This window comes from Salvia splendens, chromosome 15 (genome assembly GCF_004379255.2).
Source record: "Salvia splendens isolate huo1 chromosome 15, SspV2, whole genome shotgun sequence".
In the NCBI taxonomy this organism is placed as follows: Eukaryota; Viridiplantae; Streptophyta; class Magnoliopsida; order Lamiales; family Lamiaceae; genus Salvia; species Salvia splendens.
In genome coordinates this window covers 22048934-22120764 of record NC_056046.1, presented here as the reverse complement: position 1 = coordinate 22120764, position 71831 = coordinate 22048934, and the positions used below count along the sequence as shown (strand labels likewise).

The window sequence follows — 71831 nt, the reverse complement described above, 5'->3', positions numbered from 1 at the left end:
GATAAGCTCACAAGGCATCGTCCAAACTTTTGTTCCAGTCCTTCCTCGAAGGGCTCACCGTTTTCTCTAAAATACTCTTGACTTCTCTGTTCGAAATCTCGGCTTGACCATTGCTTTGCAGATGATATGGAACAACCGATGGTTAACCCCGTACTTCTTCATGAAAGCTTCTATTGTGCGATTGCAAAAATGAGTACCCTGGTCTGAGATTATGGCTTTGGGAATTCCATACCTGCTGAAAATGGTTGATTTCAAAAACTTTGCGACTTCTTTCGCCTCGCAGGTTACAGTTGCCTTTGTCTCCACCCACTTGGACACATAATCCACTGCGACCATGATGTAAGAGTTCCCATATGATGAAGGAAAAGGGCCCATAAAATCCATCCCCAGACATCAAAGATTTCACAAACCACAATGGGTATCTGCGGCATTTCGTCTTTCGCAGAGTTTCTCCCTGTCAATTGACAGCGACTACACTTCCTACAGAATTCATAGGCATCCTTATGCACATTCGGCCAATAGAAACCGCTGTCTAGAACCTTCCTGGCTATTTTCTTTAGGCCGAAATGACCTCCACAGGCGAGAAAGTGGAAATGAACCAATATGTCTTCCTGATCCCACTCAGGTATGCACCGCCTAATGACTTGATCAACTCTCATCTTCCATAAATAAGGGTTATCCCAAAAATAGTACTTGGCTTCGCTCTTGATTTTTAGCTTCTAAGCTCTAGTCACTTCTGGTGTAGAGGGGAGTTCTCCAGTTACCAGGTAATTTGCCAAGTCGGCAACCCATGGTTCAGCTTGTCTCTTGCATAGCTCATTCAAAAATTCCTCTAGATCAGTTGAGTCGAGCACATCTTTCAGACTGATCAAGACAGTCGATCCCTTGGCATAGTACAGATGTTCTTCCGGAAAAACATCGGGAATATCCTCCTTATCTTCCCCCTGAATTATTCTACTCAAATTATCAGCAACCTTATTCTCGGTTTCTCCCTTATCTTTCGCCTCCCAATTGAATTCTTGTAGTAATAGTACCCAGCGGATCAACCTGGGCTTGGAATCTTTCTTCGCCAACAAGTATTTGATTGTGGCATCATCAGTATACACAATCACCTTGGAACCAAGCAAATACGGTCAAAATTTCTCGAAGGAATAAACAATGGCCAACATTTCCTTTTCCGTTGTGTCGTAGTTCTTTTGAGCTTGTTTCAAAGTTTTCGAAGCGTATAAAATGACGTAACTCTTCCCATCAATTCTCTGACCCAGAACTGTCCCCACAGCAAAATCACTGGCATCACACATCACCTCAAATGGGTGATTCCAATCATGGGCTCTAATAATTAGGGCTGAAACAAGTCGATCTTTCAGAAGTTGGAAAGCTTTCAAGCATGTTTCATCAAAAATGAACTCCACATCATTCTTGGGGAGATGGGTTAACGGCTGAGCTATCTTTGCAAAGTCTCTAATAAACCTCCTGCATGTCCCAGAAAAGCTCGAATTTCTTTCCGATTCATGGGAAACGGCAGTTTGTTAATCACCTCCACTTTAGCATTGTCGACTTGTATACCCTTCTCTGATACAACATGGTCTAAGACAATTCCTTCGAGGACCATAAAGTGGCATTTCTCAAAATTCAATACCAGATTTTTCTCCTGACATCTCTGCAATACCAACTCCAGATTACCCAGGCAAGATTCGAAAGAGTTTCCATAGACGGTGAAGTCGTCCATGAAAATTTCGATGCATTGTTCTAACAAATCAGAGAAGATACTCATCATACACCTTTGAAAAGTTCCTGGTGCATTGCACAGGCCAAACGACATTCTTCTGTCAGCATATGTTCCAAAGGGGCAGGTGAAAGTTGTCTTCTCTTGATCTTCCGGATCCACATATATCTGGAAGTACCCATTGTACCCATCTAGGAAGCAAAAGTAATGCTTCCCTGCTAGTCTCTCAAGCATCTGGTCAATGAAAGACAATGGAAAATGATCCTTCCGAGTAGCTTCGTTCAACTTCCGATAATCAATGCACATTCTCCAACCTGTAACCAACCTCGTGGGCACCAACTCATTCTTGTCATTCTTCATTACTTGTATTCCAGACTTTTTGGGCATCATGTGCACTGGACTGACCCACTTGCTATCTAGTATAGAGTAGATGATTCCCAAAGCTAGCAGCTTAAGAACCTCCTTCAGAACTTCCTCTCTCATATTAGGATTCAACTTCCTCTGTTGCTCACGGTGGGCCTTGGCACCCTCTTCCAGACGAATGTGGTACATACAGAGATCGGGACTGATGCCCACCAGGTCTGACAAAGTCTACCCTATAGCCTTCTGATTTCTCCTCAACACTTCCAGCACTTCCTCTTCTTGTTCTTAGTCAACCAGTTGTTGATGATTACTGGAAATATCTCTTCATCTCCCAGATAAGCGTATTTCAAATCTAGGGGTAGTGTCTTCAACTCCTTCTTAGGCGAGATCGCCTCTTGAGGTAGTGGGTTCTTTTCCATGTTTTTCGCTGCAAGTTCTCCAAAATCAGGTAATTTCTCCAGACTGCTCAGTTGGGATCGGTCACTTGATCCAGTAGAACTTGGCTTCTGACAAAACCCCATTATTGCATCATTTATTTCTTCATCGGTCAAGTCCTGTGTCATTAGTGTCTCACACCACTCGGCGACTTCATCTTCAATCGAGTCGCTCAGTTCAGCAGCTGCAAGTTGCTCCTACAAATGTTCAGTCTCAAGAAATTCTTCGACTAATGGGTAAATTACATCCAAAGAATGCAGATTTTCGAAATCCAATGGTTTCTTCATAGTTTCATCAATATTAAAGGTGAATTTCTCCCCGTTGTAGTCCAAGCATATTGTGTCATCGCTTATATCAGTTATGGTTTTTGTTGTACGCAAAAATGGCCTCCCCAATAATACTCTGCTTGACTCACCGGCTTCAGACTCATTCATTCGAATCACATGAAAATCTGCAGGTAGAGGAAATCATGCACCATTACTATCACATTTTCCAATACTCCTTCTGGACTGATACATGACCTATCTGCGAGCTGGATGACTACCTTTGTATCCACTAATCTGATTCCAGCCAGTTTCTTGTAAACTGAGAAAAGCAGCACATTAATAGAAGCTCCCAGATCACACATAGCATGCTCAATTTTAACATCTCCAATAATGATGGGTAGAGTGAACACCCCGGAATCAGTCCTCTTAGAACGAATTCTCTTCTTCTGGATTACAACAGACACACTCTCTCCGATCACAATCTTCCCATCAGCCTTAGATTTTCCAGCTATGAAATCTTTCATAAACCTGTTGAACGGGGGCAGTTTCTATGCTTGTAGAAAAGGCAGATTGATAACAAGCTTGCCAAAAATCTCATGAAAACGGTAGGATCCTCCTTCTGCCTCTTAACCTCCCCTCTATAGGGGTAGGGTTTAGTACGCTTGATCGCATTGCTAGAGCCTTCAATGGAGGTTTCACCCTCATGCCTCTTTCTTTCTTCAATCGGCCCATCCTCATCTTGATCAATCGGTAGTGGGTCAGCAAACTGAGGCAGTGGTTTTTTCTCCTCATTCATAGGATTCTCTTCATTGTTCTCTCTTCCACTTCCTCCCGGGATTAGCTCTTCGCTTCCTCTTTCTGACCTTCCCAAGGGCTCGGCATAATCTTTCCATGATCGCAGAGTAATTTTGCTAATGTTGAATCTGTCAGGCATCTTGACAGTAGCAGGGATCCGACCATCATGTCCACGTATCTCATTCAACGTTGTGGCCATCTGGGAGAGCTGTTTGGTAAGCATATCAATAGCTTCATTTTGCTCCTATTGGGCATCCTGTCTCCGATGCACCGGATCGTTATTACCTTGCATATTTCCCTGAATGTGATGCTGCAAATTCATCAGATCCCACACTAAGTCATCTATGTGCTTAGGTAATTTGAAAATTAGTTGTCTCGGATTGACTCATGATGGATGGTTTGACGTAGACCCCTGTCCATGATGGAAGTTCCCATGTGGCCCCTGATTCCCATGTTGTTGTGGCTGAGTGTTCTGATTGCTATTCTGATACTCTCTCCGATGTGGTGGAACGTAGGAGACCATATGGTTATTTTGATTCCGGTTTGACCAGTTAGGTTGGTTCCCTTGTCCCCTGTTATTGTTCTGCCCATCATGGTTACGGTTATGCAACTGGGGTTGCCCTTCAGACTGTGGTGGATAACTGATGGTTGGTGGCTGTTGATAACTCAGCGCTGGTGGCTGCTGGTAGGTAATCACGGGTAGCGGTTGTTGGGCTATTTTCGGATCCGCCCATCTGAAATTTGGGTGATCCCTCCACGGGGCATCCTTGTTCTTACAAGGGTTCTAGTTACTGTTCCGATTCCAGTTCCCAACCGCATTCACCTGTGCTTGAAAATCCTGCTCTCCTGGAAGTCCATAACCGGGATAACTTTCTTCCTGATTCGATGCAGTCTTCACTTTCTCTGAGGGAGCAGATGAATTGTTTTTCTCCATGGCAGTCAATATCGTCTTCTCCACCCTATCCATTCGGGCTTCCATTCTGTCTTTTGTTGTTTCTGTAGTTGTATTTGCTTCTACTCGTCTCATTATCAGGGCTCTAGGAGTGTTATAAGCCTTCTTGGTGTTGACCAGCCTATCAAGGACCCTTTTCGCTTCACTCACCTTCAACTTAGAAAAATCACCGCCACTTAAGAAATTCATCAAATCCTTGCTCTCGGGTGTCATTCCTTCATAAAAATTGTTGTAGATTTCTGCCTCCACCATGTGGTTGTTGGGACAGGCATCCAGCATCCCCTTAAACCTACTCCAGTACTGACTCAAAGTTTCATCGCCATCTTGATGGGCTCCTTGTATCTCCTTCTTCAGGGCATTAGTCTTTGTGGAGGGGAAAAAATAACCCAAAAACTGGGATCTAAAATCAGCCCACGTCCTGATAGAGTTAGAAGGCAGCCTCATGAACCAAGTATTGGCTTCTCCTTTTAATGCGAAAGGAATAGCCCTTAGTCAGTAATCGTCCTCAGTTGACATGTAGGATGTCATATGGGCTCTCGATTTTCCTCCCATAATAGTGAGGCATAACTGCCAACATGTTATTCTTCACCTCTATATTAGCTTGCCCTTGAGTTACCACGATAGCCTGGCCCGTCTCACCATGAAAGTGAGCATTGAGAGAACCAATCTCAAGATCGTTATCTAATAACGCAGCCATTCTGACTGGTCTTTCCTCTACAACAGTCTCCTCCTTCAGCTCAACAAACGGGGGTCGATCTTCCTCTCCTTCAGAGCTTGTAGTTGACGGTCCCCCTGTGTTCAACCCAGATCTGGTGATGACCGGACTGACTACTTCTCTGATTCTCCAATTGGATTTTGTATCTCTCCAGTTGGCTGTGTTATTCCCGCGCCCAAAGTTCAGGCTTCGGTACATAAACTGAAAAGGAAAGTAAAAGAATTAAAAAATATATGTACACCAAGTATCTCAAACACATGCACATATAACGCCATATATCCCCGGCAACGGTACCATTTGAAATGCTCTGACTAAGGCTCTAGTTCGCATGCAGATTAAAAAACATATAGGGTTCACGCACTTGATCAAGTTTGACAATCGAATGGATCAAGCAAGCTACTAACTGGTCGTTGGGTATGCAAACGGAGAGACTTAGGGCTTTCAAGACCTTAACCCACAATATTATAGACTAGTAAAGGGAAGTAAGGGTCGAATCCTTTAGGGACAGAGGTGTGTCGAGTTGTATTTGTGACATTGGAAGGTTTTGGCTGTTGTCACGCTTTCCAGTGGGTTAAGTTTGAGACTAATAACTAAACTGATCAACTTGCTAAACTAATGGATCAATTAAACTATGAATGAGATGGTACTTCTGTAAAAGGTGACTTGGGACCACTGACAAACCAACCGCACTAATATAAAGCTGAAAACAAGTAAAAAGGTTACAGGGACTGCTATTCGAACTAACACGACCTTCTTCTTCGCTAAGCAACCTAATGGAAACAACTACGGCAGATCTAAACAGAGCATCTAACATAAAACAAGAAACAAACAAATTAAACACAGATCCATGCAAATCGAACGTAAGGAAAACAGATGTATAACATCTATCATAATTTCATGCAAGTTGATGAACTAAAATTGAGATCTATGTACGTCTAACTATGAGAAATCGAGAACAAAATGACGAACGATCTTCAAAACATATTCTACAGTGTTGAATGATGATCACGAACTCTCCAAAAAAAACTCCCCCTCTTGTGTGCATTCTCTCCGCTATTTATAGGATTATCTTGGGCACAAATCCCTAGGGTAAGTTCATCCTGATTTGACATTAATGCCCTTGAGATAACATCTTCAGTTCTCTCTCCTGTGATTCATCATCTCATGTCTTCAATGTGGCGAACTCCTCTTGATCAACTTGCTTGGCTGGCCAGGCTCCATTGCTCCGCTTGTCCTCAATTGATCAATTTGTCTTTCTCTCTAGCCATTTTTCGCTCCTTTTCCGAGTTGATTAAGTTGTTCCTACACTCTTGATGCACTTTTTATTAGCACTATAAATACCTGCAAGTATACAGAGTAGGAATAGTATAGCTAAAGGTCGATACCGGATATTGATCACGGGAAAAACAATCACATACTGGCTACCTTCTACTAAGCTTCTTTCACTATTTGGAAAACCGAAAGTTTTGGAATTTTTGAAAACTAAAAAAAGTTTGAAAGCAAGTAAAAAACTAATTGCTAATAATTAAAGAGGTAAAATATGAGAGATAAGAGAATTCCATGGATATGCGTTTACAGTTATGGTTATGCAAATTCCAACTACAATACCCTAGCACAATTTATACTTCGATAGAACGAGTCACATAAGTTTTGCCCATGCGGCAAAAGCGTAGATTACTAACACTAGGGTTGTCAATCCTAGATCCGTAACTCCCAAAAGCTCATAAGACCCTTATAAAGTCCCCACTCTCAATTAACAATGTCGTTTTAAGGGAAGCTAATTGTAGTGTCTACTAAGTGGACCTAACTCGCCAACCTCATCTCACGATTACGTAGCAAGTTATATTAATTCATCAACGAATGTGTCACTCAAATGTGAAGCATTATCCAACAACTTAGGGAAGAAACGAAGTAAAAAACAAAACGGATATTGAATAGAAAACGGAATTGTATAACCAAAGTCGTTACTAACACATCCCTGCAATCCTATGAATTTAGTTACATATAATTGAATAAGCTAAAAACATAGATTGTAGGGAAAACAAAGTGAACATAAGAACTAAAGCAATAAAACCAAAAGGTTGAATCCTTGTATCCTTGATCTTCTCTTGATTCCTTCTTCAACCTCTTGCACAATGAAGAACTCTCAAATTTATGCTCTAGAATTAAATGACAAAAAGAGGATCCTTAATAATGAGGTTTGAGGGGGTATTTATAGAGAAAATTTGAGCTCCAGCAAATAAGGTAAAAAGTGGCTCAGCAGTCGTTGGGCCCCAGCGGCCGCTGTATGGGTTGCAGCGGACCGCTGGGCGTCTCGAATGCTCCAGATTTCCCACTTCGACTTTTTATTGTCTTTGTAGGCTCAAATATGCATATTTCTCACAAAACACGTCAAAATACCAAAATAGATAAAATATGTAAAATATAGACATGAATTGTGATTTTGACATTAAAAACGGACCAAATAAAGGCCTTAAAACAGTGCAAAATCCGAGCGTATCAACTCTGCTGCTTCAACATTTTTTATCTCCTGCAAACTTAAATTCACCACTTTTTTGCACATTAGGAACCTGATTAGTGTAATAAACCTCTATAAAACCATACTTGTAACGAGCCCTATCAATAACTTAGCAGATCCGTTAGCAAAAGGTTTAAACCGTAATCAAATATATAAATTGCTAATAGGAATGGGACTAAAAATCACATCCTAAAAGATGATTATAGTGGTAACCCAACCATAAGATGGCTTAATGGGAAAACGAAGCTATATGAATCTAGTTGTAACACTCGGAATATTTCAATCTTCGCCCATTCTTTAGAAAGCATGATGTGTTTTAACTTGTACGTGGTAAGAGGTTAACTCCTTTGACTTTTAATGATTTTTGTAATCTCAAGGAGATGCAGTATGGCAGGATACTCATGAAAGAATCACCTATGTAAGTGAGAAGTGGGGCCGCTTCGTGTGTGTGAGTCACTTATGAATTCCAAAGAGGTGTTCCACCACCAAAATGGACACAAACGTGAGAACTGATTGAGTTGAGACAATATTGCATTGATTCTATTTACTGGGCATACACCAAGGACGAATAGTTTAAGGCATCTAGTCCATTAGCCCACCGGTAGGTTCCATAGTGTTGACTATGGAAGGCTCAAAATCACAAATTTCCTCTCCAAATGCAGTTGCATTTCTCGAAAACTGAGCAAAGAATATGCATACATGCATATGTCTCTTGTGTTGGTTTGAGCTTGCAGCGTTCTAACCAATGTGGGGGATTGTGGAATACATGGGAAATTAGAAAAGGCTAGGCCTTTGGCCTTTCATCTAGTGTAACCTCTATTTTGTTTATGGTGTCCCTTAATGCTAAGACCTTTGAGGTGGTCTCCTATATCCTATAAATTTATTCAACATTATATACAAATTTGAATAAGGAATATTGGTGTTATCTGACTATTTTATGGAGTTGATTCGGTTGCTTCGTTGCTATGGAGCGGAATGGTTGTTTAATTCTTGCATGTCGACGGAAATTTCAAAATAAATATAAGATTATATGCATAATACAAAATGTGCTTATGTTTCTCTAATGTATTGAATAAAACAATAATAAATCAAACTTTCAATAGTCAACATATTTTAAATCAAATCCTAAATAAAAGTTTTTTTTAATGTGAAAATACTAAATTCGACATATGTTGAAATCATATTTTGAGTTTAAAAGTCCCAACATTGTTGTAAAATATGTATAATTTTCTTTAATATATATTTATTAAATAAACTGAAACATGTACTTTATGATATATTAACTTGGATTTGCACGTCAATCTTGCCCCATCGCATACATCAATAATTTTTCGTTTTCTTTCATTAAACAATAAAGTGTAGTCGACATGTGTTTGTGGTTGACCTTTTTTGTAGTAGAGGTTAAAAAGTGTTTTAAATAAATTTTTATTGCATATTTTTTAATTTAGATCATCATATAATTATATAGTGTTTCATTTCATAAATGTGAATTTACAGTTTCAAAATAGTGCATATAAAAAATTAATTGGACCGTGCATCGCACGGGTGTGATACTAGTGAAGTAAAACGATCTAGAAAGAACTTCGTATAAAATAAACTAAAATTATCCAAAATATTCTAAAATAAACTAAAACAAACTAAAAATGAAGGGTTTGATGGTTAAATTAGTTTTACATTGATTATAATTCTATATATTACACCAATTTGCACTATAATTTACATAACATTATGTACTATTACATCTTAATTTTAATTTAAATAAAATACATATAGTTGTATATATTTTACTATCATTTCCAACTAATTAGAAAAATAATTAGATATTAATTTCATCCATTTATATAATTCACACGCATTATTTTTTGTTTCAATGACATATCAATAGCTAGCCAACAATGTTTAACTTGAACCATTCAAGAGTATATGTTTATTTAAGGAATGAAAGATAATCATGCGATAACTTTTAAAGACAATTACCATTATAAAAATGTGCACATCATCATATTGGAAAAGTGCAGAAGAGTCTAAGACCACCAACCACAACAACTTATTCTCACGTGCCGTGCCGATTTGCCACATTCTTAGAGATGGACGAGAACCCCTAGATATCACACGACCCCACTCGTAAGTATATGCAATTTAAAGTATATACAATTGAAACTGGTGTTTAATAATACATTTAAAGTTCACACGACCCGTCTCTAAATTTAATATATTTAAAGTATCTGAAATTTAAAGTTCTTACATATAACATCATTATTGTGCAGATTGAGTGGCAAGCTCGTGAAACGGAAGAAGAATACGTACCAGTGTTTAATACATAAAGGGAATCTTCATATCCATTTCACCAAAAATACATAGTTTGTTACCTATTAGTGTTATACCGTGAAATTGTCCTGCATTTGGAGTAAAAACCACAGACAGTTGGTGCAAATAACATGCTGGAGGCTATATGGACAAAGAATATGCAAAACTAGTAACCATTAGCCAAAGTGAAATATGTATGTTAGTTCATTAAATATGAAACATTTGCTTTTAGGAATGAGATTTTATATAGTACTCAACTCCTTCCGTTCCTAATAATTTGTCACCATTTGATTCGGCACAGATTTTAAGATATGTAATAGAAAGTGAGTTGAAAAAGTTAATGGCGCGTGAAAAATGTTAGTGATAATTAGTAGTGGAATGTGGGGTCCACTAGCAAAAATGGTAAAAGTGAAAGGTGATAAATTTTTAGGGACCAACGAAAATGGAAATAAGTGTCAAACTTTCAGGGACAGAGGGAGTATTAGTTTGTGAGTTAAGTAGAAAGAGAAAAGTAAGATGAGAGAGTATAGATGGTGTTATTTCCATTTTAGAAAACATTTCATTTTTAGTAGGACCATTCAAAAAGAAAAACATTTCATTTTTAATGCGTCGGAGGAGTACCATTTTAATTAATTCTACCGCTAAATGTTGCTTAATACTCCCCCCGTCCCATTCAAGATGTCCACATTCTTGAGTGGCACGAGTTTTAGGTGAAATACTCCGTGCGTCCCCTTTAGGAGTCCCAGTTGATCAATTTTAGGCGTCCCACTTTAGGAGTCCCGGTTGAGATAAACTAATAAAATATGCCTACAAAGTAAGTCAAAAAGTGTTAAAAGTGGGTTCCAACATCCACTACAACATTGATTTATTATACATTCAATTAAAAGTGGGTCCCAACATCCACTACAATATTAATTTATTACACATTCAAACACTTCCTTAAAACATGTACCCGACTCAAACGGGACTCCTAAAGCGGGACAAAGAGAGTAGTTGTTTGTGATAAAGTAGAGTGGAAAAAGTAATTGAATATTTTAATGAGGAGAAAGTAGAGAGATTTAATTCCAAATATACAAAGTAGGCATCTTGAATGGTACAAACTAAAAAGTAAATGTGGACATCTTAAATGGGACGGAGGGAGTAGTAGAAGAGAGAAAGAGAAAAAAATAGATATAACTAAGAGTAAGAGAAAGAGACGAAGGATGATTACTGATATAAGTTCTAAATAAATTGACGTGTATTAATAAAATATGGTTCAAAAATTTCTTTTGATAGAAAGTGAAGAAATTTTCTATTTTTAAGTGACGGGCCAAAATGAGAATTAATTTACTAAACATTTAAGAGACATGTGTAAAATTAACTATTCCCACCAGCAAGTGAATCAAGTCGTAAAATCAGCGAACAAGGAAAGAAGACCGTAAAAATTCCAAATAAGAAACAAGAAAGAAAACAAATATCAGACTTTCAAATCAGGCCGAGAAAAAAAGTAGAAAAATTCAACAAGACTCGAACACATCAAATATACGTCCCTAAAATTTTGTCACTTTTTTTAATTTTCGTTCGTCCCAAAAAATTTAGAACATCTACATCGGTGCTCTTGCGGAAGAGCTGTGCTCTTGCCGACGGCAGGAGCACGTCCATTCTCGCCGCTGCCCTCTTGCCTAAGAGCACCACCGTGCCGACGGCAAGAGCATGAACAGCCGACGTGGCATGCTCTGGTTGGTCAACGTTGGTTTTTCATTTATTTTTTTTATTATTTTTTAAAAAATCCGAAAATCTGAAAAATTCAGATTTAATAAAAAATATTTTCTCACTTCTCAATAAAATATATCCGTTTTTTTCACACTTTTAATTTATTTTTCATTATTTTTATCCCAAAATTCACACTTTCATCGATAAATACCCTCATTTCAACACAAAAAATCACATTACACCAAACAACTCTCTCAATCTCAATTTTTAGGATTTTAATTATGTAATTTATATTTTTTAGGATTTTAATTATGTAAGTTTTAATTTTTTTAGTAATTTGTAATAGTATTTCGGGCATTTTGAATGCATTTTAATATGTGAAAATGTTTTTAGTAATTGAAGTATTTAAATTGAATAATAGAATGGTGGGACCATTGAGCATGGAGAAGAGTATGGATGTGGGTGTTGTGCTCTTGCGGAAGAGCAGAGAATTTAAAATGAATAAAGGTGGGTTCGGACTAGGGCTGGCAATTTTTGACACGACACGATAATATGACACAAATCCGCACGAAATTATTGGGTTGGGGTCAAGTCTTATTGAATCTGTGTCCTTATCGGGTTGACCCATTAAGAACCCGATAATTTCGGGTTGGGTTCGGGTCGGATGCGGGTCGGATACGGGTAACCCATTAAGAAATATTATTATTATTTTTATTATTATTTAAATATATATATATATATTACTTTAATTTTTTAATTTCTTATAAATTAGGTTTAAATAGTATAAAACGAATTTTAATTGTGTAAATTAGGTTAAAAATTAAAGTTTAATCGTGTAATATTAGGTTTTAATCGTGTAATATCATGTTCGGGTTGTTATCGTGTCGTGTCAACCCATATTATATCGTGTTGATAACGGGTTCGTGTCGGGTGCGGGTCGTGTTCGGATTTGAAGGTAGCAGGTTGGGTTCGTGTTCGGATTTACAGTTTCCTTAACAGGTCGGGTTCAGGTTAGGCCTTATTGGGTTGGGTCATTATCAGGTTGACCCGATAACGACCCAATCCGCACGATTTGTCAGCCCTAGTTAGGACCTACATCCGTGCTCTTGGCAAGAGCATAGATGTGGATGCTCTTATCACCTTTCAATTTTAACATTTTTGGTAGTAGACCCCATGTATAAATGGTGACAAATTATGGGGAATAGATCCTCTATTGTCCCATAAATCACAGCACGAGGTGTTGTGGTATAAAACGCAAGAATTATAGAATGAAACGCAAACTTCAAACTTTGTTTCATTTTAATGCCTTTTCCCATAATTAAATATTCCTACACCACTACCTTGGCCCCACCTCGTTATAAAGCAGATTTCAATATTTGTTTTCAGTAATTATTAAAATTGTATTTGCATGATTAATTATTAAAAAAGAATTTGCACTATTAATATTTGTAAGAATAATAAACTGAAAATTTTGCTAAATAAATACTACTCCACTATTAATTATTGATTTTCAAACTGCGTGATACTTCTTTATAATGACTTTTTTCATTATAATATGTCGTTATGCTAATATAATTATAAAGCTGATTTCAATATTTTTTGTCATTAATTATTAAAAACTTTGCATTGTTAATATTTATAGAAGAAGTGCAATATAATACGGAGTATATAAATGTATTTATATATAACTGGTTTCTATTTTTTTGTCATTGATTACTAAAAATTAATTTGCATTATTGATAGGAATGCGTGTAATTGTGATAAAGCTAATGAATATATTATCATAAAGGAATATTATTCATCTTGAAAATCAATAATTAATACTCCTTATTTAGGCAAATCGATCTAAATCACAATCAGTTTGAAATATTGAAATCTTCTTTATATACATAGTACTATATTATATGGTAGAAAATGGAACGAGGTGGGGCCATAATATTAGTATTTGAATATTTAATTATGGGAAAAAGGTATTAAAATGGAACAAAGTTTAAATTTTGCGTTTCATTCTATAATTCTTGCGTTTTATACTACAGCACCTCATGCTGTGATTTATGGCACAACAGAGGATCTGGTCCCCAAATAATGGGCTGCGTTTCATGCCTATGATTGTGCGTTTTGTGCACAACACAATATGCTGTGTTTCTGGAACAGCAGGGGGGATCCACCCCTGGGACGGAGAGAGTTAAAAACACTAAAAAAAGTCACACCAATAAAGCAGATCAGAAAGTCGTAAAACACTAAACAAAATCAGAGAGAAGAGATTCATCAAGAATCAACAATGTGAATGAAATCAAACATGTTAAAAAACATTTTATTGATGATTCCTCTAAAAGGACTTGAAAAATACTACACTTATTCTTGTTATTTTTTGTATGCCAGAGAAATAAAGTTTGTCTATTTCCATCTTCAAATACAGAGAAAGAAAGTAGTAACAATTTAAACATTTCATTACTAAACTATTTAAATTTGAGGCACTGCATAATTCTGATTCAAATAACAACAAAACCATCATCATTTAATACAAATCAGTAGAAATTTCATCACAAATTACGTGAATAATGAATAACAGAACCAAATCATCCCCTAAAAACAAAAGATGGTGTCAAAAGAGAGACATCCACTACAGAGAAACCAAGAAAACACACTCCCCAAATCCATTTATTCCTCTGGTGTGTCACACACTTCCTCTTCCTCTCCTTCAATCTCTCCATCACTGTTGTAGATGAACCGGATGTGCTTCCCTTCAAACTTCGGCCCAACGCTAATCTTGCTCATTTCTTCACAAACATCATCAACCATCCAATCATCATGCACCACTAAGCAGTACTCTTCCTCTTCCTCTTCAATGCAGCCTTCCACGACTTCTTCGTCTTCTTCTACTTCATCGTCATCTTCATCTCTAGTGCTGCTTGCATTCACCTGAATAGACCATATCGAGGCATCATCATCATCATCGTCGTTATCGTTAGAGACCTTTCTCTCTCTCCCCCCAAAGCACACTCCTTGGTAAGTAGTCACCACGGATGAGAAATCAGATGAATCAGACTTCTCTAAGAAGTCAAGAAACAAAGACCTCGTGATCACGCTCTCCTCCGTCTCCACGCTGCCTTGCTTCCCCTCCTCAACCACACCATTCATCATCTTCTCTCAGAAATCAATACAACAAAACCAATATCAAAACCAATAATTCCATGATTAAGAAAACAAACAAACACCTTATCAATCACACCATTCATCATCTTCTGTCACAAAGCAATACAACAAAACCATTATCAAATCCAATCATTTCAAGATGAAGAAAAAAAGGCAATGAACAAACAAACCTGTGGGATGAAAAATGTCTCAGCAATAGTAGTGACAGAAGGGAAACCATCACTACCACAATCCCCAATTTGATTATTGAGAATTTGAGGTGTATTTGCAGGGGTCGGTGCAACAAGATCGAGGGGGGAGCTGATCAGCCCCTGAAGATTGAAGAAAGGGCGTTTATCGAGAGTGATCTTGGAGAGCTCCGCCTCTTCCTCAACCTTCTGAAGAAGAGTCTTCACCTGGCCTCTCAAGAGGGCTTCACCCGAACCCGGGGTTTGGATGAACTGCCCTTGATTGCTCACTCTCTTCTTCGAGAATGCGGAAGAGGGGGTTTTCAGCCTTCCCATTGCAAGCCCAACAATGGGGGAATCGTTGGTTATATCTATTAAAGCAGACCGATCTTGCTGCTGCTGCTTTTTCTGCATCGATGGTTCCTCAGTTTTCCCTGCGATTGAGAAAAAAAGGAAGCAAATTATAAAATTGGGGATGAATTTAGGGTTTAGAAATGGAATTGAAACGTACAAGATGAAGCCAGGGTCAGTGATCGCGTGACTCTTCTAGTAGATGATGGGGTTTCCATTGAAGAAAGAGGACGGAATTTGTTGATTTTGGTCGCCGGAAAGTAGAGAATTTGCGATTGCCGGCGTCGGATTGTAGAGAGAAGGTGGAGATGTGAGGTGGGGACTAACTGAGATGCTTTATAGGGAGATTACGAATAATATTAGGAAATTAATGGATTATGGAACGGAAAATTTTACCGTTAGAGCGCGTGGGAGTCGGCGAAAACTAGCCGTTGTGATTTGAAAGGCTATTGGGGTTGGCCCACTGTGTGTTGCTGGGCTTTCAGCCCAGTCCACTGACGTGAACCTTGTTCATTTGACCCAACAATTCAATGATGATTTTGCTGATACAAATAATTATATAAAAGTTTAATCCCTACAATTTATATTGAATACATATGAGCTTATATTTTTGTTAATACTTTGACCGGGTCCTCTTCTAATGCTTATAACACCATAATTCAAAACTAAGACTAAATTTATACCATACCCTTAGATTTTGAAACGAGTGGATGAGATTAAAGCTCACAAATTTCAATACATAGTAGATAAAATATCAACAAAAGGGTAATATCGGCATTATGTTATCATATGATAATTTTCGTGAGTGTTTTTTATATCAACATAGTGTATATTACAAATATCAACAATATGACATAAGAATATCAACACAAGTACAAGAAAATATCAACACTGTTTTATTGATATTTTACGTACATTATATTGAGATTTTGCATACACTATATTGAGATTTTTTTTGCATTTATTGAAATATAATTTATCAAATTTCATCACCCGAACATATGCAATTGGGATCTCGTTGGAATCCTTATAAAATTATCTTTAATTTGATATATTTTCTGCAAAAAAATAATTTAAATCGAGAAAGTTACGTAAATTTTAAGTTTTAAGATGATTTTGATGAGAGAGAATTGACATTAATATGTTTATTTAATAATTTTTTTAATTTAAAATATAATTCATGTGTCATTATTTCAACCACTAGATCTTCTAATCTAATGATTAAGATTTGATCTTAATTTGTGATTGCTAATTAGTTAGCAATTGATCACTCCTCTACTTTGACCATCTACAAATATGCTTTTCCGTTTTGAATCACTAATAGTCAATTTTTTTGGTAAGTTTCTCCCTCAAGAGATACATTTCATTCTTCACTAATATTCTCTCCTCACTAAAGAATATGCATTTTGGGTTCGACATGGGCTTTAATTCAAAATTGATAAAGTAAGCGATAGGTAGAGAGAAAAAATAACTATAGTATTGTTAGTGGGGAATGGGCTCCACCTCATGAAAGAGAAAAGAGTTTCTAAAATTGAAAAATGGATATTAATATGTGACAGACTAAAAAGAAAAGAATGCATATTCTTATGGATGAAGGGAGTAATATTCAAACAACATTTTTCCTCTTATCTCTTTTCTACTTTACAAATTGTATTAAACCCCACATCGTTCACTACTAAGACTATTAATGATGGACTAAAAGACTTATCATTCTTATCTGTATGAGCATCAAATTTGGTCCCTTTTATTTTCTATCGATTTGTTATAGTATATAAACTTACTCCCTCTATCCCAAAAAATATGAAACATTTGATTTCTATTACATGATTTTATGCAATGTTGTTTTGTGAGTTAAAGAAAAAAGTAAAGTTAGAGATGAAAAAATAGAAATGATGTTGTTTCTGTTTTACGAAACATTTCATTTTTAATGCAACAACCTAAAAAAATAAAACATATCATTTTTAATAGGATAGAGGGATTATAATTCCAGGGAATACATAAAATCAAGGTCTTAGATGGAAATTAATTTCATGTTGGGATTAAACTCAGTTTTCCTTTTTGTTATAGTCTCATGTGAAAACTAGTGCGACCTGTCCAGTGGGCTTTTATGGTCCATCAAATTTGCCAAAAATCATTAATTTTGGAAGCTGCATTTTAGGAGAGGGAGAGATATTAATTATTAGAACTACCTATCTATTATTATTCCATTCATCCCTTGAATTATCCTCCTATTTTTTATACGAATTTTAATAATTATTAGATAAATGTGTGGATGAGTAAAATCTGATTCTCATATTTAATGTAGTGTGAATTAATGATGAGATCATGTACAAAAATTTAATAATATTATGAAGGACATATTAAAATGGCAAAATGTGAATGTTTTAAAGAAGAAACGGAGTATAATTTATGGAATGCAATTTATACCCCAGCTGTAATATACCATAACTTATTAGGGCCTCGCTCACATGGATTAAATTCCTAAACTGTGCTTATTATTAAATAATTTTAGGATATTAACTAAAAAATCGCACACAATCGGGTTAGGTTATGACGATGACAGGATTCTAATATCTACACTAAAAACCAATAACAACAAGAAAAACATTGATATTCGAATTATTCTCAATGTCATATCTAGATTCCCTGAACAATTGCTATTTATCTCCTTGTCACTTTGTTGTGCAATAATTTGCATAACCAAGAATACCAGTTTTGAACAGTCAAATAGGAGTATAATTTTTAAATACATATTTTTTATGTTTATTGAAAGATTTGAGCTTAACTTGGCAAAAGACCCATCCCAGTTAACAATGGAGCAATTGATCTATCATCTCCTCTCCCAAATAATCATAACTATACTCTCTCAATTAATACTACTACCATAATAAAAAAATCATTCTAGATGATTTGTTCATATGGGTATATACTGTATACACAGTGTGTATATATAATATGGATATATTTAAATTATAATAACTTCTTATATAATACTGACAATGATTAAATCTTGATCGTACAATCTCAAAATCTCTCACAGGTGAGAGAACGTCACATGTCATCCGAGGATCCTTTTCTCACAAATCTAAAATTCATTAATATTAAATTATTCATAATTTTTTATATTTAAATTATTTTTTAACTTATCTTATATTAAATCAAAGATTATTTTATAATGATTCTAATAAATTCTATTGTACTTCCTCTGTCCCATAAAAATATGTTAATTTTTTTTTCATCCATCCCACGGAAATAGTCTATATTCATTTATGAAAACTTTTTACCCTTCTTTTTTACTTTATCATTGATGGGTCTCACCATTCACTACACTATTTCAATAACTTTTTCTCCTTATCTCTTACTTACCAATAATTATGTATTAAAACTCTTGTTATCCCAAATGAGCTATTTCTATGGGACGGAGGAGTATGTTTTATACAAAATAATGAAAAAACCAAAATATGTAACTATACATACAAAATACAAAAATTTGTATCATTATATATATAGTTAAGTATAGATGAGTATACAGTTCAGTGTGTATCATTATACAGTTGAGCATGGATCAATATGCACATCAACATGAAATGAGTACATAGATTCATTATACCAATTTATTGTGGATCATTACACGATTATGTGTGTATCAAATATACTGATTCTCGCTAGAATTCAAAAAGTCAATTTTACCCGGCCATTGGCATCCTAGATCTAGTGGCCCATATTTACTCGTTGTTAGTATATAAGGTGGTGCTTGCATTATAATGCGACTAGGGCTGGCAATTTTCGACACGACACGATAATCTGACACGAATCCGCACGAAATTATTGGGTTGGGTCAAGTCTTATTGGATCCGTGTCCTTATCGGGTTGACCCATTAAGAACCCGATAATTTCGGGTTGGGTTCGGGTCGGATGCGGGTCGGATACGGGTAACCCATTAAGAAATAATATTATTATTTTTATTATTATTTAAAAATATATATATATTACTTTAATTTTTTAATTTCTTATAAATTAGGTTTAAATAGTATAAAACGAATTTTAATTGTGTAAATTAGGTTAAAAATTAAGGTTTAATCGTGTAATATTAGGTTTTAATCGTGTAATATCAGGTTCGGGTTGTTATCGCGTCGTGTCAACCCATATTATATCGTGTCGATAACGGGTTCGTGTCGGGTGCGGGTCGTGTTCGGATTTGAAGGTAGCAGGTCGGGTTAGTGTTCGGATTTACAGTTTCCTTAACAGGTCGGGTTCAGGTTAGGCCTTATTGGGTTGGGTCATTATCAGGTTGACTCGATAACGATCCAATCCGCACGATTTGCCAGCCCTAAACGCGACCTTATATAAATATTGCAACTCTAAATCTAGGTGGTTAAGTCAATTAATTCAATTAATGCTTTGAACATAAATTGCATGGAAAACACATTTAATTGTGTTCCTATTATTATCGGACGGAGTGAGGATGAATTAATTGAGTTCTTAGCATGCATTCAATGGTGATATGCAAATTGGTTAATCCAAATAATCACCTAAACATGTTTATATTCTTTGATTTATTTGTTTTACAAATTCTCCGCTGCAAACCCCATCAGGCCGACCCCACAACCCCACCTACTCCATCATTCGGTAGAAAAATTAAGATGTGACTACAACTGGATAAGAGAGAAAACGAATGGGAGTAAATTTGATTTTAAACTACCTTAATGATTATGGCAAGCATGAGTATACTAGGGTGTGTCAGTTGGCCAAGCAGTAAAGTGGTAATGCATGAGGTCAAAGGTTTTCTATTCAAATCTTTATGCAGTCTGATGATGTGGCGAATTTTTGATGGGAATAAATGCAAGTAATAAACGATCACAACACGGAAAATTACGTGGTTCGATTTACTGAGGTAAATCTACGTCCACGGGAAGAAGAGAGGGCAAATTTGTATTGCTTGGTCTTGCTTACAGATTACAATACTGATTTGCTATAAGATTCAGGATCTAGAGAGCTTAACCCTGGTCTATCTGATCTAAGTTCTATATATACATTCGAACTAAGATCGTGGTTTGCAGCCCTGATAGTGGGGTTGATAACTGCTTAATACCACTAAATAGATCGTGGGTGTAATGGAGGTCGTGGAGATCCTGCATGGGTCCACTATCTCCTTGTTCGGTCGAATACTGAGACCGAACTGCTGAACTTTGCCGATCAGCTTTTGCCGATCTGAGAGTTGAGCTCGATTGGTCGGCTTTTACCGAGCTATAGGCTGTGACCGAACTCTTTGGTTGTGCCGAACTGAGAGTTGAGCTCGATTGGTCGGCTTTTACCGAGCTATAGGCTGTGACCGAACTCTTTGGTTGTGCCGAACTGATACTCTTTCTTGGGTTTTGGGCTGATGGGCCGTCACTGCTATTGGGCTCGCAATTATTGTTTAGTTGTTTAGTTCGTATCCCATCACCACCCCCCCCGAAAAGCGAAGTGAATCACTTCGGCATTTTGGATAAGTGTAAGGGGGAGGCTGACGTCAGGGGACGTGCTCTGCACGTGTCTGCATTAAATGTGACAGCAAATCCGGCCAGAGAATCCAGAAAAAGTGGGATTTGAAACGGTGCGACGAATTTGAAAAATATTTCCTTTCTTCATCATTGGAACACTTTTGCGATTATTTCTTCTGCATTCTCTCTCTTTTTCGTAAAATTTTCTTCCGCTTCTTCAAGAATTTCTTCGGAGACTTTCGACCATCAAAGAGTAAGAATCATGTCTTCTTCTTCTGAAACTGTTTCTGAATCAGGTAGTGGTAGGAAGGGGGGTAAGGGATCTTCTGGCCGGAAAAAGTCCGGGGAGAAGACGGTAGAATATTTTCACAGCATTTTGAGTAAGGATACTGTGATATCCTTACACAGAAAATATTTTCTTCCTGGGGGGTTAGTGGTGATTCCCGACGACACTCATAGGGCTAACTCGCCGCCGGAGGGTTATGCCACCGTTTACGAAGCCTGCTTAGAATGCGGGCTTCGTTTCCCTCTTCCCCCCGCCTTTGTAGAGCTTCTTGATTTTTTCCAACTTCCTTTAGGTCAGGTGACTCCAAATTCTTGGAGGCACTTATCGGCCTTTGCTGCCGAGCTGCGTAGACTAGAAAAGGATCTGTCTCTGAGGGCAATCCTTAATTTCTTTCAGTTTAAGAGAAAGGGATCCTGGTTTTACTTGATCCCTTTACAGCCCTTCAGAGCATTCTGTAAAACCAAATGGCCGAAGTGGCAAAATCGTTTCTTTTTTTACAATAGGACAGCGGCTCCGGACTTTTCCTGGAGAGGGCCGAAGTCCGTAATTCCTCATCCTCGGGTAGAACCGTTGGCCGAGCTCGAGGGCGAGCTCAATAAGATTCCTATGATTAGGAAACAGTATTCGGAAACTGAGCTCGTCAAGGGTGACTTCGTGTTCGATTCCTCGTCTTCGGACGAAGAGACTGAGGGTGAGGATTTCTTTTTTATGCTTTACTGCTTTAGCGGCGAAAACTAACTTTGTTTTCTCGCTTTTTGGCAGTGAACATGCTAAGCAGGCTAGGTCGCAAATCCTCCGAATCCAAGGAGCCGGAGAAACAGAGAGCCACCAGCTCGGCGTCTGATGCCGAGAAGAATCCGAAGAGGCAGAAGACCTCTTCGAGTCAGTCTTCGGATCCAAAAAAGCCGGAATCGACTTCGGCAAAGGGGAAGGCGAAGACTCAGAAACCCCCAAAAGCGCCACAGAGAGACATTGTCCTGGGGGGTTGTGGATCCGGAGCGGTTGCGGCCACTTCGGAACATATCTCTGAGCCCTTTTTATGGCCAAAGGACTTTGTGGAGGTGAATTTCCTTCTTGATTTTCTGGTTTTGCTTCTTTCCTATATTTTTTGTGGCCCCTCTGTTGACTTTTTTCCTTTTTCCATTTTCAGAGGAACAATATGCTCTGCAAGCTCGTCACAGTTGAACTCTCTAAAGCGTCCAGCGATTATGATGAGATGCAGAGGAATTTGAATGCTGCTCGTCACCAGGCCGAACAGGCTCGGGCAGACTTTGAGGAGGCAAGGGCCGCTAGGATCTCGGCTCAGGATGAAGCCCAGCGTGCCAAAAACCAGCTCATCATCCAGAGAGAGCAGTCGAAACAGAGGGAGGCTGCTGCCGTGGTTGCTCAGGGGGAGGCTCTCCGTGTTTACACGGAGAAACTCTTTTTGAGCAATCAATTTTCGGCCCTTATCGGCGATCTGCTGAAATTGATGACCGATAACGCTGAGCAGGAACCCGAAGTCGTTTTGCCGCTGTATGGCCGAGAGATTGCAGCGCGCCTCCAGAGTCTGCCGCTCCTTGAGGAGCTTGCGACTTCATCGGTCCTGCTTTCTGCTGAACGAGTCCGTAATTGCCGTGCTGACCGTGACGAGAACATGGAGGCCATCTTTGCCTCCTTGGGGCCTGTTTCACCCGCTTCAATTTTCAAAGAGGGTGAGCAGGAAAATGAGGCCGGCCGGGAGACCGAGCAGGAGGATCAGCAGACCGGCGATGGGGGTGCCGAGCAGGAGGGAGGGAGTAGGGAGGCCGAGGCTGAGACCGAGGTAGACAAGGAGAAAGAAGCTGAAACCCACAGGGAAGCCGGAGACGAAGCTGGCGGAGTATGATTTCGTCTCCCTTCTCTTAGTTTAGTTTCTTTCTTTCTATTTGTAAAATGGCCTTGAAGCCCTCCTTGTGTAAATTTTTTCTTGTGAACGAAAAAAATTCTTCTTTCTACACTCGTGTCTTCCTTATAGCTTTTCTTAATCTCTTTTACTCCTATTGTGGTTTACTGCCTGCTCGGTAAACTGAAATGCCGAACTGACATAGCTGCTTCGTATTCTTAACTCTAAGGAGCTTGAGGTACTTCACTGGAAGCGGCTATACTCTTTGGCTTTAAATGAAGCTGAGAAAAAAGCTATAGATGACCAGATGAAGTATGATGAACTCTTGGCTCGTTTAGTGGAGCTGGAGTCCAACAATAAGGACTTAGAGTCCATAAAGAAAGATCTGGAGGCCGAGCTGAATACTGTCATCGCTGAGAGGACTGCATATGAAGATTTCATCTGCGGGCGCGGGGGAATGACTATATCTGAAGTTCAGAATCAAGTTGATGAACTGTGGGAGGAGCTTCATGTACTCCGGAAGAACAATGTGCTGGAGAGCTCGGCTTGCCAACAAGTTGTGAAATCATTGCGGCGCTTGGCTTCTCTGTACGACATCATTCTTTCCCGGCGTCCCTCAATCGATAGATTCCTTAGCCGTTTCCCGCTAACAGATGCTCACACTCCAACTCAAACCTCTAATCCACTTACTCAAAATTCTACTCCAAATCAGCAACGGACTCAGGAGCAACCAGAAACGTCAAGACAAGAACGCCCTGAAGTTCGTAGAGGAGTTGTGAATATGAGTGAGCAAGATCAGCGAATGCTTCGTGAAGAGACTCTTCGCCGCCGAGGTGCTAGAACTTCCCGGACTCAGGGAAGAGGCGGTAGGTCGATCAGAGCATCTCGCCCACCTACTTATTCTTCATCTGCTCGGAACGCCCGAACTCAGCATCATGAGGATTTTTCGGATAGGTGGCTCAACTTTAGCAATCGTAGACAGTAGAATAGTCCTTTGTAATAGTGTAACGCATTCTCGTAGGGCAGCGGAATTGTATGCCCAACAAGACTTAGTAAATGAATTTTTTTCATTTCGCTTCTATCACTGCGTATTTACAGTTCAGCGATTTTTTATTTCATTTATTGTACTCGTCCTCGGTCTTATGAAGTAAACTCTTCTTTGACCGGACTTAGTTAGTATCCTTATTTGGCGAGCTTTATCGCTTGGATTGGACTTTCCCTGTACTCGTCCTCGGTCTTATGAAGTAAACTCTTCTTTGACCGGACTTAGTTAGTGTCCTTATTTGGCGAGTTTTATCGCTTGGATTGGACTTTCCCTAGTTAACCGGAGTGGTTTTCGGCTTATTGCAGTTCGTTTCAGATGAATTGCTTGTTTCTTAAGCTGAATTGTGGAATCTTGTATCTTCCTTAGAAGCTTGGACTCACAATTGTCTTTAATACATGATCTAAAAGAAGGGGATCAGCCTTTAAGGAACAATATACCTCAGTAACATTTGTAAGAGACAAAACGCACATAACCCTAGGACCGAACTAGACACAAGAACAATAAAGATATGAAAGCACATAACCCTAGGACCGAACTAGACACAAGACTGACCGGACCTTGTCTCTTACAAATAGAACTTCTTGAGGTTGGAAATATGCCATGTTCGGGGTACTTGTTCTCCTGACATGTGGGTTAATCTATAAGACCCTTTTCCCAGGACTTCTGACACCCGATACGGACCTTCCCATGTGGGTTCAAGTTTGCCCAGCTTTTCTGCTCGGCTTACTTCATTGTTTCTCAATACGAGATCTCCCACTTGAAACTGCAGCTTTTTCACCCTTTGGTTATAATACCGGGTTACTTGCTCCTTGTACTTGGCTTCTTTTATGAAGGCCAATTCTCTTCTTTCTTCGGCAAGATCTAGTTCGGCTCTCAGTCCGTCGCCATTCAGTTCTGTTGAGAAATTAAGGGTTCGGGGGCTGGGTATGCCGATCTCAACCGGAATTACGGCTTCAGTGCCGTACACTAGACTGTACGGAGTTTCACCGTTGGAGGTTTTTGGTGTAGTTCGGTAAGACCATAGGACTTGAGGAAGATTTTCTACCCATTGTCCTTTGGCTTGTTCTAACCGAGTTTTTAATCCTTTCACCAAAGTACGGTTTGTTACTTCCGTTTGTCCGTTTGCTTGTGGGTGAGAGACTGAAGTGAACCGCTGTTGAATATTCAACTCTTGGCACCAATTCTTGAATGTTTTGTCAGTAAACTGAGTCCCATTATCTGAAATGAGGATATGGGGTATGCCAAATCGGCAAACTATGTTCTTCCAGACAAAATCTAATGCCTTTGAGCTTGTTATCGTAGCTAATGGTTCAGCCTCCACCCACTTTGTGAAGTAATCCACGGCAACGATCAAGAATTTCATTTGCCGGGGAGCTTGTGGTAGTGGTCCTACTATGTCTATGCCCCATTGCATAAAAGGCCAAGGGCTTTGCATAGCACATAGATCAGTCTGCGGCGTCCTTGGGATATTTGCATGGATTTGGCATTTCGTACATTTCTTAACTAGCTGTACTGCTTCTTGTACCAAAGTTGGCCAATAATATCCCCATCTCAGAACTTTTTTAGCTAATGCTCTAGCTCCGATGTGGCTACCGCAAGATCCTTCATGAACTTCTCTAAGGATGTAATCCGTCTCTTCTGGTCCTACACATCGCAATAACGGTTGAAGGTAGGACTTTCTATATAGGACTCCTTCATGAAGTTCATACCGACGTGCTCGGCATGTGATTTTCCTTGCTTCTCTCTTATCCTCGGGCAGTTGTCCTTGATCTAGATACTTTAATATTGGCGTCATCCAGTTTGGTGAACTGGTTACTGAGTGTACTTCAGCTTCATCAATGCTTCTGTGCGGTAATTCCTCCACCTTTGAGCTCGGATATGAGGCCAACTTACTTAAAGCATCTGCTCGGCTATTTTCCGCTCTGGGAATGCGGATTATCCGAAAATAAGAGAAATTTCGGCTAATACTTTGCGCTTTGTCCAAGTATTTTTTCATCCTTTCACCACGGGCTTCACTTGTACCCAGCATGTGATTCACTATGACTTGTGAATCACAATGAATTTTGAGAGATTTGACAAGTAGATGTTGCGCTAACTGAAGTCCGACAAGAAGGGCTTCGTATTCGGCTTCGTTATTAGTGGTTGGGAATAAGAACCGAAGTGAATAAGTTACTTCGTGTCCGTCGGGAGCGATAAGTAGAATACCAGCTCCACTTCCTGTCTTATTCGAAGCTCCATCTACGAATCCAATCCAACAGTCCGGCGGCTCTACTTCGGGTTTCTGGGGCTGTGTTAGTTCATCATTGGTAGGATTTTTCTGTTCGGCAATAATAGGGATTGCCTGATCGAACTTTGCCTCTACAAGAAAATCTGCCAAGGCTTGTCCCTTGATGGCTTTCCGAGGTAGATATTCTATTGAATGTTCTCCCAACTCTATGGCCCACTTGGCAATTCTGCCTGATGCTTCTGGCTTAGTCAAAACTTGCCGAAGTGGAAGATCGGTTAAGACGCATACTTTGTGAGCATAGAAATATGGCCGCAGTCTCCTTGCTGCATTTACTAATGCCAGAGCAATTTTTTCCAGAGGTTGATACCTTGTTTCGGGACCTCTTAATGCTCGGCTTGTAAAGTAGATAGGACGCTGTTTTAGGCCTTCTTCTCGTACAAGCACCGCGCTAATGGTTTGATCTGATGCTGCTAAATATAAGAATATCACTTCGGCATCTGTTGGAGCAGAGAGAGTAGGAAGTTCGGTTAAATAACTTTTGAGTTCGTCAAAAGCCTTCTTCTGTTCGGCTCCCCACTCAAACTTTGGTGCCTTCTTCAAAACATTGAAGAACGGCATTTGCTTCTCGGCTGCTTGGGAAAGGAATCTATTCAGTGCGGCTAGACATCCAGTTAGCCTTTGCACATCATGTATTGACTTCGGCATTACCATGTTCTGAACAACTTGAACCTTTAGGGGATTTGCCTTGAGTCCTTCCTTTGAAACCCAACAACCCAGAAATTTTCCCGAATCTACCAAAAAGGTACATTTTTGGGGATTGAGTTTGAGGTTGGCTTTTTTGAGCACGTCGAGAGTGGATTTGAGATTGTTTTCGTACTCCGAAGTGCTTCTGCTTTTAACAACTATGTCGTCAACATATACTTCAACCTCTTTTCCGATCAGGTGCCGAAATAGCTTATCTACCATCCTTTGATATGTGGCTCCGGCATTCTTTAAACCAAATGGCATCTTTTTATAAGCAAAAATACCGAAGTCAGTAATGAAAGCCGTTTTTGAAGCATCATTCTCATCCATTAAAACTTGGTGGTATCCTTTATACAAATCAAGAAAACAGAAAATTTCGAAGCCTATCAAAGCTTCTACTTTTTTATCTATGTTGGGAAGGGGGTAGCAATCTTTAGGACAGTGCTTATTTAGATCTGTAAAATCTATGCACATCCGCCATCCTCCTTCTTTTTTCTTGATCATCACAGGATTGGCCACCCAAGAAGGATATTTTACTTCAAATAATACATCCGCTTTCAGTAATTGGCGGACTTCGTCATGGATGACTTGATTTCTTTCTGCCGCAAAGAGTCTTTGCTTCTGTTTTATAGGCCGGACTGAAGGATCAATATTTAACCGATGTGTAATTACCTCGGGAGACACTCCAGTCATGTCCAACGGAGACCACGCAAAGACATCTTTGTACTCTTTGAGGAGCTGGATGGTCTTTTCCCGGAGTAGAGGTGTTCCCGCGAAACCGATCTTGACCGTTCTGGATGGATCATCTTCGTATAACTGAACTTTCGTCGAGTTCGGCTCCGGTGTGACTTCGTTCATTTCGTCTGCCTCTGACTCCGGCTGCTGTGATTGCTATGCTTGATGGTGCCGATCTGATTGTTCGGCACTTTTAAGCGCAATCTGCAAACATTCTTTTGCTCTCTTTTGATCACCTCGGATGACTGCTATCCCTCCTTTAGTGGGGATCTTGATTGTGAGGTGATAAGTAGAGCAAATGGCCCGAACTGTGTTGAGCCAGTCTCTTCCCAGTATAATGTTATACGGGGATCGAGCTTTTACCACAAAAAACTCGATCACCGTACTGGAGCTAGTAGGCGCTCTTCCTACCGTAATCGGAAGGCTGATAATACCTTCAGGGCAGGTGTCCTCCTGGGCGAAACTTTTCAGAGGAATTGGGGCCGGACTGAGCCGAGCTGGATCCACTTCCAGTTTATCAAAACATTCTTTAAAAAGAATGCTAACCGACGCTCCTGTATCCACAAACACTCTGTGGATCAGTTTGTTTGCCACTCCAGCTTGAATGACAATAGCGTCTTGATGAGGAGAAATGGCCGGGACGGGATCTGCATCTGAAAATGTAATTACTTCCTCCTTCTTCAGCCTTTTATGTGTTGGCTCCTCTCGATTGAAGCCTCTGCGCTCTGATTTTAGAGACGATTTAGTCTTCCCGGCTGGGAGAGCGTCAATAGTCTGGATCACTCCATCATATTGCGGCTCGTCATCGTCTTCGGGATCCTGTTGCCTTTTAGGATCCTGAGGAGCGCAGTTCGCACTTCTCTGTTTCTTATTCTTTTTCGGCGGCTTGCTTTGGTATTTTTTTAACGTCCCTGCTTTCACAAGAACATCAATATCTGCTGCCAAATTTCGGCACTCCTCGGTATCGTGACCGTGGTCTTGATGGAAGGAGCAATACTTATCCTGACTTCGGCGCGTGGCCGATTTCGTCATCGGCTTTGGTTTTTCGAACATATCAGAATGCAGTTCGAAAATTTCCGCTCTCGACTTGTTCAATGGTACGAACTGAGCGGGTGGTTTCTCAGGATTGTGACGTGGTCCCAATCTGTCTTGTACCGGTGCCCTTTGAATTCTTTCAAAAGGAGTTCGGGCTTCCTCTTGTCTCCTCTGGAAGAGCTGTCTAAAGACCGTTTTCGACGGTCTGCCTCATCAGCACGGGAAAACTGGTCCGCAATGTCCCACATCTCTTGAGCTGTTTGCGGACTGCATTCAACGAGCTTTCTGTAGAGAGCTCCTGGCAGAATTCCATTTTGGAATGCCGAAATGACAAGTAGATCATTGAGATCATCTACTTGTAGGCATTCCTTGTGGAATCTTGTCATGAAGTCGCTAATCTTTTCATCGCGACCTTGACGTATAGAAAGCAGCTGAGCCGAAGTGATTCGGGTTTCAGCTTTCTGGAAGAACCTCCTATGAAAAGCATCCATTAGATCTCTGTAAGATCTAATGCTGCCTTGAGGGAGGCTATCAAACCACCTTCTTGCGTTCCCGATGAGCAGCTCGGGAAACAGCTTACACATATGAACCTCATTGAGACCTTGGTTCGCCATATTATACTGATAGCGTCCCAGGAAATCATGAGGATCCACCAACCCGTCATAAGTCACTGACGGGGTTCGGTAATTCTGGGGCAACGGAGTTCTGGTGATATCATCCGAAAATGGAGTCTTCAGCGCTCCATACATAGCGAATCCGACATCTCTACGGTATGGTGGAGATGGAGTTCTCCTGTGATTTCGGTAACAAGGAGGAGAAGGAACATATCGGTGGTGAGGATTCTTTCTGCTGGAAGATACGACACTACTGCGGTAGTGACTTTCATGTCTGGAGGGGGAGGGAGAATCCGCCGTTTTCTTCTCCGGCTTCTGGCTCTTTTGCAGGAATGTTAAGAACTCATCCTGCTTCTCAGCCAAGAACGACTTGACAGCCTCATTCAAAGCGAGCTGCTGGGGAGGCTCGGTGCGATGACTTTTTGAGTGGTTTGTTCTTTCACCGTGAGAACTGGAGGCAGATTTCTCCCGAGGCTGTTTTCCAGACCTACGGGCTGGACTAGCTTCCTCACGTTCATCACGGACGAAAGTATGGGTATTATGTGATCTGGTACGCATTTTTTGGTGGAAGAGGATCAAAAACTCGCTTTTATCACAGTTTTGGTTCTCTGTTTCCCACAGACGGCGCCAGTGATGATGTGGCGAATTTTTGATGGGAATAAATGCAAGTAATAAACGATCACAACACGGAAAATTACGTGGTTCGATTTACTGAGGTAAATCTACGTCCACGGGAAGAAGAGAGGGCAAATTTGTATTGCTTGGTCTTGCTTACAGATTACAATACTGATTTGCTATAAGATTCAGGATCTAGAGAGCTTAACCCTGGTCTATCTGATCTAAGTTCTATATATACATTCGAACTAAGATCGTGGTTTGCAGCCCTGATAGTGGGGTTGATAACTGCTTAATACCACTAAATAGATCGTGGGTGTAATGGAGGTCGTGGAGATCCTGCATGGGTCCACTATCTCCTTGTTCGGTCGAATACTGAGACCGAACTGCTGAACTTTGCCGATCAGCTTTTGCCGATCTGAGAGTTGAGCTCGATTGGTCGGCTTTTACCGAGCTATAGGCTGTGACCGAACTCTTTGGTTGTGCCGAACTGAGAGTTGAGCTCGATTGGTCGGCTTTTACCGAGCTATAGGCTGTGACCGAACTCTTTGGTTGTGCCGAACTGATACTCTTTCTTGGGTTTTGGGCTGATGGGCCGTCACTGCTATTGGGCTCGCAATTATTGTTTAGTTGTTTAGTTCGTATCCCATCACAGTCTTTAAGTTTATATTCATTTTCCCGTAAAAAAAAGAATGCACTAGGAATGATTTGTACAAGTCATCTAAGACACTAACACAAAATCAACAAACAAACTACCTATTTATCATTTATGCCATGAAAACAAAAATTTAAAAGCCGCAAATTAAACTCCTAAACAACATGCAAATTAACTCAAGATCAACGAACAAGCTTGAAATGAAGTAAGAAACTAAATAAACAAGTCAAGCAAGAACACGGAAGTTATGCTTAACAACAAAAGTTTTTGAAAATTTAACAACAACCGAAGTAAATGCTTGAACATTTAGAACAAAAAATGCCCAAAATACATATATACTAAAATAAACCCTACAACATTAACTATGAAGTTAAGATGTAGAAGAAAAAGTAGTACTAAATTAACAACAAACTAGAGCAATAACTACTACAAACGTCTACAATTATTTCACCATGGTGAATAAATGTTCTTGGCTGAAGAGAGAACGAAATTCTCTTTAAAGGAAGAGAGAAAACATGCTAGAGAGATATTAACTTGAACTAAGCTAAGAGTTTGAATGAAGATTGTTTAAAAGAGAGTCAGCCCTAAAAGCCTTGACGAGGTGGTATCAAATTGTATAAACGTCCATGACAAACTGATCAATCCCCCAAACTTGGCTGCTTGAACTCCAAAGATTACTTTATCACCATTCTTCCAACTTAGGCCATTTTTTTGCTCATTTTCCTTTTTTCCCATGTTTTGTCTTCTTTGCATACTCTTCAAACCCAAGCCTCTTCCTTACAAAATAGACACCATAATGTTGATTTTTCATAATAAAGCAGGAGTATTAAAAAAACTTTAAACGAGTGGCAAAAACTAGTCTATCAATAATGCACACTATTACTATATATAATATATCAAGTAAAAACAAGGCAGATATATCGTGAACACAGAGATTACAAGTTATATAGACTAGGATATTCTACAAATAAGGTAACCCTAATTTACAATTAATTACAATATATTCCCATATCAAAAACATATAATTCCCCTGATTTCGTGTGATCTTCTCCTTGATTTCGTGTGATCTTCTGACACTCCCCCTCAAGCTAAGTAATGGGGTTCCCAATACTTAGCTTGCACAGTACTTCATGGAACGACTTCTAGTTCACTGCATTTGTCAAGATATCTGCCAATTGATCTTCAAATTTGACATAAGGCATTTCTACCACCTTGGCTTCGATATTCTCCTTGATAAAGTGCATGTCTACCTCCACATGTTTGGTTCTATCATGTTGTACCGGGTTTTCGGAGATACTTATAGCTGCTTTATGTCACGGAACAATCTGCACGGAAGAGCTGGCCAGAGATCCAATTCTGTCATCAACTTTCGTAGCCACAATATCTCAGTCAGTCCACTCTTGATTCCTCTGAACTCTGCCTCTGCGCTAGATAGCGCTACTACCTTTTGCTTCTTGCTCCTCCATGTCACAAGATTCCCCCCTACAAAGGTAAAGTACCCGGCTGTGGACTTTCTGTCATTTGGGTTTCCTGCCCAATCTGCGTCGGTGAAGCCATGTATTTCCATGTGTCCGTGTCTTACAAACATAAGTCCATGCTCCGCCGTTCCCTTCAAGTATCAGATAATTCTCAAGACTGCTTCTCAATGTTCTTCTTGAGGTGCGTGCATGAATTGAGTCACCACTCCTACTGCATATGCAATGTCCGGTCTCGTATGGGATAAGTAGATAAGCTTTCCCACTAGTCTCTGCTATCTCAACCTGTATGTTTGTTTCGCCCCTTCCTTCATCTGTAACCCGTGATTTTGCACCATCGGAGTGTTCGGGTTTGCAGTCGATCATCCCAACTTCTGCCAATAGATCGAGTACATACTTTTTCTGATTTATGAAAATTCCCTTTCTTGATCTTAGCACTTCAATCCCCAAGAAATATTTGAGAAGACCGAGATCCTTCATCTCAAATTCATGAAACAGATTCTTCCTTAGCTCGGCTATCTCTTCGTCATCATCTCCGGTAATGATCATGTCATCCACATATATGATTAGGAACGTGATCTTGCCGTTCTTTTTCTTGATAAACAATGTATGGTCTGAGTTACTTTGCTCGTAGTCGTACTTCTTCATCACTTCTGTAAATCTTCCAAACCATGCCCTTAGGGATTGTTTCAGCCCATATAATGTCATCTTTAGTTGGCATACTTCTCCATCAAGGAAGTCTTCAGAGAATCCAGGTGGAGGCTCCATATACAGCGGTTTTGGCAATTCTCCGTGTAGAAATGCATTGGTCACATCAAATTGATGAAGTGGTCATTCCTTATTGGCGGTGACTGAGAATAGTACTCTGACGGTGTTGATTTTTGCCACTGGAGAGAAAGTCTCATCATAATCTACACCGTAAGTCTGGGTGTATCCTTTTGCCACGAGACGATCTTTGTACCTGTCTATCATACCATCCGATCTCCTTTTTATCGTGAATACCCATCTGCATCCAACTGTTTTTACCCCTTCGGGTAGCTTGCTTCGCACCTATGTGTTGTTCTTCATTAATGCCTTCATCTCAACTATCATTGCTTTCTTCCTCCGTTTATGCTTCATTGCCTCTTCGGTTGTCTGTGGAATTTCTTCCTCTTCGTATAGCGCAGCTTCAAAAGCTCGAGCCATTTTGGTCAGATTTCCTTGTACTAAGTTCGCAACTGCATAGCGACTTTTTTTTCCAATCTTCTCTGGGGAGTATCGTTTCGGCGGAATTCCCCTTGTACTCCGATAAGGGAGCGCATATCTTCATGTATCTCCATCAACCGTGTTGTCTTGAATTTCTGTTTCAGTAGATTCAGTGGTAACGAGAATCTCAACTAAGCTCGGATCAGGAATTACCTCAGATATCGTCGGAGAAGGATTCCCGGGGCTTGGTAGAGATGGCTCTTGTGGTAAGACCTGCTCGGCGGAAGTGACAACTGGATCGGTTGGTTCCTCAATTGAGGAGCTTGGAATTGACACAACCCAACTTAGATAGTCTGTGGAACTACCTAGATCACTGTCCTCCTGACTACTAAGGTGGGTGTGGTAGAAAAGTTCGGTTTCCCAAAAATTACAGTTCATGGTGGTGGTGATTTTCTTTGTATTGGGATCAAAGCATCTGTACCCCTTTTGGTTTATCCCATATCCCACAAAGACACATTTCATTGCACAAGGTGAGAATTTCGTTCTTTCATGTTTAGGTATGTGGGTATAAACGGTACAGCCAGAGACTTTCGGAGGAAGGCTAAGATATTCGGGAATTTGGGCTTGTTTGGATAGGATATCAATGGGGGTTTTCATGTTTAGGATTTTGGTTGGTAGGCGATTTATGAGATAGATGGATGTGGCGATGACTTCTGGCCAGAAATATTTGGGAACTTTGGATTCGATCATGAGAGCTCGGGTCATTTCTAGGATCACCTTATTTTTCCATTCTGCTACCCCGTTCTGTTCAGGCGTATATGCACACGAAGTTTGATGAATAACTTCGTTCTCTCTACAAAATTGGGTCATAGCACTATTAACAAATTCCCTCCCATTATCTGATCTAAGGGTTTTGATGGTGGTTTGAAATTGTGTGTGGATCAGTTTAAAAAAGGATGAAAATTTATCGAAGACTTCCGACTTATGTTTCAAAAAATAAATCCACGTCATCCTAGTACAATCATCTACAAAAATCACAAAATAACGAAAGCCATTTCCACCAACAAAAGGCGCAGGGCCCCAAACATCAGAGTGTACTAAAGAAAACATGGATAGCATTCGAGTGTTTGTAGGTTTAAAATTCTGTCTATGGCTCTTGGTCAAAACACAAGTCTCACAAGAAAAATAAGAAGAAATAAAAGATTCGGGTAAAGCAATTTAAAGTAACCAGGAGAGGGGTGTCCTAGTCTTCGGTGCCAAAGCCAAATTTCCTGTTTCGTGGATCTGTGAGCCAGCATCGCACTTCCATGTTGAGCTATCTCGTCCACGTAGTAGAGCCCTTGCTTCTCAGTGCCATGCCCAAGAATCCTCCTCGTCTGAATATCCTGCAGAATGCAAAAATCAGGATGCATTAAGAGTGTGCAATTCAACTCCTTCGTCACATGACTTATAGACATCAATATTTGAGATAGGGTAGGAACATAAAGGCAGTTCTTGAGCCATAGTGTAGGCGATATTTCAATAGTGCCTGAACCCACAATAGTAATTAATTCCCCATTCGCACTTCGAATATATGATCTATCAGTATCTTCACTATAATCAAGAAAGTCATTTTTATCTGGAGTCATGGTGTCAGTTGCCCCACAATCAAATATCCAGCCTTTTGAATTTTTTCCAGAGATATCATAAGCATGGAATGCAGCGGAAATTTTTCGTAAGGGTGAAAAAGTATTTTTTGACACAAAATTGGGGTGTTTTTCGGATTTATTGACATCTGGGGGCCCTTTTCGAATTTTCTGGAAGTCTGGGGGTTCATGCATAAGTGGATGGGGTCTCTTTTTGTAATTCACACATTTCTGGGGAGGAAAATAATAATATGGCAAGGTTAATTTAGGGATTGGATTATATCCAAACCCTTTACCTCCTTTCGTCGCGCCGCTTCCTCCGATTCCTCTGATTTCCGTCCACTCAGCCAAATTTCGACGCCCCTCATGTTGCCGCCGGCCGATGGAGACTCCTGTCGCACCCCTGATCCGACTCCGGTCGATTCCCCATGATTCCCGGCCTCCGTTCTCCGCGAGACCCATTCTCCCTTTACACCTATGGCGATTTTCGCTTGGGCCGGAGAACTCTTTGCCTTCAGTCGTTCCTCCCACCACTTCGGATATCCAATCCGTTTGAAGCAATTCTCCCAAGTATGCTTCTACCTTCCTGATGTGAATCAAATTTATATTTTTATTCCCATAACTTTACATGATTTTTATAGTTTGATGCTTGCAAAAGTGTGTTTTATGGTGTAGGAAGAGGAGTAAATGGTGAAACAAAGAAGGAAGCTCGGAGGGTGAAAAGCTGTGCAGAAAGCTCTCAAAAGTGGCCACCCGGCCGGGTTAATTTCATGCCCAAAAATACAACCCGGCCGGGTGATTTTCGCGAGGCATGGAAAGTCCAGGAGGGGTCGATTTTATGTCACCCGGCCGGGTTATTTTTCAGCCCAAAAATACAACCCGGCCGGGTAGTTTTTTTTTTAACTGCAATATTGCAGTTTTGGGAATGGATGTGTGACGTGAGGGGTGCATTTATTGATTCACAAAAAGAAATTGAGGAAGGTGGTGGACGGCTGGGGAGTTTGGTAGAAAAAGAAAAAGAAGGAAAAGGGTGATGTGACGGGGAGTTGACGGCTTGGGAAAAGGAAAAGAAAAAGGTGTCAGGAGAGAGGGATTGATTATTCAACAAATATTGAAGAAAGGCCATCATTCCGCCGCTCCGTTTCAGAATCCCAATTCCACTCAACGAGAGCAAGCTTCCTACGGTTTTTATTGCATATTTCACCATGTTTTTAGGCTAAGCTCTCTATGTTGCTCCAAGTTGTAATCTAGGCTTGTATGGATGTTTTCACACCATCGAATCATGTGTTTTGATACCAACAATAATTGCTATGATTAAACTCTACGTTTTCTTGCTAAAGATGTAGTGTTGTTAATTCCTTAACTATTGTCTCTTTAACATAGTTTAGGATTGATTGATTGTTGGTGTGCTATCGAATTAGAACTGTTCAGGGGATAAATTGATAGTGGATTAGGTAAGTAATTATAGTAGACGACGTTTGTTCCTGCGCATCCGCAGGAATTAAATGTCGTTGAAAGTTGGTTCATGGAACAAGTGTTCAGCTGACTGTGAACTATACGTCGTAGACATGTTCAGTGCACGCGATTAGGTTGATAATTTTAATCCCGTCGTATGTTTCGTTGTAAATGGTGTAAAATAACGCAAGCCTAGTGAGCAACTTGAAGTGACTTGTCTTTCTTGTTAAAAATCTCATTTCAGTAGTTTAAGTTAGTTAACCATTCAAAAATCAAAACAATATCTTTATATGCTTTGTGTAGTCTTTTTAAGCGTAAGCAATCTCGCCTCCCTGTGGATCGACACTTGAAATACTACTACGATACTGTATTCTTGCAGTAGTGTAGTATTATTAGAGTTAAAATAATTGAACTTGATAATCTTTATACATTGATTAAGAACTCTAAAATATTGCATCACCTTCCGCAATGGGAGCACCATAGTTTTGAGGTGTCGACCCTGTTTCCCGGCCGGCTGGTGGCCGTGGGTCGTGATGGTGGAGCGTTACTTCGGTGAAGCGGTCGTTGGTTTTGTGCGATAAACCCTTGTCCGATTCCTCCGCCAAATGATGATTCGGTTCTGCCGTTGGCTTCGTCGGTGGGTGAGGGCGACGTCGGTGGCATGATTCTCCGTCGAGCCGCCTTCGTCTTCACCCACCTATACGCCGTCTCTACTGATGGCGCCGGTTCCTCCTTCAGAATTTCCCTACGGATTGAGTCGTATTCCTGATTTAACCCGGTCAGGAACTTGATAAGCCTTTTGGAATTTGAGTAGTTTATGAATTGTTCGATCCCCTTGTCACAACAGCTAATTGGTTGTTTCTGGCTTCAATCTATATTAATCCACAATCCGTGGATCTTCCTATATTATGTTTCAAGGTCCATGCTTCCTTGTTTGATGTTAATCGCCTTTTTTTCCAGGTCATAGATGATGTATCGGTCGGCTTTGCTGTCGAACGTCACAGCGAGGTTGTCCCACATGGCTTTCGATGTCTGATGGCGTGCAAAATTCGCAATTATGTCATTTTCAATGTTATCGACAATCCACGAGAATACCACGAGGTCGTTCTCTTCCCATTCGTCATAGCCTTTGCTCCCCGGTTCTGAGGGATCATTCTTGATGTATGGGTATGCACCCCTGCCTCCAATCTTTACTTTGATCAATCGTGGCCATAACGGGTAGTTCCTACCATTCAATTTGAATGATACATTGATACTTTTGCTGTTTCTAAGACTCACGGTCTGGTTCACATCGTTTGTATCCTCTGTATCTGACATGTTTGGTGTAGGTTGGTATTTCGGATGGCTTGATTCTGGTCGAAAGAAAGGGTCGGGAAAGGTATTTCAGATAGCTTGATCTTGGCCGGAAAAAAGGTCAAGAAAGGTATTATCGGTTGTGATGAAATTTTTCTGAGCCAAGTTCGACTTGCTCTGATGCCATGTTAGAACTCGGTAGGGGAAATATTAGTGTTATTCATCGTGAACACAGAGATTACAAGTTATATAGATTAGGATATTCTACAAATAAGGTAACCCTAATTTACAATTAATTACAATATATTCCCATATCAAAAACATATAATTCCCCTAATTTCGTGTGATCTTCTCCTTGATTTCGTGTGATCTTTTGACAAGCTTTATATTCTAAATACTGGGTATAGAATTTCTAGATGATACTTACTATTTTTTTTTGTAATAATTGAGGTTTTTGTACAGTAATTCACCCCCTCATTACTTGTATAACTGTCCGTTAGAGAGTAAAAAGTTATATACAGAAATACAGAAATTATTATGTTACATATTTAATACCGTCTAGAATCAGCCACTGTATAGTATACTCATTTTATTTATGTAATATGGAGTACAATATTGTGATATTTTTCCACGTCACTCCTAATCGAGGTTGTTTAAGAATTAAAATTAAAACATAAACAATTGCACATGCTCAACACTCATCAAGCCCTTCTTCCCGATGTATAGGCCACACCACGGAGGACTCGAACCTGAGTTAACATAGTAGAATGGTTAATGTCTATATATGATAAAAATATTTGGGCTCGAATTCATTACTATAATAAAATCTTTTAATATTTTTCGTTTTCTAATAATATATAAAGAAATAAGAAGTGATGTGTTGTAAAATATTTGCATGTGAACGTAATCTCATACACAAAAAAATTATGCATTTAATTTAGCCTTTTTTTGGGTCTGTCGGCGCACGCAGTGTACCCCCATCAAATAGGTGAGTCGTGACCTAACTTTGTTAAGGATTGGTACAATTTATGTCGATGTCAAATTAATTGCACAACATGTTAAGCATGACCGGCAAAAACAATGGCTCCCGACATTAATTTGTAACTAACTAGCTTTTTCTTTTAAATGAGAAGTGCTTAAGTGAATAATCAAGTATGTATGTGGATACTATATCACTAACGCATAGTTTAAAAAATACTCTCTTTAATTTAGGTCAACAATCATGCAGAGATTTTTTTTATCAGGTTGTGAAAACGAAAGATAACATTTTGACTAGAACTGTAACATGAGGGGTTAATAAAATTATAATCTTTTTGTATAATCAGTATATATATCAATGTATGTATAGGGGTTGATTATTGTGAACTTTATATTCATTGTGAGAATGTTGTATTGAAATTTTAAAAGTAATTGTATTATAATCCATGTATTTAGCCTGCAAATAAATACATACTCTCATATTATATTCTAATCGTGTATATATATATATATATATTATCTATCCTCACAATAATTAAGAGTTTATCTACCAAGAAGTTGCAATGCATTAATATCTGTAATCACTCAAGAAATTAGTCAAATTAATATTTAATTGAGTCGGCCAACTAATACTTGTATCAAGAATGGGACAAACAAAAGCCACTTCAGCTTGTTCCCACTCATACACTAGACTTAAAAATGTTAGTACAAAAGAGAGAAATAATGAAAAGAGGAAGGGACCAAAGAAAAAGAAAAAATCTAGGCGATGACTTTGTCAGCATTATGTCCATATTTTGAATCATAATATATGAAAAAGATATACGTGGTTTCGTGCAAAAATATGAAAAGGTGTTGACGAAGTCAGCATGACTACTTTGCTCAATATCAAATCATGAAAGCTACACTTTAGTGTATAGAAAATAGATCACGCGGCAAATTAGACATGAAATGTTCTACTCTAATTGGTGTGCTGATAAATTAAAATATCTAATCTATATTCAAGAGTTAAAATTAATAATCGAAATATCATATAGAGTAATTTTTTTCTATATATACATTTAGCTTAATTTTTTAAATGATGTGGTTTTGTATCAAGAATTCGACGTGATAAATTAAAAAAAAAATCATATACGATAAATTAAGTGGAATTTTGTTGATATCAAATTAACAGCTTACATCAATTTTGTGATATCGATTTCTCGACGGTAGACCAATTTTTTTTTAAAAATTTAAGTTTTAAAAAGTAAACGCAAATTCAGATTTCTATTAAATGACTCTGAATTTTGGAGCATAAATTATAGTACTAGTAGTACTTAATTTGCCATACTTATGGCTATGGTAGTACGTGATCTCAAAGGAATAACTTTAGTAATTAATTATTTATAGTTGGCATATATATTCTTCTATTAAGTGATTACTCTTGTTTCAACTTTGGTAAGCTGGCCACAAAGTACATTATTCATTTAACATTTTTGTAAGTTGTAACCACTTATTAAGCACTTTCAGGGCATAATGAGTTTTTATTTTTATAATTTATCCACTAACATTTATCACTTAGCATTAGGGTTGGTAATTTTCGACACGACACGATAATCTGACACGAATCCGCACGAAATTATTGGGTTGGGGTCAAGTCTTATTGGATCCGTGTCCTTATTGGGTTGACCCATTAAGAACCCGATAATTTCGGGTTGGGTTCGGGTCGGATACGGGTAACCCATTAAGAAATAATATTATTATTTTTATTATTATTTTAAAATATATATATTACTTTAATTTTTTTAATTTCTTATAAATTAGGTTTAAATAGTATAAAACGAATTTTAATTGTGTAAATTAGGTTAAAAATTAAGGTTTAATCGTGTAATATTAGGTTTTAATCGTGTAATATCAGGTTTGAGTTGTTATCGTGTCGTGTCAACCCATATTATATCGTGTCGATAACGGGTTCGTGTCGGGTGCGGGTCGTGTTCGGATTTGAAGGTAGCAGGTCGGGTTCGTGTTCGGATTTACAGTTTCCTTAACAGGTCGGGTTCAGGTTAGACCTTATTGGGTTGGGTCATTATCAGGTTGACCCGATAACGACCCAATCCCCACGATTTGCCAGCCCTACTTAGCATATGTCAGCTTATTCTAATTCATTAGCTACTCTATATATACAGCACTAATTAGTAGAGTACTATTCAAATTGACAGATATTTTTATGTTAATGCCAATCGAACACTTACATCATCACACAGTTTTGGGCGAAATTTATCCAACGCTTACTACAAAAATGACATATGCTCCATCAATGTAACAAAAAAATTGCTGAAAAGTTGAGAATTAATGTTAATCTGCAACTAGTTAAAAGATAAAACTGTAATTGCAACATTTATTTACAAAATACTTTCTTTGAATTCTATTGTTTTCAGGCAGTAAAATACAGTATAATTAAATTCACTAAATAAGTGATTGCCAAATTTTCATTTCTTTTAATACAAAGTAAGGGTACGCTGACACTATTATGGCAAACAAAATCATATTATTCATATAATTATAAACTGTAAATATGAAACGAAACAAATTTGTACGGGTAAGGATAAGTTGGACGGTCGAAATGATCGTCCACATTAGTTTTAACTAAATGATCGAATTTTCTTTTGGAGGTCGATAATTTTGTTTGATACTCCATACCATATTCATTATTTTAAAAATTTATGATTTTGTTTTGCATATTTTGAGGCTGAATTATACATGCTCCCTCTCTTGGTTGGACGCTTTTCTTCACAAAGTCAATAAAAAAGTGTAAATTTTTTTGTTCTATTTTAAACATACACAAACATAAAGATATTAAGTATATGGCTAACATAAATTCACATTGGATATTGGATATAAATAGCATTCGATAAATTATAAATTATTAAATGATTTAACATATTAAAATACTTTTTATTGATATTAACATGTTAAAATATGTAATATTTCAAAATTTATAAAATTAAAATGAAATATAAACACATTATGAAATTTTTTTAGCATATTTTTTAATTCAAAATATTTCTTATTGAGCTTCAATTTTTTGATTCATTTATTTTTTTGAGGGACTATATTATTTTATATTAATAAAAACTAATATAAAACTAATATATATATATATATATATATATTAGTTTTTTAGCTTAATTGATATGTTTTAGCTTAATTGAGAATTGAGATGCATTTTCAGCCACTCATCCACAACATTTTGCCCTTTCATAATTAATTAATCTAAAAATATTTTCCATGTGGTAAATTCTGGACCACTCATTTAATAAAAATGAGTGGCTGATAATGCATTTCAATTCTCAATTAGGCTAAAAAATCTCAATTGATCACAACCATATATATATAATATATATATATATAGGGGTGCATTAAGGTCCTATTGCCCCCTTAGTGTTAAGTTCTAACTTAATATCAACCATTAGATTAAATGTATGGACAGACTAGATGATACTTTGATAAATGAATCTGTGTTGCATTATTAGGATTAATCTGTACATTATATGGGTATAATTGTAAAACAACACTGAATCACACACGTTTCAAAATGGAAGGAGCGAATTAAGCGGGATTTTCATAGACCTCCCATCTACTCACTCTCTCTCTCTCTCTCACTCCAACCGTCTCACTCCTCAACCCACTATCAAATTCGTCTCCCCTAATTCCCCCCATTTTCAAACCCTAGCCGCTACACCAAGTGACCGGAAATCAACCCTAGCGTCGATTTTCGCCGTTAAATCAACCTTACGCTGCCGTTTCACAGTCGAAACCTCACTCCCTTCGCGCGCCACCATCAATTTCAAGTCGACAACAAGGTAGGGTTTAAATGGTTCAATTTTTGGAAATACCCACTTTTAATAGCCGATTATGACCGCCGAAACAAAACCTAGTCGTCGATTCAATTTTTTCACCCAAATAATATCACGGTTTTCAAACACGTTTTGATCGATATTTTCGTAAATCATGAAATCGTGTGCATTATTGTTAAGGTTCTTTCCATTATTGAAGTTTGTAGTTAATTATTGGTTTACAATTGTGCATTGGGCGATTCTGTAGAGGAACTCTTATCGGGTTTTGATTTTTGGTTCATCTCACAGATCCAGAATGACGAAAAGAGGACGACCTTTCAAAAGCCAACCCACCCAGACTGCAGGTGAGCAATCTCTTGCATTCGCCTCGTGGAGTTTGTGTACATTATTGTAGGGAGTGGTGTACATTATGTTTTTTGTTTTAAGTTACATCAATCGGTTTCATAAAATGCATGTAATTGAGTAAATGTTATATTCATATGTGCATTATATGCTTCCATTTGTACATTATTTATCAAGTAGTGTGCATTATATAATATTATGTGCATTATGAGCTTGCAATTATTAGCATTATATGCTTCCATTTGTACACCCTCCATTCTGGTACGTAATATGGGTCTTATGTTACGTTGCATTATATTCATCAAAATTTACATTATTTTTAGTTCTTACCCACTTTTTTTTATTTGGTGTAGAAAAAGTTCTTGGCAGATGCACTTGCGAAGTACAAGGTTCAAAAAATGGCAGCTCAGGTTAGAAAATGTAGTACACATGTCGTGACAATGCCTTGGAGGAACAACATCTGCACCATGGAGACGGGGGTCTATGTGATGCGCCACATGGAGACCTACTTTAATGAGAGGGAGAAAGAATAGGAGTGCGGACTCAGCGCCAAGGGGACAAAGAGCTTAGAAATGTTGTGAATAAAGTTTGCAAGGACTCTGCTTACTTTTGCTCATAACTCCGGAGGTGGCATCAACCAAACTGCAGCCACCAGGCATTGGAGAGAGAGGCCGCCAAAGTTCAACTTCGATAAGTGGGTCGACGATTATGGGCTGGAGTGATCGTATGGACGATGAATGGATACGCTATTTCTATTAATTTGAACTCTTTTATTTTATAACTCATGTTGGAAGGGAAAATATCCGACTTGTGGCTTGGTATGTTTTGAACAATCTCTAGTGTGCTGAACTTCTTGCAATCAGAATCATATTTTGGTATTACTGTATTATGTCATTAACTCAAAACTTATAATGGATGTAAATTACGGAATAATGTCACTTTAATGCTTAATAATGTAATATGAGAAGAAAATAATGTAGAACAAGTGACGTGAATTTTAATAATAATGTACAACAAACTGAATAGATATTGTATATAAATTTATGCGATCATGGACTCTCAAAATATAATGGATGTAATTAACCGAATAATGGACAGAATGTGCTTACTAATGAACTGTACTGGAATAATTGTGTACAGTAAGTTAAATTCTTGTGAACAATAATGTACAACTTCATGAATAACAATGTACGTTAACAGATTAATAATATGTATAATGTACAGAATGTGTCTAATAATGACATGTACTCAAATAATTGTGTACAGTAAGTTAAGTGCTTGTAAAAAATAATGTACAACTTCATGAATAACAATGTACGTTAACAGATTAATAATATGTATAATGTACAGAATGTGTCTAATAATGACATGTACTCAAATAATTGTGTACAGTAAGTTAAATGCTTGTAAACAGTAATGTACAACTTCATGAATAACAACGTACATTAACGGATTAATAATGTAACATTATTATGTATAAACTGTTGACAGTGGTAAGACTAATAAGACTAAGACAATGTATTGAATAATAAGACTAATCCGAAAAACGACGCTTGGATAACCGTCTGCGTTTCATAGAAAACCAGAACGTGCATTCAATTGGTCATCCTCGTTCGACTTCTTGCTGCCTTCCTTATTGCATACAACATAATACCAAATAGTAACACCGTTCGTCTTCATTAATCCTTGTTTGCACGTATCAAAACCAACAATGCGGGCATAAACATCGTAAAACGTGAAAGCAAAATCTAGTGATTGGAACTTCTGACCGACGACATGCTTCAATTCTGGAGAACATTCAAGTACAACCAACACTGTATAAAATCACAAAAAAATGGCTCAGCAAACGTATAAATCACAATTCTTACATCGTCCATTACTGAGTCAATAACATCCATTACACAGTGATATTTGTACATTATGTTTATCAGTTAAAACTACTCCCTAGCCGAGCTGATATCTAAACCCTAGAGGAATGACTGAAACTCGTGAACTTTGGCGACGGTCGTGTTGCTTACTCCATACTACACCTTAGCCCCAAGGATTGCTAAACCCTTGGGGAATGAATGATACGTGCCCCAAACAATCAAACAATGCCAATCTTAAACTACTCATGAAATTGTATAACACAACCAAACAAAAGATACAGTCACTTTATGCAATGAACGATTACTCCCACAAATAAGTTTTCAAGTGAACAAATCAGTTTAATAATCAATAAAGGAACAAATTAAATTACCTTCTTCCATTGTTGAAGAAAACGAAGGCCCTTTTCTTCTCCAACAAAAGCGATTTTGTACAAGGAAAAACAAACGTAGAAATTTTATGTTAATATGAATCTACTTGAAAAATCCAAAACAAATATATCATTAAATATTTATTCATCTTCTCATAATCATTTTTATGTTAATATGAATCTACTTGAAAAATCCAAAACAAATATATCCATTAAATAATATAACTTATTCATCTTCTTATGAAATCACTTCATGTACTGCAACCAATTCATATTACAAAATTAATATGAAACAAAATTACCCAATCAAACGATTCAAAAAAAATATTGCAGATCATTGAGAAATCCAGAATTGATAACCAAAATAGTAAAAATTTAAAGAGAAACTGAACTTTCTTCATCTTATAATGAAATTCAGTTAGAGCATATCAAATTACTTCATCTAATAAATAACTTTCTTCATCTTATATTGTCATAAGTTCACCCAAATATGGAAGCATTTTATGCTTAAATGACTCTACTATGAAAAATGTGATGGAAGGTGACTGAAATAAATTTCGATGGAGAATTGCTAAATGAAACCAATCATTAACTAAGGTGAAATATGTGTACACAAATTCTGAACATAAATAAAATTTGTGGAAATGTTCAGTGTCAATTTCAAAAGTATCCCATAACATAAACCAAGAATAACATTAATTCTTTTTTAGGTAATCTGCTACATTTTTTCAGCATCAATATCATTGTATTTGCTCGCCTCTTGACTATGATGTTATATGCGTTTATTGTTGAGGTATTCATGACTTTTTCCTGCATTTATGAAAAAACCAACTCATTACAATTACACTTAAATTCATAATAACACTATGTAATCACTTAATCATATAATCACATTTCTTTATCTTACAATGTAATAACTTCACCTGTTTATTAATTTAATAAAATATCATAGATGAGAAACAATTCATCTTATAATACGACCATTTTATTGATTTAATCAAGCATTCTGGTTAAAACACATATCTACGAATTCACATCAGACCATCTAATAAACAATCATAACTCCCCACAAATACACTGAAAATGGATCCAATTTCAAAACTAAAGTAAGTAATCATTTCATATAATAATCAACTTTCTTCATCTAATAATCAACTTGCTTCATCTTATACTCAACTTCCCAACAAAACACATATTTGTCACATCACCATAGAACAAATTAGTTCATACCAAATATGAAGTGATTCAGTTACAGCATACCAAATTATTTCATCTAATAAACAACTTTCTTCATCTTATAATGTAATAAGTTCACCCAAATATGTAATCATTTTATGTTAATATGAATCTACTTTGAAAAATTCAAAACAAATATATTCATTGAACAATATAATTTATTCATCTTCTTACTAAATCACTTCACATACTGCAATCAATTCATAATATAAAATTAAGATGAAACAAATTTACCCAATCGAAGGATTCAAAATATATTCTTGCTCCATTGTAGAGATTAGTTTCTGCAAATAAAAACTTCAATACATGAAATGAGTCCATACGGTTAGCATTGGAATTAGTGTTGACATGGTATTGATTTGATGATATTCTGATATTTTGTGTAAATATTGAGGTTCTACTTTGGCAGTCTTACAAGATGTAGACAACAGTGTATGTGTTGCCGTTCACATTCGTAAGAAATCTATATAAAAGGAGTTTAAGATGACATCACCTTATTTGTATGTTATATTCAATTCTTTCTGTTGTCAGTTCGTGATGATATTCTGCCCCGGCAGTCCTTCCCGTGTCATTACTTGATGAGTTTCTTTGGTGACAGTTATTTGTTGTGTGTACAGATGCAGTTACCCCAGATTGCAGATTCGAGCTGAAACCTTACATTGGTCAGGTGTTCGAAACATGAATTTCCTTTTATGAAGCATATGCCAACGACTGCCGTTTTGATACTCGTAGATTTAGACACAAATAATCAAATGGTGTCAAAACCTGGCAGACTATTGTATGCAGCCGGCAAGGTGAAAAGTGGGATGTCGACGTAGAGGGTAGTTCTACCAAACGTAGACGCCGTTCTAGCAGATGTCATTACAATGTCAAACTTACGTTGAAGTATTCAACCGATTCCGACAGCCCTTGCTATGTTTTCAGCAACTTTGTAAACCAACACAATCACGAGATGGTCGATAAAAAGCATGCCCGATACATGAAATCCAATCGTAACCTATAAATTCATGCAGGATTGCACAAAGGCCAACATTGGACCTACAATGACTTTCAATTTATTGAAGGAGTTCCTGGGTGGCTATGATGTTGTAGGTTGCACCGTTACTGACATACGGAATGGCAAGCGCGACATATTGCAAGAAATGTAAGGCGCTGATGTCCAAATGATTTTAAATCAAATGGAGGAGAAGAAGAACACCTGTGATGGTTTCCATTACAAATTCCAGCAAGGTAGTAATGGAAAGTTACTTAGTCTTTTTTGTGTGACGATGTGTCGCGAAAGAACTACAAGATGTTCGGTGACATTGTATCCTTTGATACTACCTACTCAACAAACAGGTAATCAAACGTGTATCTTGTGTCTGACATTTTCTTTATTTTTTTATTAGGCTCACAATTCAGGTGTTGTGTTGAGTTCTTGTTGACAGTTTGCTCACGTTCGTTGCTTGCTATGCTCGTTGAATAGGTATTGCATGGTGTTTGGGTCATTCACTGGAAAAGACAACCACGGATGCCCCGTTACGTTTGGTGCCGGATTCGTGTCAAATGTCATCATATTGCTATACTACTGATATTGTGTTTATGCAGATTCACAAGTGGATGATAAACGGGTTGTAGCAACCAAACTACTTTCGTTTATTTCAACGAGCACAGAGCAACGACGACGACATTTTTACATTATTCGACGAAATGGAAGAACTAAGTCAAAAACTCTTCGGTGATACAGTACCTTCAGTGTCTTCCATGGGTAAAGCATAGAGGATTGAGAACCTGTACGGGCCAGCTCGACCGAATGTTGTTAGCGTGCACCCTCCTAATGTAGTCAGTACAAAGGGATCCGGCAGCACTTCTGGAAGAAGAATTCGATCAGCAGTAGAGAAGGCTATCATACTACTGAACAAACCTAAGAGGCGATGTGCAAAGTGTTGAGAAATGGGTCATCACGATGCAAGGAATTGTGGCAGAGAGAAAGGAAAGTCCAAAATGTAGGTTTTTGGGTTTGACTGTTTATTTGGTACATGGTTTTTTCAAGAACATAACAACATCTTGCTGCTGTTATTTTTGGAGTGAAAGAAATATGAGCTGTAGATTTTCAGATGAATGAGTATTATATAGTTGTATGATTTGATTATTGTTTGGACCAGATTAAAACGATTTAGCTAAGACTGAACTCATTGATTTGAAGATCATGGGGGAGATCGAGCTAATAATGTAAGTGCAGCATCTGTTTATGTCATAATTTCAGCTGTAGAATTACTGTCCGCTCGTGTTCATGTCTAAGGAGCGTTTAGTTTTTAGGATTAATCTGCATTGATAATAGTAGTGTAGGTTAATCCATTTTTTCTGAACTGAATGTCAGTATATGTCTACAAATGGTTTCAGTTTCAAGTTTTCATTCACAATTTTTAAGTATCACATTTCACCTTTATTTTTATTTATGCAGCGAGATGCATGCATTTTTTCAGCAAATTAATGAAACCTGGTCATAATGAAATATACACACTTTGTCATACTGAAACCAATCATTCCAAATGTCAACACCCCTACTTAAAATGGCTTCAGATTAGCTGTAATACGATGAGGCCGACTTGAAGCTAGACCTGTTTTTATATTCAATGTCTTAAATTAATGGAGAAACCTGGTAAAAAATTAATGAAATACCAATATGAAATTAAAACCGAGAGAATCTCAATAACATGTTTCATTAATTGAAAGAGATTCCTAATGTTGATGCTTCTTTTAACAAAAAAGACATCTCCACGAGCCAAAAAAAGCAAATACCAATATCCCAAAACTACCATTAGCATCTAAAAGTAAATACCAATATCCAAACAGCTACCATTAACATTTAAAAAACAACTAGTCAATTCCAAATCTACTCAATTCAACTTGCTTTTATTCCTTGTCGGCTGATTGTGTTGCTCGTTACGGGGCGCCATGTTCAACATTCCATTCACTTGCCTCGCATAATGTGTTCTAAAGTTAGGAGTCACGTTGATGTAATGACTAATGTACGACGAGAACCTTTCTCTGCAATCGTTGAACGATGCAAGGAGCATGGCCTTGCAATATCTCCCCATGTAAGTCTCCATGTGTCTCATCAGGAATACCCCCGAGTCATTAGTGGCCTGGGTTGTCTTCCATGGCAAGTCCAGCAAGCGCGTACTACGCTCCGTGATTATGAAATAAGACAGTTCGTCGAATCCCTTTGACATGAGACAAAAACCTAGATAATCCCTCTGCAAAACAGGTCAAGGGCGACGTAAGATCTTTTATGTCAGCCTTGGTCCATAAGAAAATTATGTCAAGACAAAATTCCATTGGTAAACTGGAATGTCAATGTAATCCAAATGTAAAAAGCCAATGATCAAACAAAGGTGCAAATGTCAGCAAATTTAAGCAAATGTTAGCACAGTTTGCAATTCACAAGCTCACACAACAGATATGCAAATTTCAGCAGATTTATCTCCTGATAAATGTCAACAAAAAATGCCAACATGTCAATTCATTGTCACAAAGTGTCAAACACATCCAACCATTTCCATACCAACAAATACCAACACAAATTGATAATACAATCAAAGTATGCATCCATGTTTCAGTACTTCAACAGAACGATGTAATTAAATGTCATAACACATGCCAACATGTCACTACCAGCAATATTAACACTAATTTATCATAAAATCAACGAACACATCCAAGTTTGAATACAGTTTCCACAATAAACTTACTAGTAAATCCAAGTCTCTTTCATATTTGGCCCGATCTGGAATACCGTTCTCGAGCACCACATGGTCTAGCACATCCGCAACCCCAGTCTTCAATTAAAAGCACACCAAATAGTAATGCCTCTTTGAATATATAGGGAAAAAAATATGCACATACCAATACAATTGTTTCAATATTCATTTTCAGGGAGTTCGCTTTTGGTTAAAAATGAGAACAAGTACCAAATCATGTTGTGTGATGTCAAAAGTTCCAGTGCCGTTGAATTGACCATCTATCTCATCACAGAATGTTGACGCAGCTTCAGATTTTTCCCAACTAGCTCTCCGTTCAACAACATTGTCTGACTGCAATCGTTACATATTGTCATTAGATAAAAAAATTAAAAAATTTACATTATATTAACAGTACACTCACTGTCGCAACCGTTGTGACAAATAATCTGTTGGGCTTCTGTGTTGATTTATACACCTCCATGCCATTCAGATGAGAAGCCCAAACATCGATAACTTCAGCGTCAACAGCCTCATGTGGCTTCAACGAGCTGAATTTCAGTTTAGTAACTTCCACCACATCATTGGAGTAAATAACATGATCCCTAGATTTCAACCATAAGTTATTCAAGTCGCTCACTTTCGTTAAACCAACTAAAAATTAATACAATTTTTTGCTTACGTCCACATGTAGGGCGTTGCAAGAAGGAATTGGTAACAATCCCTCTCTTCTCTAGTCCATGTTCGGCTGATATGCGTTGATGTTGAATCCTCTCTTCTCCCTATAGGCAGTTTGAGTTTCCTTGCTGGAGCAGGTTGTATTTCAGCATACGTGCTCTCTTCACGATTCATCTCTACATCTTGACGTACAGGTAATTTACCCGCATCAACGCCCCCCGTAACTGTTTGTGTTTCGAAAGCAGCATCACCTAGTTCAATGACTGCTTCCACGGCAGAGCAAACAGCTACGTATACTGCGTCGTGCTGCATCAGTAAAAATAGGGAAATATACAACGTCACTAACTGATGGCAAATGTCAACACCCCTACTTAGAGGCAACATTATTAATTTCACCTGTTTTACATACCTCCGACACAACATCACGCGCAATAGCACTAGCCACGTCGAGTGCATTCTCCTCATTCACAACCGTTCCTACTTGTGCAATAGCCACAGGCTCTTTGACTCCCACCTCTTTTCCAATGGCACTACCAGTAATAAAATCCAGACCCTCACCTCCCAAATCAGCAGCGTTCTCTCTGTCCTCGTCCTGGGATACAACTTCATCCCCACTAAAAAAAGATCGGCTGGCTCCCTTAGCTCGTACTCCGACACATCACCCTTCACGGAAAGTAAGATAGGATGATTGAGTAAGCAATCAAATTAAACCAAAAAAAAAGAAAAAATGGTGGCCATCAAACCTCTTCAACATTGGCTGTATTGTCTGTCTCTTGTTGACGCTCTGAATCATGGTGACAAGCGTCATCATCCTACAATGTATAAAAAAAATCACTTTCATTAAGTATATCAACATATATTTATCTAGGAAGTGTTTTTAAACAACAAATAATGTATAATATATACTTAACCTGGCTGGAATCAAACCCAAGGCTGAAGCTTGGGTATTCGTCTTTGTTTTCTAGTATATCCATTTCATCAGCCGCGTCCAACAAAGATTTCAAGGACTCTGACCAGTCTTCCACTGCACTATAGTGGGCAGACTGCGACTGCATCATTGACTCCACAGGGTCAAAGTCTTTTTCGTCCAATCTAAACGCCATCCTGAGAGTGTCACGTTATTCTAAAGTTGTCCTTATTGCTGATTTCTGGAGAAGCTTGGTTCAATTCCTTTGCCAGCATCTTGAAATCGTCACCTATGTGTTTGGTTGCCCCCCAAACACCCCTCATATACACCAATTCATCCGAAGCATATATCTCTTCAATAACATCTTCAGTAGCCGGTGGATGTACCACTTCTGTTGTCATTTCCGCACCACCCAGTTCATTCTCATCTAATTGTGAAGTCACTCGTCCAAGACCAAAATCATCTTCTTTCATTTCCTCTTCCTCTCTCTCCTTCAACAGTTCGGCCGTCCAGTCCTTTATCCTAGGAATGGCACGTGGCACACATCTCCTACGATGCACTACTCGATCGACGTAGAAGGCCTGCAGTAAATAACAAAATCGTTTCAAAAAAATGTCAACAACAAACCTAATTCAGATAAAAACAATGCTGTAAGCTCAGGGTCCAGACACGTCAACAACAGATACATATTCACACATAAGACCATGTCAACCAAATATCAACAAGTCGACGGCATTGATGCAATAAATGAAGGACATACCACTAGGAAAACTACTAGCCCGCTGAAAACTTTGGAGAGGAAATCGGGTTTGTAGGGCAGTTGGCCTTTAAAATTACGTAAATGTACCCATTTTGTTATCTCTTCCATATATGGGAAAAACGCCACCCACATTGGCGTTTTTTATTAGTGAAGACGCCACCCGCATTGGCGTTTTACCAGTTGAACCGTATGTCGGCGTATTTTATGGAAATACAGGTAAGTTAAAAAACGCCAACATGGTTGGCGTGTTACAAGAAAAAAAACGCCGACAGGATTGGCGTGTTAAGTAAATTAGAAACGCTGGATGAAATGGCGTATTTATATGAAGACGCCATCACGAATGGCGTTTTTCAATTAAACTATAGAGCAAATTAAACTGTGTGTGTGATTAACAAATTGGATGGGGTTTGATTTTCGTAGATTGTGCCGTAAAGGCTGTTCACACTATGCATTGGAAAGTGGGAGGGAGCCAAATCTTAAATCAAAATTTGTCACATCGCTCACATTTAATGAATGCCATCATTTAATTTGATTATAGTCCCAACATTTATCTTTCTGGATTTTTATACTATTCTCTTCATCATTTTGGTTGATCCATCTCACTAAATCTAGACATCCTTACGCAAATTGTTTATGAGTACGTTACGGACAATTTTATATAAAATCGGTTTAGATCAAAATAGTCATTTTATGTCAACATTTATAATTTACAATAATCTCTGTATCCTGTGTGAATATATATAGTCACATAGTACATTCTTTTCTTTTTAATTTATCCCCTATTAAGAGTTTATTTCGTAGTGATACAAATTTTACGAAATACTCCCTCCGTCCCTCACTAATTGCACTTATTTCTTTTCTGGGCGTCCCAAGTTATTTGCACTCTTTCCATTTTTAGTAACAATTTATACCTACAGCCGTAATTGTTGACTTTGTCTATCACTCATTCCTTAATCTCCGTGCCCAAAAGGAAATGTGCGAGTAGTGCGGGACGGAGAGAGTATTTAAAAAAATAAAAAAAAGTTATTGAAATATATGTCTCAATTTTAAATGAAATATGGCTGAAATAAGTTAGTAGAATGTGTGACCCTATTATCATTGATAGTAAAAATGAATTAAAACTCCTATTCATGAATGAACTAAAATGAAAAATCAAGACCCCTACTCCTATGCGTGAACGCATAGAGTATATAGTACTCCATCCGTCCCAACTAAGTTGGTACAAAACTTTTGGCATGTTCCAAAAAAAAATACTCCGTATGACTCAACTTTGTTGGGACGTCCCAAAAAGAAATACGACTCAACTTTGTTTGAGTTTATTGACGAAACGATTACATGTAAAAAAATCAAAGATGGTAGTTGACTCGATGTATTACATGACATTGTTGAAGTAGGTAAACGTTTTGTCTAGTATATTTCGTTTGTCACATTATACATAACTTCTCCCAAGTACGTGATTATGGTACAAATGAAAAAATATGTCAAAATTATTACAATTCATCATATTCTTTGAAGTTACAAAATTAACCAAAAATTGCTTGAACTTTGCAATTTTTTCAAATCTTAATCTCAATACATAAACCACAAATCTTACTGTCAATATGTATAGGTGATCAATGTAAACTGCAAAGTAACAAGTTCGTAGGTTTTTACTCTAACTTAAATTTTTATATGAAAAATGAAGTTTGTTTGCCAAATCATAACTCCACATATTTGGAAGTAGATCCATTTTGACGGAGTCAACTAGTGTCTCAACTACTTGTCCTATCTTCAACTAGCACTAGAACTAGTCATTATTACCCTCTCTCTCCCTCACCCTCTCTCTCTATTGACTTTCTCTCTCTTGCATCTCAGCTTATCGCTTCTTGCGTCTTATAATTGAAAAACGCCATTCGTGATGGCGTCTTCATATAAACACGCCATTCCATCCGGCGTTTCTAATTTACTAAACACGCCAACCCTATTGGCGTTTTTTTCTTGTAACACGCCAACCATGTTGGCGTTTTTTAACTTACATGTATTTCCATAAAATACGATGACATACGGTTCAACTGGTAAACGCCAATGCGGGTGGCGTCTTCACTAATAAAAAACGCCAATGTGGGTGGCGTTTTTTCCATATATGGAAGAGATAACAAAATGGGTACATTTACGTAATTTTAAAGGCCAACTGCCCTACAAACCCGATTTCCTCAAACTTTGGACTTGTTTTTCTTCCGCAGCTCGCGCGTCCTCAACAGATTGTCAACCAAGTACCTACACCAGGGGAGGTCTCAATGAGAGTAGTTTCCATCAGCAGTAGGAATATTTTCTTAAAAAGTGCCCCCCCCAAGTTTCTTGTAGCATCTTCGCTTCTAGGACCTTGGTCTGCAAAACATTTATATCAGCCTCCTCATCAAGTGGAATGGTTTCCAGGTATTTGATGCTTGTGTTTCTGTCACATCGATAAAATGTAATCCCCCATTTGGGAAACCAAAAAATAAGCTCGACGTCTTTCGTGTCAACAACTACCTCAACACCATTAGGCAGCATAAGACTGCACCGTAGGTGGTAAAAATTCTCTAATAGCCAATACGCTAAGGTTCCTAGAACAAAGGCCACATCATAGTCGAGTAGAACACCGAAGTCGAGCTGCCTGACAGCAGTTTTCTGTATTTCGTTCAGAGACTTCAGGATGCGCTGGAAAAAACGAGTAGTTCTCTTGATCCTCAACTGAGGTCTCTTGGCTTGTACAGGGACGCCAACAACAGATGTTGAAGGCTTTCCAGATAGTCTAGTCCGCTTCCCACTCGACTCGCCATCGTCTACTGCTTTCCTTTTTGCTAGACGTTTCGCTGATCAAATAGCAACCATCAATAAGTTACGTAAATGAAAAAAAAACATTCAAATCCTATAACAACATAGCAACAAAACACAACAACACCCCGACATGTTATTATCACCATGAAAATTAAAACAGATGACACGCTAAAAACAATGTCAACAGCACATTCCACCACCCATAGGCAATCTGTCACTCAAGCATGAAAACATATATTGAAAAACAAGCAATGTTGAACTCAATAGGATCAGCCAAACAAAGAGATAATACCATGTCAATTTCAATGTCACCAACATCTTATGTCCACATACCAGATCAAGTACAAATGTCAATGTCAACAGGATCAGAGACCAAGGACTGTTAATATCAATTTCACTTTTAATGTCAACGGGATCTTATCAAAGTTCCAAACTTGATGCATTCTTCACTAGAAACAACCGAAATAGAAAGTAGGTATTCATGTCGAACGATGTCAACTAGATCTTATTAAAAGAAAACAAACCAAAATCCACTTGAAATTTCAACTAAACTTTTCCAACACACAACTAAATACTCACATACACTTCAGAATGTCAGTAACACAACATCAACCAAAATTCAGAGTTCTACTAAACGAATTTTACTTGGTACTCTCCTTGCAACATAATTAACCACGCAAATAAAAAAAAGAAAACCGAACAAAGAGATTTAAGGTTTTCCCCTGAAAATCTGAAAAAAGAATCGGCCTAATCAGTGTTGATTTAAGGTTTTCCCCGGAAAAACATTTGAGTTCCTCAATAAAACGCAAAAAAAGTGTGAGTTTCTCAACATGTTCTAGGTTTTTGGCCAAACATACATACAAAAAACGAAATTGGATGTCAACAAGGAGTGAAAAAATAGTTATTGTCAACAAAAAACCAAAAACCCATGACTAAAAAATGTCACCACTTTTGAAAACTAGGGTTTTCAGTCGGAAAGCTCACCTTTGGATGACTTTGCTGCCGCTTGCCCCGGTCGCTTCACAGAACTCATTTCACCGCCGGAGAGGAGTCGCGTCAACACTGACGAGGAATTGCTTACTCCGCCGCTTCAAAGAGCGCCGATTGAGTGGAGTGGAAAGACGAAAAGTTGGAATGGATGGAAAGGACAGAGAGGGGACGTGAACAATGGTCGGGGCGTTGAAGAGACACAATTATCGGGATTGCATAATCTCAACAAAATTAATGATTTTGGCTGATTAATTTATTCTCTAAATTGCCTTTTGTTGACAGTTTTGTAGGAAATGTTGACATTAGAAATGTAAAATACACTAACCGTTGATTAATTGTATTAAGTGGGTAGGATTAAAGTTTGTATAGTTTGTATTATAGAGGGTTTGTAGATTATCATGACCATATATATATATATATATAAAATATATATATGGTCCTGTTAGGTCGAGATTTTTTAGCTTAATTGAGAATTGAGATACATTTTCAGCCACTCATCCACAACATTTTTGAAATGTTAACTACAAGTAGATTATGTCAACTCGGGGGTATTATCGTCTATAGTCTGCACATCAAATGTCAATAGCCTGTACATCAAATGTCAACAACTTATAGTTGACATTATATGTGTATAGTTGACATGAAATGTATATGTAGTTGACATTATATGTGTGTTTTTGACGTGAATTATATATGTAATTGACATGTATTGTATACATAGTTGGCATTATATGTGTGTAGTTGACATGAATTGTATATGTAGTTGAAAAAAATTAATAAAATTTAAAAAAATAATAAAATAAAAAAAAAATTAAAAATTAAAATAAAAGAAAGTATTTATTGAATAAAATGTACCATGAAATTACCATTCTGCCCTTTCATAAATAATTAATCTAAAAATATTTTCCATGTGGCAAATTCTGGACCACTCATTTAATAAAAATGAATGACTGATAATGCATCTCAATTCTCAATTAGACTAAAAAATCTCAATTGATCACGACCATATATATATATATATATATATATATATATATATGGATGTATTGTTTTCCTTTTTGTATCTTTTGTTCTTTGTTCTTTTTAATCCCAGCCCCACGATTTTGTCATCCAACGGTTAGATTGGTGCCACGTGTCATTTAATAATGCAGAATTTCAGTTGAATAATGCACCATTATAGTGTAATAATGCAGATTTTCAGTTGAATAATGCACACCGACTAATAATGCACCATTATAATATAATATATATATATATATATATAGGGGAGCATTATTCTCCTTTTCCACTCTAACATCCTTTGTTCTTCTCATTATTAACCGTTAGATCTGATGCAACAACGGTCCAGATTGAAGCTCCATATTTGTATCCGTGTTGCATTATTGAACCTGAGTATATGCATTATAAGGGTAAAATTGTCATCCGACCAAAATTGAATTGCCATATTTTGGAATGGCCGAAATTATTGGGATTTGAAACTTCAGTCTCTTCATTGTCTCTCATTAAACGCTGTAAAACTACTTTCCCCTCTCTCCACTCTCTCCACCCTCTCCACACTGTAAACCCTAGATCCCGAACGCCGCTCGGTAGGCAGCGAAATATTCAACAGCATTCGTCAACGATTACGACACCCACCCTCCACCGTTGCTAACACCGAATCGCAACCGGCGACAAGGTTCATGACTTCGCTTTAATGACTTGGTAGGCACGAAAACTATAAATTGGTACATCCAAAATTGTCGTTGCTCATGAAATTTAGACGGGTTTTTATTGTTTTGGGTATACAAGCATGGAATTTGGTATCAGACTGGGTTTTATCGTTTGTTCTGACATCTGTCTTTATCCGCCGGGTTTTTTATGTTTTGGGTTTGAAAGCATGGATTCTGGTATCTGATTTGGTTCTTTTCCGACAGATAAAATATGCATAAGCGAGGACGTCCGCGCTCACAACCATTCCAAGCTGCAGGTATATTTGCGACGCTGCTTGTGCAATTCAATATCGTATCTGTCAATTTTATGGAATGATACTTGTATGTTTGATTAGTGCATTATGTATATATGTAAGCGTCATTATGTGCAGCAAAGGATGCATTATGTAGGGCGTTGTGTTTTTACTGACTAAACTCGTGCAAAATTAAATATGTGCATTATTTATTTTGGACTGTGCATTATGTACCATGATTTTTGCATTATGATGTCTATAGTAGAAATTAGTACGGGTATTGTCTGTGATGGTTAAGCAACTCAGTCAAGATTCAATATGGTTATTATTTAGTGTGGGAAGTGCAGTATGAATATGTAATTATGCATATGTTGGAGTTTATGGTTCATTATGAGTTATATTCTTGATATTGGTTACTAGTCTTTGTGTGTAATACATGTGCATTTTTGGGTTTAGACAATGCATTATGTCCTATGAAATTTACATTATGTGAATTATATTATGCATTATCAAAGGGTATTATTAGTATCTGTCATGCCATTGTGCAGAGGTATTGATTGTATTTGTTAATAGCCTTAGATTAGAAACTAAGATTCAACTTGTTGATTAAATTGATAAATATGTTATGTGATGGTAATAAGTGCATTATTTGCTTTGTCCTACGCATTATGGGTACAGTTTTATGCATTATTTGTTCTGACTGGAGCATTATTTGTTGTGATATATGTCAATCCTTGTGCTGCTCATATCATGTTGTCCTTTAATTTGGTGATAATTTTCTGATGTTTTGATTGTATTTGGTCCAAAGCAGAGAAGCAGCTTAGAGACGAGATAGACGACGCAGTGGACGACATTATACCAGTTGCGTTGGCCAAAAAACGTTGGCATTATTCTGCATTAATGCTTATCATATTTCACGTAATGTAAATGACACAGTAAATAATGCAATGTATAAACCAAATAATGCATTTATTCAGAAACGTATTATGTGCAGTACGTTTATTTATGCAGAGCATTACGTATACATACAAAGGCATTATTTACAATATATTATGCATTATGAGATTTATCATGTGTATATGGGTGAATTGGTTTTATAGTCCTGAACAGGCGTGTAATTTTTTAGTTTCTTACGTACTTTTGTATTTTGGTATATTATGTGTGTCGGCTTAAACTACTACCCTAGCAGTTAACATATCATGCATTAAATATTCAATACCATGCATTATCTATAAACAGTTGGTGCATTATGTGTGTCGGCTTAAACTACTACCCTAGCCACGCCAAAATCTAAGCCTTTAACGGCGGACTAATACTCGAGGTCTTTCGTAGAGGTTGTGTTGCTTACACTATACCACACCCTAGCCCCCGGAATTTGGCAACCCTAGGGGAATGAATGAACCATAAAACCTAAATAATCAAAACCAGACAAAACGGCTAAGAAGATCAATACATTATAGTTAACATATCATGCATCATATATTCAATAACATGCATTATCTATAAACAGTTGGTGCATTATGTGTGTCGGCTTAAACTACTACCCTAGCCTCGCCAAAATCTAAACCCTTAAGGACGGACTAATACTCGCGGTCTTTCGTCGAGGTTGTGTTGCTTACAATATACTCCACCCTAGCCCCCGAAATTGGGCAATTAAATCCCAAATAATCAAAACCAGACTAAACGACTAAAAGATCAATACATTGCAGTTAACATATCATGCATTATATATTTAATAACATGCATTATCTATAAACAATTGGTGCATTATATGTGTCAGCTTAAACTACTACCCTAGCCACGCCAAAATCTAAACCCTTAAGGACGGACTAATACTCGCGGTCTTTCGTAGAGGTTGTGTTGCTTACACTATACTACACCCTAAATGTTCATTGCATATCACATATAATGCATTATAGAAACTAAACTATGCATTATACTATACAATTTGTAGATTATGTATATCACATATAATGCATCGTCGTCTTCGTCTTCATCGAAATCTCGATCGAAAACCTTGTGTTAGACGTGAGGATTTTGATTTTTCCTCTGATAATTCCTCAGCAGATACCTCGCCACCTCCTCGACGGGGCGGTTTTGATCCATGACGGGCGCCATGTGCTCTTCGTTGATCACGCTTCTGATGTTGTTCATGTTTAACCAACCCATCCTTAACGACAATCACGCTGACCGGAGAGAATCTCACGGATCTATTTGCGCCGGTGGAGTGGTTTCCTCTTGACGACGGCGTTTTGCTGAGGCAGGATCGGGAGAACGACGAAGCGGATGATCACTTCGATGAGTTTATGGATTTCAGCGACGGCGACACGTCACCGTCGATTTTGCTCTTCTTCATGTTTCCGCCGGCGAAGAACGAGTTCAGGAATTCGGCGAGTTTGCCGCCGGGGGAAATCGGTTGCTTCACCTTCTTCAAATCGCCGTAGATTTTCCGCACTCACAGCCGACGGCAACGTATTCGGATCAATTGTGGGAGTGGAGTGCGATATCGGAATCAGAGGCAGGAAGGAATTGAGCAATATGTTCAATCTATGAAAAGAAACGATAACCGTGAAGATCTTAATGGAGTAAATTAAGGAAGATTCCATAACTAACAAAATATTGTATTTCAATTTTGCCCTTTTCGATTTTTATTAGAATTAAATTTAATGATTTAAGCCAATAATTTAGGCCATAGGATGTAGGAAATCAACGGCTGAGATCAAGAAGGAAATAGTAGAAAAGATGGGAAAAGGAAATGAATACATCCCTATATATATATATATATATATATATATATATATATATATATATATATATATATATATATATATATATATATATATATATATATATTAGTACTATATGAATTAGAGTATAATTTTTTTTTAATTTATTTTATTAAAATCATCATTCAAATATTAATATATTTGAATCTGTTTCAATTATAGCTATCACACAATCGCTTTTCAACTATTCCCTCCGTTCCACAATAGTAAAGCGTTTCTTTTTGGCACGTAATTTTAAAATATTGTGTTAAGTGAGTTAAATAAATGAATAATAAAGTAAGAAATGAAAAAAGTAGAGAGACGTAGAAAGAATAAAGTAAGATAGAACAATATAAAAGAAAAGAAATGTGTTGATATTTGCTAGAAAAGAAAATGACTCTAATAGAACTTAATAAAATTATAAATAAATTATGGGGTCGGTTCATAAGTATTGGACTGGGGGTGTATTAACATCCTGAAATATGCATCACTATTAAATAAATTTGATAAGACAGCAAACGTTTATTTTGCATGAATACATCCAAGAATTTAATTGTATGTTTTGATAGTAGACCAATGAGCAACCACTGTCATACGATTATTATTATTATTATTATTATTATTATTATTATTATTATTATTATTATTATTATTATTATTATTATTATTATTATTATTATTATAAAGTTGCATAAAATCTCGTGTCACCCAAGGAAGGAGTCATCTTCCTTGGGACGGAGGGAGTATTAAGAAAAGTGGATGAAAACAAGTTAGTGGAATATGAGTCACACATGTATATATTAGTTTTAAATGATATGTGAGTGAAATGAGTTGGTGGAATGCAAGACCTTTTTACCATTTATGGTAATTATGAACCGGGACTCCTATTCGCAGACGGATAAAAATTGAAAAAACGGGACTCATATTCACGGACAGAGAGTACTACTCCCTCCGTTTTTTAAAAATAGCAACTATTTTTATCTTGGGTCGTCCCTTATAAATAGAAACTTTATAATCTTTCTATTTTAGGACATGAACCCCATAATCCACTAACTCTACTTTTATTACTTTTTCTCTTCTTCTCTCTTACTTTATTCATTTTTCTTTTCGTCTTTCTTACTTTATCAATTCTTCTCACTTACTTTACCAATTGTGCATTAAAACCTGTGCCATTTCAAATGTTTCTATTTTTTCAATACGGAGGGGAGGGAGTACTATTTAGTTTGATGGATAGAATAGATATAATATTAAAATTTGATACTCCAGTAGACGCACAATTAAATAGTATATGGTTTAAGTTCAGTTATTAAACTCGAATAAACTGTAAACTTCGAAGAAGTCTGTTTATAAAGTAGTCATACAACGAGTTTGTAATGTCATATAGGGAGCCAGTTATTACATTAAACTAATAATGTGTATATATTTAATGTATGTCTAATTAAAAATAAACACAAAATTAATAAGTGAATTGCGATGGAAAAGAACACACGCTTTTCCCATGTCGGGAATATTCCACTCCAAATTGTTCTTCTACCATTTCTACACAAAACATGTTTAATTTATTTGATACGGAATAAATCGATTTCAAACAAACTTAATATGTCACGCTACATAATCACGACCCTAAACAAAATAAACAAGCACACAAATTATATACCCAAAGTTATGTTAAACCATAATTTTCGCTATATATCTACACATAAATATAAGGTCATTGGACTCCAACAATTTTAACTCTAGCTATAAATTTATGTATTTAGTAATTGTGCAAGTAGTTTATGAGAGCATCCACAATGGTCTAGGACCTCCCATCGCCCTCACATAGCCTTCCCACGGCCACATCATCCAGCACTAAAATCCTCCTGCCACATCATCTGGACATGCAACTGGACATCAAATAGCCCTCACATAGCCTATCCACATCACTAATAACAATTATATAAATTTAATTTAAAATTGTAGCAACATACGGAATTTAATTTACGAGATAAATACAGGAAAATTGAATAATACTATTAAAATTTCAAAAAGTACAATAATTTAAAAAAAATACATAAATTTAAATAAAAACTAATGCCTTCCAATCCTCCACGCCCACAACTCTTCAATTAAATCCTTTTAAAGTCGAAGATGAGCCTCCGTCTGACGCATGTCGGCATGTGCTTGGAGGAGGGCTTCTTCATCGTGAGGTACCCCACCTCGTACGTTGGCGGCGGCGACGCCGTGGCTTGGACCGGCTTCATCATCGTCATTGGCCCAATCAGTCAGTTGTACACCTTCATCTTCGACAATCATGTTGTGCATGATAATACAGGCGTACATTATATCAGCAATGCAGTCGACATGCCACAAACACGTTGGTCCCTTAACTGCAGCCCATCGCGCTTGAAGCACACCAAATGCGCGCTCCACGTCCTTTCGCGCCGACTCCTACCGCGTCGCAAAGTAGGTCTTCTTCGCATCTGATGCGCACCGGATCGTCTTCACAAAGACGGGCCACCTAGGGTATATCCCATCCGCCAAGTAGTAGCACATATCATGCTGGTTGCCATCGACGACAAAACTGATGGCCGGACCGACGCCCTGGCACTGCTCGTTGAGGACGTTTAGGTCGTTGTTCGAACCGGCTATCCCAAAATACGCATGCCAAATCCACAGCCGGTAATCAGCTACAGCCTCGAGGATCAACGTGGGATTCTTTCCCTTGTAGCCGGTCGTGTAGAACCCCTTCCAGGCAGCGGGACAGTTCTTCCACTCCCAATGCATACAATCTATGCTGCCTAACATTCCCGGGAACCCATGCTGCTCCCCGTGCATCCGCAGCAGATCCTGGCAATCTTCGGGGGTAGGCTTTCGGAGATACTGATCACCGAATACTTCAATCACGCCCTGACAGAAATACTTCATACATTCGAGGGCAGTCGTCTCACCGATGTGGAGGTATTCGTCCCACATGTCTGCCGAAGTGCCGTAGGCCAACTGCCTGATTGTCGCAGTGCACTTTTGAATAGGGGTGTGGCAGGGTTTGCCAGCCGCATCGTGCCTGAAGCGGAAATACAGATATCGCTGCTCCAAACCGTTAACAATACGCATAAACAAGTCCCGCCTCATCCTAAAACGACGCCTGAAATGGTAGGCGTTAAAACGCGGCTCCTCTGCGAAGTAATCTGTGAACAGGCGCTGATGTGCAGCTACATGATCACGATCAACCACTTGTCGACGGCGGACAACTGGTCGTGGGCGAGGTACCGGCGGCTGCATATAACTCTGCATCCATCGATCAACCTCACGACTCGTATAGGCATCTAGCTCTTCGTTCAGCATACACTCGTACTCATCAGCATCCCCATCACTACCACCACCACTACCACCGGCATTACTCATTTCTTAAATTGATCTTGTACAGAAAGAAAGATAGAGAGAGTACTCGTTAAAACAAGTGGTGCGAATGAAAATGGCGTCAAAAGCGCGTATATATAGTGTTTTCGGAAAAAAAAAATTAAATTCTGACGCCGATCTGGGGCCTACAATGGCGCCGTGAGGATCGGCATTAGAACCGGCGTCACCACACGAATCGGCATGGGTACGCCGAAATTGACGCCGAGTTTGCCGACGCCGGTCGCAATGGTTCGGCGTCAGAACCGGCGTCGGCGAAAAATCGGCGTCGCGGTTTTGACGCCTCCATTGCTGATTCTCTGAATAGCTTGTAGAATTATCTGATTCGAAGGCTCGAGTTCGATTCCTAAAGCGAACCTCATATTTGAAATTTATGGATCCGCTAGAGTACTTTGCAATATAAAAGAAAATAAATATATACTCATTCAGTCTATTTTTTAGGAAATCTAAAATGATAAATATAATCTATTTTTAGGTCACATATAAAAAAATTGAGTTTGTTGAGCTTCATAGTCACACAATAGATCTACATATGCATTATTCAATTTAACTAGTAGAATTAGCAACATTATTTTTCAATAAAGTAGAGTCACAGATCTTATTAGACTTCAATAAATTCGAATAATAGATCTAATGATTCAACACAAGCACAATTAACATTGAGCTTAAAAGTTGACTGGGATAGCAGACTCTTCATTTTATTAATTTCGAAATTCGTTATAAACAATTTCTCACTTTTTTGGTATTTTAGTCAAAACACATGCAGGAGAAAAATAGAAATTATAGTCAGCAGTAATAGAAATTATATACACAGAATAAATGTAATTTTATGACAATAGTTAGAAAATAGGGTCTGTTTGACCATAGGCCACCACACCACCTCCTCCATCTCCTTCTTCCCCCCTTCCTCAAATCTGCTCTAATCTTTCCTCTTCTAATAAATAATGTCTCGCCATTACAGATTATATTTCCTTCAATATATATTCCTCCCTTTTCGCTCAATTTATGTCTATGGCTGATCATCCTCACTGATCCTCTCTTTTTCGAATATTCAAATCCCTTGATTTTTGAGACATAAAGTTGGAATCTTTGGGGTTTTTCTTGTGCTTTTAAGAAATGGGCAGCTGTTTTTCAACCTCAAAAGTCAGTGGCTCCAATAGCAGCACCACTTCAACCACCACCACTTCGGTCAACAACCGCCGCTCCTCCGCCGCAGCCAAGCCACCAGCCTCTGGGGCTCCGGAATCTGTTCCTAGAAAGCAAGAGAGCTCTAACAATAATCACAATCGGAGAGCAAGAGAGAGCCACAAGAGTCAGCAGCAGGAGAAGCCATCTCACCACAATCTCAAGAGTTCTTCCAAGAGGCCAACTGGGGCGATTCCATGTGGTAAAAGAACAGATTTTGGATATGATAAGGATTTTGATAAGAGGTATACGATCGGGAAATTGTTGGGACACGGCCAATTTGGTTATACATATGTTGCGATTGATAAGTCCAATGGAGATCGTGTTGCTGTCAAGAAAATAGACAAAGCCAAGGTGAGGTTTTTAGCTACATTTTTTTCTACTTTTATTAGCTATGTTTTCTGCGTATTGCTATGCTGTTTTGGGTCATGCCTAATTGTTTTATACTATTGAATTGATTTGTTGTGTTTTCCTGTTTGAGGTTTGTGGAAGCTCTAGTTTTGAGTGATCCTACACTCTACATAGTTTTAGTTGAACTTTTCATTTATTGTGTTTTTTTGGATGTGAGTGGAAACAAATGATCAAAATTTCCTGTGCTGGATTGTCTCTGCTCTCTTATTAAGTTAACAGTTGAATGAGGAAAAAAAGCATACTGTAGGTCAATAGATGGTTTCCTTTTCTAGAAAGTCTAAGTCTATTTGGGTATGAATGTGTATATATAGCATCTATTTTGGATAGATGGATTTCTTGTGAAATGAGGATTAAATGCACAAGGGATATGAGGCGTTCGGATAATGGATACTTATAAGTTGTGTAGCTAATATTTTTTTGAATACATGATCAGATGGTTCTTCCGATTGCTGTCGAAGATGTCAAGCGGGAGGTCAAGATATTGAGGGCTTTAACTGGCCATGAGAACGTGGTTCACTTCTATAATGCTTTTGAAGATGATTCTTATGTCTACATAGTGATGGAGTAAGTGTATTCAAAACTAAAAGTTTCCAAGACAAAATATTTATCTGCATTGAGCCGTTTGTAAATGAAGTGGTGTTAATGACATACTATCAACTTTTATCGTTTAGGTTGTGTGAGGGCGGAGAACTGCTAGACCGTATCCTATCGAAGTAAGCACTCCCCAAGTTTTGCACTATCTTTTACTGTTGATTGCATTTGTTGTACGGGATTTTGCTTTGCTTGAATAATTTTCTAGCTCTTAAAGCTTATTATTCTAACAGAAAGGATAGCCGATACACTGAGAAAGATGCAGCATTTGTTGTAAGGCAGATGCTAAAAGTTGCAGCTGAGTGCCATTTACATGGTCTTGTACACCGTGATATGAAGCCGGAGGTATGGGCTAGTGTGTTCCATCGGCTATGTTGAGAGAGTTCTCGATTGATGCCCTGAACTCTTTAATTTATTTTCCTGCAGAATTTTTTATTTAAGTCTCCAAAAGAGGATTCACATCTGAAGGCCACAGATTTTGGTCTGTCAGACTTCATTAGACCAGGTATTAGATCCCAACTCGGATATTATGAAGAACCTACTGTTTTATCGACAACATATAGGGCAAATCCATACACGATATTTTATATTCCATGTGAAATGCAAATCTATGGAGATTTTTGGATTATTTTCTAACTCATCAAAATCCTTCAAATTTCTATCAGGAAGGAAATTCCAAGACATTGTTGGCAGTGCATATTATGTAGCTCCAGAGGTATTAAAACGTAAATCTGGTCCCGAATCAGATGCATGGAGCATTGGTGTAATTACTTACATCTTGCTGTGTGGAAGGCGGCCGTTCTGGGACAAAACCGAGGATGGCATTTTTAAGGAGGTGGAATACTTACGACTTTTTCACTTATTCCTTCATCTGGATATATGATCCCATTTTTGGTGGATATGAACGTAAAACTAGAATTTATGGGCTCATCAACTAAATGCATTTTTCTGTTTTATGTTATCTCATTGATTCCTTGTTCTACTTTCGTTAGTCCATTTTGTTATATGTATGCTAGTCTTTTAATGACTGTATCTTTCATGTTTATAGGTTCTGAGGAACAAGCCTGACTTTCGTCGTAAACCATGGCCTGGGATTAGCAATGCTGCAAAAGATTTTGTCAAGAAATTGCTAGTAAAAAATCCTCAAGCACGGCTTACTGCGGCCCAGGCCTTGTGTATGTCCTACGCCTCCCGTTTATCTTTATAGCTAGTAACTAATTGCTTCATCCGTTTTCCCATATGTTATAACAAGTGTACACCTAGCTGCTGCGCTTGGGTTAGTGTAGTGATGCTTTTAGCTTGTGCAGCACATCCTTGGGTTCGAGAAGGAGGCGAAGCTTCGGAGATTCCTTTAGACATCTCCGTTCTATCTAACATGAGGAAATTTGTGAAATACAGTCGATTTAAGCAGTTTGCTCTTCGGGTTAGTCATTCTTTCGTGCTAGTGAAATAGTAGGTAGTAAATGATAAATACACAGAGGCGGCAGTTCAATAGTTGTGAATTTTAATGTGCCAGGCATTGGCTAGCACACTTGACGACGAGGAAATATCTGATCTTCGAGATCAGTTTGATGCGATTGATGTGGATAAAAATGGTGTCATCAGTCTTGAGGAAATGAGACAGGTTAGTTGCTTTTCGGGGAATTTGCTAGACTGCATCCGCTGTTTGTTTATACCATACCTTATTGTTGTACAGGCCATGGAGAAGGATCTTCCTTGGAGAATGAAAGACTCGCGAGTTCTTGAAATCCTTCAAGCAGTATATATCGCCTTCTTTTTCCTCCTTGTGCAGTATAAGCTCAAGTTCTTATTCGTGCATTTCTGATCGCTCTTGTATTGTATATTTGCGCGCGTCAAACAGATTGATAGCAACACCGATGGACTTGTTGATTTCTCGGAGTTTGTTGCAGCCACCCTACACGTCCATCAGCTGGAGGAGCACGATACGGAGAAATGGCACCACAGGTCGCAGGCAGCTTTTGAGAAATTCGACGTTGATAGAGATGGATACATAACTCCGGACGAACTCAAAATGGTTAGTTAGTAGTACCTAGTTTGCATCTTTCAAAGTATGGAAACCGGACTTATGGATATTCTTTTTTGATGGAACCGCAGCACACGTGTCTTAGGGGTTCGCTGGACCCGCTGCTGGAAGAAGCAGACATAGACAAAGACGGGAAGATCAGCTTGTCCGAGTTCCGCAGGCTTCTGAGAACTGCTAGCCTGAGCTCTCGGTGCGTGGCAAGCCCATCTGCGGCTCGAGCTGCTGCGCTCAAGATGTAATGGCTTAGCAATTTTCATTGGGAGACTACTGGTTTTTGGTAGTAAGAGCAAGCAAGCCTTCACATTATTTTGGCAACAATGAGGAGTCTGTAAATATGTGCTGTTGCTACTTTCAACTGTGTTGTTGTACTATGATAATGTATGTGATGCTGGGCTGTCAATGAAAATTGTCCAAAAATCATGAAGTTTGCTTAAATTTTGGTCCCACATGCAATTTTGAAAATGTTTGAGAAAATCATGAAGTTTGAATTTGTTGTCAATTATCGCATTGTAATTCTTTATGTGAAATTATTTGATATGACAACCAAAAAATTTGTACGTGGATATCACCGCTGAATTAAACAATCAACATTGATTGGTTGAAAGATGTGAATGTAGGTGACCAATTTTTTTCACCATGGAAAATTGATTGAGAACCTCCAAACTTTATAATTTTTCTGACTGATTTCCAAAATCGCGAGATTGATCAGAAGTTGTCGACTAGACCTGATAATTTTTTTTGACAATTTGCTCAAGTATAGAAGAACATGACATCTACTTCCAGATAATTTACAGGTGAACTGGTGAAGTGTACAAGTCTTTTGTTATCTCTATCAGCTCAGAAACTCTTCCAAGCATCATCATCAACAACATTTATTCAACTGTAAACTGAAACGAGCCTCGAATGTGTCTGCGCTACCATTTCTTGGCTGACAATTCATGCACAATTTTGCAAAACACTTAAAAATTCCAGATTCACTTCACACATTGTTGTAGATAAAAGGAAACCAACCTTCGATCCTTGTATCTTAAGTTCCAAATCAGTTGCAACGTCGTTGGAGTTTGCAGTTCCTCTCCTGCTGGAATCTATTGGCCTAGAAACAGACACATTAGCAGGGGAATTGGTGCTGGTTGGCAAATGAAGGCAGCGCCTTAGTTGCTTGATGCATTGGAACAGCAACAGGAAACGGATACGATGGTGCCATCATTAGTTGAGGATCCCACGGGACCATGAAGCCTTGAGTTGGCTGTTGTGCCCCGAGGTTCTGAATATTGGATTTCTGAGAAGCTTTCTCATCCCGGATCTCATTTTTCTCTTGTATCAGCTGTTCAAGAAACCACGTGAGAACGCAGAAAAGGCTCTGCAATGGCTGTACGAGGAATCTTTACCTCGCGTGATTCTTAGTGCATGCTCTTTCTTGAGCCTTTTCACCTCAGAATTCGGAGACAATGGTTGCCTTGTCGTTGCGCATCAGAGCTGTATTCAGCTATGCAGTGTTACATTCTTTCAACACAAACAAGCAAACAGAGTAAGCAAAAGAGTGAAGAAATATGCTCTAGCAGAGATTTCAAAATCCTAATCATTCTTTGAATCAGGCCAGTAGATCTTTGAAGAATGCTGAAAATGAGAATCTTGCCATATGTCCATTTCTTACATTTTCCACTTCAAATTCAGTACTTTCACATTTTAGCTTGGAAATTGAAAAGCAGCAAGAGAAGCCATACAAAAGAATCATTTTCCTAATATTTGGCAATAAATCAGACAACAAAATTTGATGTTCATATTCCTGTATGATCATAACTTGGCATTTATAAAATATAATGAGAGTAGCTTGTCAACTCTAAACTGATCACTATAACCTCAATAAATACTCAAAATATGCACATTAGTGAAGCCCATAACAATACTATCTCCATAAAAAAAAAAAAACTAGTTTTACCATTTTAGGCATTCCACAAACTTAGATCAATTTCTAAATATAAAAAGTTTTAAACATTAAAATACCATTACTATGGATCCCGCAATATATTATCATTACTTTCTCTTAATTTTTCATTACGTCTCTTACCTTACCAATTGCACGTTAACCCGTGTCATACACAACTATATCTATTTTTGGTGGACAAAGGTAGTATTATTTAAATAAAAAATAAAAAATACAAGAATTTTGAGGGTAAAAATCCCAACTTTATTCTGGGTTGACTAACCATGGTTAAGAGACCCGCCTTCGTTGCCTAGCACCATTCTCTTCCCGCCATTTTCAATCCATGTCGTTATAATCTGTAGCTGCAACTCTAATGTGTATCTTGGGCGTGGATTACTACAATTCGAAGATAACATTGCTTTTTTTTTTCTAAATTGATAATTTTTTATTGTTCAATATTTTGGATACTGTTTCGAGGGTTTTCCATCGGATTTTAGGTATTTCTGGTGATTAGGGTTGAGTGGTTAATTCAAGTGTAAAATGAACCGAATGAAGATAGTGACCTACAACGTGAACGGCCTGAGACCTCGAATCTCACAGTTCGGCTCTCTTCGCAAATTGCTCGATTCCTTTGATGCCGACATCATCTGCTTTCAGGTTTCCTAACATCCTTTTCAATCAAATCTATGCTTCAAACCCCTAATTTTATACCGATTTTATTGATTGCTTCTTCATCAATTCTATTGATCTCATCTGCAGGAAACGAAGCTGTCGAGGCAAGAGTTTAGAGCTGATTTGGTGCAGGCTGAGGGTTACGAGTCCTTTTGCTCTTGCACTCGCACTACTGAGAAAGGCCGAACTGGATATTCTGGTCATCATCACCATCATATTCTCTTTGTGTATTTTCTGTATATTTTTTCCAGCAAACAAATTCATGAAAAACTGGATTTTTGTTTTCTTCTGGAAAATATCTAATTAGATTGAAGCTCTTCTATATAGACTAGATTTATTTTTGAAATGGTAAAGGCAATCATAATCAATTCTAGTTGCTTTCACATCTCAGCATAGTTTGTCATCCAGAACTACTTACACTTCTCTTCTCGAGGTCTAAAATTGACTCCATGGGTGAAATAAGGATGTTGTATTTGAGTTATTTTACAGGTGGATTCAGTTTCATTTATGAACATGAAAACTATGTTAGCAGGGTCCAGATTGTATGGGTGATGGTTGATAACAAGAAAACTGAGACTCCTTTTGTGAGCATGATGCAATTTTGATTTAGGCATCTAATTTACATATTATAAATTTTAACT

General features: G+C 38.0%; 7 protein-coding genes across 7 annotated transcripts in view; 2 read left to right on the top strand and 5 right to left on the bottom strand.

Moving 5' to 3' along the window:
- The window catches only part of LOC121766869, a 916-nt gene extending 532 nt beyond the window's left edge, over positions 1–384 (bottom strand). Inside the window, exon 1 of the mRNA XM_042163103.1 lies at positions 233–384. Coding sequence (XP_042019037.1) covers positions 233–384 — 152 coding nt within the window. The remainder of the gene's footprint in view (positions 1–232) is intronic.
- A 1959-nt stretch (positions 385–2343) lies between these two features.
- On the bottom strand, positions 2344–3314 carry LOC121766868. Its single transcript, XM_042163102.1, has 3 exons — positions 3041–3314; positions 2770–2975; positions 2344–2721 (listed from the first exon to the last, which is right to left on the bottom strand). Exons 1-3 carry the CDS (start codon positions 3312–3314, stop codon positions 2344–2346), a joined length of 858 nt encoding a protein of 285 aa, XP_042019036.1.
- Positions 3315–14254: 10940 nt separating this feature from the next.
- On the bottom strand, positions 14255–15775 carry LOC121766400. The gene is made up of 3 exons (XM_042162691.1): positions 15604–15775; positions 15096–15526; positions 14255–14913 (listed from the first exon to the last, which is right to left on the bottom strand). Exons 1-3 carry the CDS (start codon positions 15659–15661, stop codon positions 14431–14433), a joined length of 972 nt encoding a protein of 323 aa, XP_042018625.1. The 5' UTR covers positions 15662–15775; the 3' UTR covers positions 14255–14430.
- Positions 15776–49173: 33398 nt separating this feature from the next.
- On the bottom strand, positions 49174–53397 carry LOC121767774. The gene is made up of 9 exons (XM_042164099.1): positions 52472–53397; positions 51716–52292; positions 51548–51616; positions 51214–51467; positions 50809–51110; positions 50551–50731; positions 50358–50480; positions 50139–50225; positions 49174–49643 (listed from the first exon to the last, which is right to left on the bottom strand). The coding sequence occupies exons 5-9, from the start codon at positions 50976–50978 to the stop codon at positions 49284–49286; spliced, it is 921 nt and encodes a 306-aa protein (XP_042020033.1). The 5' UTR covers positions 50979–51110; positions 51214–51467; positions 51548–51616; positions 51716–52292; positions 52472–53397; the 3' UTR covers positions 49174–49283.
- Positions 53398–54517: 1120 nt separating this feature from the next.
- LOC121767500 lies at positions 54518–56464 on the bottom strand. Its single transcript, XM_042163782.1, has 2 exons — positions 56255–56464; positions 54518–55305 (listed from the first exon to the last, which is right to left on the bottom strand). Exons 1-2 carry the CDS (start codon positions 56301–56303, stop codon positions 54764–54766), a joined length of 591 nt encoding a protein of 196 aa, XP_042019716.1. The 5' UTR covers positions 56304–56464; the 3' UTR covers positions 54518–54763.
- An 8744-nt stretch (positions 56465–65208) lies between these two features.
- On the top strand, positions 65209–69029 carry LOC121768166 (calcium-dependent protein kinase 28-like). The gene is made up of 12 exons (XM_042164545.1): positions 65209–65902; positions 66393–66523; positions 66631–66672; positions 66784–66895; positions 66977–67055; positions 67216–67385; positions 67599–67725; positions 67858–67973; positions 68067–68174; positions 68247–68309; positions 68412–68585; positions 68666–69029. The coding sequence occupies exons 1-12, from the start codon at positions 65480–65482 to the stop codon at positions 68831–68833; spliced, it is 1713 nt and encodes a 570-aa protein (XP_042020479.1). The 5' UTR covers positions 65209–65479; the 3' UTR covers positions 68834–69029.
- A 1809-nt stretch (positions 69030–70838) lies between these two features.
- Positions 70839–71831, top strand: part of LOC121768165 (DNA-(apurinic or apyrimidinic site) endonuclease 2-like) — a 7011-nt gene continuing 6018 nt past the window's right edge. The window contains exons 1-2 of the mRNA XM_042164544.1: positions 70839–71175; positions 71278–71389. Coding sequence (XP_042020478.1) covers positions 71059–71175; positions 71278–71389 — 229 coding nt within the window. The 5' untranslated portion in view covers positions 70839–71058. The remainder of the gene's footprint in view (positions 71176–71277; positions 71390–71831) is intronic.

Excerpts from the sequence above, each read along its gene's own strand:
- LOC121767500 (XM_042163782.1), bottom strand. The coding sequence starts at position 56,303 with ATGAGTTCTGTGAAGCGACCGGGGCAAGCGGCAGCAAAGTCATCCAAA. Across the intron at positions 55,306-56,254 it reads GGCAGCAAAGTCATCCAAAG|CGAAACGTCTAGCAAAAAGG; the intron begins GTGAGCTTTCCG and ends CTATTTGATCAG.
- LOC121767774 (XM_042164099.1), bottom strand. The coding sequence starts at position 50,978 with ATGAATCGTGAAGAGAGCACGTATGCTGAAATACAACCTGCTCCAGCA. Across the intron at positions 50,732-50,808 it reads GCAACGCCCTACATGTGGAC|GGATCATGTTATTTACTCCA; the intron begins GTAAGCAAAAAA and ends GTTGAAATCTAG. Across the intron at positions 49,644-50,138 it reads AAAGAGACTTGGATTTACTA|AGGGATTATCTAGGTTTTTG; the intron begins GTAAGTTTATTG and ends CCTGTTTTGCAG.
- LOC121766400 (XM_042162691.1), bottom strand. The coding sequence starts at position 15,661 with ATGGAAACCCCATCATCTACTAGAAGAGTCACGCGATCACTGACCCTG. Across the intron at positions 15,527-15,603 it reads ACTGACCCTGGCTTCATCTT|GGAAAACTGAGGAACCATCG; the intron begins GTACGTTTCAAT and ends TCTCAATCGCAG. Across the intron at positions 14,914-15,095 it reads AGACATTTTTCATCCCACAG|ATGATGAATGGTGTGGTTGA; the intron begins GTTTGTTTGTTC and ends TTCTGAGAGAAG.
- LOC121766868 (XM_042163102.1), bottom strand. The coding sequence starts at position 3,314 with ATGAAAGATTTCATAGCTGGAAAATCTAAGGCTGATGGGAAGATTGTG. Across the intron at positions 2,976-3,040 it reads CCAGCTCGCAGATAGGTCAT|ATTTTCATGTGATTCGAATG; the intron begins GTATCAGTCCAG and ends CTCTACCTGCAG. Across the intron at positions 2,722-2,769 it reads AAAATCTGCATTCTTTGGAT|GAGCAACTTGCAGCTGCTGA; the intron begins GTAATTTACCCA and ends GAACATTTGTAG.
- LOC121768166 (XM_042164545.1), top strand. The coding sequence starts at position 65,480 with ATGGGCAGCTGTTTTTCAACCTCAAAAGTCAGTGGCTCCAATAGCAGC. Across the intron at positions 65,903-66,392 it reads AGAAAATAGACAAAGCCAAG|ATGGTTCTTCCGATTGCTGT; the intron begins GTGAGGTTTTTA and ends ATACATGATCAG. Across the intron at positions 68,175-68,246 it reads GTCTTGAGGAAATGAGACAG|GCCATGGAGAAGGATCTTCC; the intron begins GTTAGTTGCTTT and ends ATTGTTGTACAG.